Source organism: Echinococcus granulosus (genome assembly GCF_000524195.1).
Source record: "Echinococcus granulosus chromosome Unknown EG_S00047, whole genome shotgun sequence".
In the NCBI taxonomy this organism is placed as follows: domain Eukaryota; kingdom Metazoa; phylum Platyhelminthes; class Cestoda; order Cyclophyllidea; family Taeniidae; genus Echinococcus; species Echinococcus granulosus.
Genome location: NW_020170427.1, coordinates 88,749 through 160,837, shown reverse-complemented (window position 1 = coordinate 160,837; position 72,089 = coordinate 88,749). Strand labels below are relative to the sequence as shown.

Below are 72,089 nucleotides of genomic sequence, written 5' to 3'. Positions count from 1 at the left end.
AGTTATGCATTTATACGACAAGAGGTGATAAGGCTGCTATGAGTTAGTGGACTTAAGTTGGATTTAGAGTGGTGTGAATCAACACTTTCGCTTTCAGCGTCACATATACGTGATAGCTCAACTTTCGCAAGTTTTTGCTATGCATGGAACAATAAAACACTTTATCTGCGGTACTCGGTGTTCCTCTGAGTCCCTGGGAGTGGGAACATTAACTATGACTAAATATGACAAATATAATGACGTGAAAAGGCTAGGAATGCATTTCAATTTACCCACTTGATTAGCAAAAAGGCTTTATTCACTAAAGGGTGTAGTGAGAATAGGAAATATAAGCAGTTTCAATCTTTACGAATGAATTTCTGAGTGATGTTTTGCAGTATTCCTTAAGGTGGTCTTCCCCAAGATGTCGGCTCCAAATTTATTTATGGTCTGGTGAGTTACAGATTACGGTGCTTTTGAAGGCATTGCTTTCCTTAAGCAAAATACCTCTTGAGCCCTAAACCTATAGCAAAAGACTAAAAATGCAAAGAAATTTTGATTTAAGAACAAGTTTGAAAGTCTGTTATATAAATGAGGGTTTTTGGATGTCGCCAGTTTCCTCCTATTTTGCCTGGATTCCCTTAGGCTCAGGGGCACCGAGACGAAAGGACTCAGGTTTATTTCTTCCACATGAGAAAAGAAACATTCGTAATCCTTGGCGGGAATTCCGATTTACCGTTATCAATGGCATCCTTGTTAAACGGCGTGGAAGGCAATTAGTTTGTTTTAGATAGCCAAGACTATATCATATGATCCAATGACTGATCCTGACATTTGAGAATCTTCATTTGCCTACCATCGCCAAAGTTAACAAAGTGGCAAATGGATGAATTCCTGTTGATTTGGGATTCAAATTCTATTGAGTTGAGGCTCCCATTGCCTCTAGAAGTCAAGCTGAGAGCCAGAATTCAAATTTTACTTGATCCTCAACTTAACGCCTGATCCGTAGTCCTAACATCTAACTTGGCTGACTGTTCTTTTATCATCTGTGGTCAGTAGCATTCTTTCCACCTTAACAATAAGAAATTTCCCTCAAAGTTTTTTAAACTTCTTAACTTTAGGCGATCACAAAGTGACCTTAAAAATTGTATAATCCCGCTTAAATTAAAAACACTAAAATCTGAACAATTGAATAGTTTACTACATCTAGCTGATGTTGACAGTGTAATTGTTATAAATTATTGTGAATTTTAAAAGAGATTATTCCTTTTAGCACTATCACTTCTTATCGTCCCTTCCCCGTCAGTGTGACCTGCCAGTCCCCTCATTAATTTCAAGTGCACTCTTGTAATAAAAGTCGGCATTTAAGAGAGAGAGAGAGCGAATTACAAGCATAAATCATGGAAATATTTCTTAAGTGTATATGACATGTGCGTTTGCTGCTGCACGACTGCATCCTAATACCTTGTGTAAATAATGACGTGACCGATGCGTTGGGTGAAATATGTAACAGTCCGAGTCTTTTCTGAAGGCGAGGGAAGTCTTGATATCAGGGCAGAAAATGTAGTAGCGACGTACAGATGGACTAAGGAGATGCTGGCTACATAGCCATCTGATCCTCATAAGTGACGTCCTCGGCTCTCCTCTTGGTCATTCTCTTACGCCAGCCACACTTACGAACCGACCGCGCCAGGCATCAAACCCACCTATAACTAAGAAGGCATTTGACAGCACCGCCACTGATCCCTTTTATCAATTTCACTGCAACCGGAGTTCCGTCCTGTTTGAGAACTGCATTTGGGGCAAGGAAAGGTGATAGCCATCTCGTACATCCATCGTTAGGGGTTAAAACAATAGCCGAAATCAGAGTCATTTAATGAGGACGAGGTTTAAAATAGATGCATGAGGATAAGGCTTTGCTTCTGTTCCACCTTGTCACTTGTTTCTCACTTCACTGTGGCCCAGACATATCTATCTAGAGTTCATCAAGCTAATCGAGAGGTGAAGAAGGTACCGCGTGTTCACTTAGCTGGCATCTTCGCACAGGTGCCATCAACGGTTTCGTAATGTATTTTCCAGCATCGCTCGCCTCAGTTGCTAATAGCGTTCCCACAGAAAACGGGACTGAAATAGTCGCTTATAGTAGACTTCATTTTCAACCCATCAGTTGGGAGTGGTCACAGATTCTCCCATTCGCAGCAAATTTTCCGATTTTGTCACGTCATGGGAGTCAGAGTAGTTGTCTATTGGGATGGGGTTTGCATTCCACTACCACCAATGTAGTGCCGTGAGTCATTCCTGATATTAAAGTAAGTCATAATACTAGCGCAACATATGCATTACCGACGTACAGATGGGCTGAGGGACTACTGACGTGGCCTGAACGCCATGCCTCCCTTAGCGAAAGTACAAAAGGGGAGCCTTAATTCCCCTCGAAACCAAAAAGAGGAGTTAACCAAACAGTCAAAGCATTACAAGCTAAGGTTTATTAAGGAGAAATGGCAAAGTCTTATTGTTATTTCACTTTGTAGATGACCTGTACGTTCGCATTGATCGATGCAAGCAGAATCGTAAAATTGTGCGGGATTGTGCAAATTGTCTTCGAGCAAAGGCGGATCTCTGGCACAAGATAGATCCCAGCATGAAACACACCACACCTCTCTAGCTCCTCGTATCATATTTGCCCTCAACAACGGATTTTGAAAACATGTTTTAATGTAGTTGAAGTGAAGGCAAACAGCTAGTAAGACATCACACGCACGCACACACACATCGGAAAGTTTACTTGTGTATAATTTTATCCCAGATAGTTTATGTTCCTCATTCCAATGGGTCAGGTTGTGAGTGACTTTAGGCAACTCAGAAGGCTGTGTTCATTCCTTGCAAATGAATCTACTGAATTACTTGGGATATTAAAATGAATTGGTAGTCATTATCACACATGTCCGACATTCAAAGGAACGGTCACACGGTAGGGTAGTTGTTCTTCTCCTTTTCCTTAATCAAGAAGTAAAGCTAAACCTTCTCTTGGAACATTCAAACAGTGCTTATTTTGATGAATTGTTTCTACTAGCCGAGGTGGAAAAATAATCTGATTTAGTCGGACGAAGGACATTGACAATGCATCAATCGCTGATGGTGAGAATGAACTGCACAGATTTTCTATCACTAATGATGTCCACTTTTCTTAGTGTCAGTTATGCTTCTCAATGGCTGTACAACTTTTAGTTGGTATCAAAACAGGTGGGATTTGGGGAGAGACCGGTTTTTCTGTCTATGTGTTTGGATATGATAATTTTATTTCTTATAAGGGGAGAATTAGACCAACCTTTGGGTCTTTTGAAACTACAATTAGTATAATTAAGCTTAGATTCCCTTACGGAAGGAAAAAAAGGTGGGATCTCTTCCAATGGTTAACATTTTAATGCATTCTCAGGTAAAACCTTGGCAATTTAAACGATTTGTACCAGAGGTCAAATGGCTATGGTATATTAAAAGCGAGAAAAAAGGCTTTCTCTAGACAGATCTCACCTGGTGGTCTCGTATTTTAAAATGCATTTCGTGTGCCACAAGTACATGATGCAAAGTTTCTTGTGGGAAAAAAATTGCCTCCTACCAATCTGGTGCTATCAGCAGCATTGGAGGCTGGATTCTCCTATCGCACTTCACTTAATTTAGATTTGGTATTTCATTTATTTTCTGGGTTCTGGAGATTATTTAGTGGGGAATAATCGGAGAATTGTGAAAAAAAGCAAGTCAACTTGCCATCTTCAAAGGCCTCAACAGTTATGCACAAATCGGAGAAAGAGCGTTATCTACAGGATGTATGTAACCCTATGAACAGTAGAATAAGAAGTTCGATTTACTGTTGTTTAAAAAGCCTCTGCGGTACTTTAGCCCCTCCCTTATTCATTTTGAGCGCCTACCTCAGCCCTCCCCTTGGCCAAACTTTCGCGTTGGTCATCACAAATTAGTCAGTGCTGTAGGAAAAACACCAACCAACCAAAAGATCGCTTCAGCAGTCGAAGATACTTGCATCTGAGATAATATATAAGACTTCAAAATCGCTGGCCCCTATTGGTGATTTTCCTGCATTAAAAGTTCCTTCCTATCTGGGAACTGAATTGGGAGAATAGTGAATGAGCTGGATGTCAAGAATGTCCACCGCTTGTCGTATGAGCAATAGCTTAAAACAGTGACTTAATAAAGAACGGGATGGAAAATAGTTTTGTGAGGTAGCGATTGCGCATCTCTTCCGCCTTGCTACTTTGTTGTCACTCCAGCACTGTCCAGCCATATCCTTCCAACTGGCTTCTACTCAGTTAGCAGAGAGGTGGGGAAGGATAACATGAACGCTTTACTGACATCTTCATGTAGGTGTAGTAGATAGCTCCGAAACGAGCCTTTCCAGACGGTTCACTGCCACGGCTAGTGCTGATGGCTTCAGTTGTTAGTAGCATTCCTGCTGGACACTGTTCGAATTGCTGGAGGCGTATGTCATTTTCAACCCTTCTGCTAGGGGTCATCACATTTACCCTTCACATTAAGGCCACCAATGTGGTCTCCCGAGATTCCCTAAAGAAGAAAAAAATTTTAATACTAGGGTAGAGCATGCATCATCGAAGTACAAAGGGCTGAGGCTGCCGACATGGTCCTGACGTCACGCCGCTAAGCTGAACTATAATGTCAACGCCCGCGCTACCAAATCGAAAAGTTAAACACACGGTCGAAGCGTTACACCTCCAAGAAAAAGCTAATCAAATTAAGTTGAATGAAAGTTCGCATCACGGACAGAGCACTCTGATGCGCCAAAGAATAAACCATAATTGGCGCGATTTGCTCTGCCTGATAAGTATTCCACTTCATGAGATTAATGTCTCAGGGCAGAAGCGCTTTTAAAGCCCAAGTGGTTCAAATAAATCATCTAAATTTTGTCAATTAAGGTTTGACATATGTCAAGGCGTTTAATAATCGGTCACTGATTTGATCCTTTTCATGATAGGCAATTCAGGAAGGTGACAGCTCACTTCCATGCAAGTTCAATTCCAGCCGTTTTACTAGCCAATATTGAGAATTCCAACACTCACTACATTTACTGATTTATAACACCAAAAATCCGCAAATTCTGCCTTCAACTTTTCTCGGGGGAGAAGGAGAAAGTGACTCGAGGGAGAGGGAGAGAGAGAGAACAAGCAAGCAGCGCGAGTGAAGCGAGTGGTTTTTAAACTTTTCCTACAAATTTTCCAAAGCTCCGCAACCATCGCTAGCCGCGGCAAACGAGTAGAAAAAAACGACACCGAATTTTCACTAAGTGGGACACTTTCCTACTCGCCAGAGCACAGTACTTTTTCAAGGCAAGGATATCCGCCTAAATTATGGGGCTTAGAGGCGAGGACTAACGAACAGATTTTTAAATCACTTTTATAGGTCTAAGTGAGGAGGAGGAGGCGGATGCCGAGAATCTCCCCATTGATCGATGAGTCTGTAGACGCAACCTCGAGGCTGAAATGGTGAGTAAGAGGAATAAATAAAGAAAAATTTATTTGCTATTACTGAAAAAGTTTATAACCTCATTACACTTTCAACTGAATTGTTGGACATTTTTACTGTCAAGATTTTGTTGTTAAAAGGCAAGAGTTTTGACGACCTTTTGCAACTGTCTAGACACGATACAATTAGGAGGGAGGGAGGGGAAACTACTTTCCATTGATGTTTATTTCAAAGGAATAAAACGCTATAGTTCCGATACAAAAGGGCAAATTTATCTTCAAAATTGTAGTGCTTTTTTACAAATTCCTTCCAAGCAATCAAAAGACAGGAACAGTTGCATGATAGGACAGTACCTGCACCTTCCGTGTCATTGTATTACCCGGGAAGTGAAAGGAGGGATCTTGATTTTGACGCCTTGTGACTAACTGGAGGGCTTTGCCACAATCTTTTGTCAACTTTGAGGATGCTTGACACAAGAAGGCTAAGTGAGTGTCAACCGCTGACAAGGTCCTGGCTCCTCAGCACCAAGCAAATTCATTTTCCTCTAGATGAATAATATTGCTTTCATTATTACCACATTATCACGGTGTAACGAAAGTGTTCTTTTAATAAAGTGAAGATTAATTTGCCTTGCCTCAGTTACACGCCATTCAGCCCCCAATGAAGAACAAAAGCTTAACTTTATCAAACAATAGCTACATTAGGAGGGCTCTAGTGAATCACGCATTCGTTTGAAGGGCGAGTGTATTGACAAACTCGATGTTCTCCTGGACCTAAATAATCTCCCATCTCGTGACTCTCCCAAACCATGGGCAAAGCCACAGTGTGAATGAGTCTAGTGAATGAGACTCTCACTACGTGTCATTGTTTCCCTTTAATAATGAAAGATGGGGAGCTTCCTCTATGCTGAGTCTTTAGATATCGTCTTTTGACGGACTTTCCATTCAAGATATGAGGATAAAGTTAACATTTGAATGAAAAGAAGGTAATGGATACCCCTGCATTTTACTTTAATTTATGGCTCATCTTATTTAAGTGGTATCAAACCTAAATGATCTATGAATTTGCGCCAATACTGTCACAATTTCGTGCGATCTTGGGACAAAATTGAATGTTTTGAATACTGTAAAATGACTGCTTATCTCTCATGAAATGTAAATAGGGCCTAAGTTATGAAGAAGTGGAAGAACGGGAATAAATTTACTCGGGATTTCCAAATTCCAGTGCTGGACACCAACGACCTGGAGTTATGGGGTAACCACTTGGGTAAAGATTAGCAAATGAAAATCGCCTACCTCCACTCCCCCCTTCCCTAGATGCCTTCTTTCATGCCTATTAAGTCTGCCAAGTGCTTACATTCCTCAGTGTGTTTTGACACCCATGATTGGGCAAAGAGGGTGTTATTTAGGAAAAACATTTATTAATGCCACCAGGAATGAATTCGGGCTACAAAAAGTCTTTGTAGGCAATAAAATTCGGCTTTAGCATGACAGAACTAATTAAGCCACCGGAAATAAGCGGTTTCTGTTAGATACGTATCTTCAGTCCACAACGAAGATGCGAATCACGCAACAAGAACATTTCCTGTTAAATCTAGTGACTTCAAATTAATCTAATTTTTATTAGAAGGGGAGACAGAACTAGTTGGCTAGGTTTATAAATGAAGGGTCAAAAGCATCATTCCACCGTGTTGGGAATCCAGGACGGGGAGAGGGAGGGGCTGGAGCCTGTAATAACTTGGTTGAAGTAGGACTCTCCCGCACCCTATGTATTGGCCTTGGAGACCCAATGCTCCACTGCTTGGCGGTCTAGCAGACAATTCGGTCTGTTGGGCCTTTGGTTTTTGTAGCATCAAGGGCACACTCAAGCCACTCTACCCTTGAAATACTAAGACTGACCCACTTAAGACTGACATTGCACCTCCGCCTGACGGCATGGCATGTGGGCCTTAACATTGGCCCCCCAGCCCTTCCGTACGGCACCAATACACTTTCTGCCCCCTAATTGTAACTTCTTTTGTCTTTGAGGAAGTCTCAAGGCCCTATACTAGTGGTAACAGAAAGCATGCCCGATCTCAACGGCCAAATATCCTGATGTCGAGTTTCGACTGCATGCGTTGCAAATGGAATAATCTGTGACACCCTAGCAGAAGGGTTAAAATTGGCATCTACTTTGGCTGCAAAATTTCAATTAACAACCCAGACCGATAGATAGATATGGCTGGATAGCAATGAGATTAGAAAAAGTGGCGAGGAAGAATGGAGGTGCAACCTTATTTCCACGAAGCCACCTTATATCACGTCCTTTATTAAGTGAATGCTTTTAGCTCAGTGTTCTTACGACTAGCGATGGACACATGAGATGGTCCTCATATCTCCATTTGTCCCAGTACAGTTTCCTAGGAGAAACAGGTTGCAGATTTAGTAGAAATCGGAAAAGAAATCAGTGGCATTGGTGTTTAAAATCTTCTTTCCTATGCGCAAATTCAATGAATGGCCAGATATTTCGTTGGCGTATTTCCCACCACCGACTACTTTGTGATGGCTGATGTGGGGCGATGAAGGAGGGGAGCGCCGTGGAAGACACTGACTGTTTGTTTAACTCTTTGTTTCGGTTTCAAATAAACTTAAAGCTCCACTTTTGTACTTCCGCTGGGAGGCATGGTCTCCGGGCCATGCCAGTAGGCGCCCCTTGCCCTTCTGTATGTCGTCAATACACTTTCTGCCCTAGAATTATGACTTGATATTCAAGAAGAGCTTGGAGGACCAAAAAAGTACATAACATTATTCTTCATTCACATTTGAAATAAAAAATTACGAGCAAACAGGGGCACCTCTTTTTTAACGCACGAGGAAACGAGGGCCATGTGCCTGGGGCATGTTTTAAAGGGCATCTTTGCATAAATCACGCTTTTTGATACTGTACGCGAGGTTGTATTTAATTTCACCAACTTTTTTTTTTCACATCAGGTGTTTCACTTCCATGACAAGTTCTTAGACTCCCCAGGGCGAAGTGATTCGCGTCAGTGTTTAAAATGGCTGACAATGACTCGAAGTACCGAGTGTCTCTACACTTTTGATGGCAAGATTTAATTAGCTGATCAAATATTTCCTTTCTTAGGACTAGTTCAAATTAAGAGCTCAAAGTACAATGTACAAGACTCTTAGCGTCTTCGCCATTAGCTCCACAGAAATGTGACCACCACATTTCCCTACCTAAATCCGGTGTTCCAGGCATTTTTGTCCGTTTTCATGTTTAAACCAAACTGAATTTTAAAGAAGATTTGTGTGAGGTTAATTTAACATGTTATTCTAGTGTAATAGTTTGATTGTTTATTTAACACTACGGTGGGAGTCACGCGGGCACTTAAAGCTCCGCAATTGTACCACGGCTGTGCCGTATAGCCTCTGGGCCATACCCATAGCCTTCCTATCCCCTGTGCCCCGGCAATGCATTTTCTGCCCTAGCGTCATGTCTTCTGTCAACTTCAGTTAAGTCTTGGTACGCTATATCGGTGGCAGCGGAAAGCAAAACCGATCTCAAAGGACAATTAACCGGATTTCATCTGCTGAACACTAAACTTTAATGTAAGGGGAGAACGGCGTATGCAGCTACCCCTGTAGTCCTGTGTTCTGTAGGAATGCCCTTTGGTACTGGAGTGAGCAACACCAGCTGTGGCCATGAACCATTTGCTAAGTTCTTTATGGGACTGTCCACAGTACCCGTAAAGGATGTTAATTAAGTGATCACGTGATTTCTCCTCCACCCCTACCAGCTGGATAGAACTAGAAAAGATATGTAGCTGGAGAGTATTGAAGCAAAGTAACCAGGAGGAAGAGACGCCAAATCTTTTCCTTTAAAAACTATTTTCAATCCCATCCTCCATTTAATGATACCCCTTTTGGCTCCGTGTTCTCACGCCTTGCGGTGGACATATGTAATGGCTTAGACATTCCTCTTTCCTTTAATATAGTTTGCAAAGAGGACAAAACTCTAGATTTGGTGGAACTGTCAAGGGATTTCAGTGAAGTTACTGCCAACTATCATCCCAGTTGAGCGCAAACCCGATGACTGTCGCGGTTGGTTGGTGGACAATTTTGCTTGCTGTACAGACTACTTTGTGATGGCCGATGTGGGAGGTTGACCAAGGGCAGAGCCAGTGGTAATTGAACAAAATCGTATCATAATTAGATCATTCGAGGTCAAAATAATTAGATATTTAAAGGAATTACATGGTGTGAGGATAACTACGTGATTTTAGTTGTGAATAGCAGATGAATTAATTAACTGAAACTGAACCTTCTCACCTGCAGTGAGGGATGCTCTCCCGAGAGTCTGGTAGTGAACGTGTCAAAGTAAGGGATTTCAAACTTGTCCTTCCGACTTATCCTATAATAAAATGTTTGTGATACCGTCCGATTAATCAGGTCCATCTAAAAGTTTATCATAAAATATTTTGCAGAATCATAAACGTTTCCCATCTTCTCAGTGGTGCTACAGACTACTTACCATGTGATAAAGCTATTCCACGAGTTAGTGTAACAAGATCTTAGGATTTACGAGTAACCATGGCAACTAAACAGACATCATATTCATTTCTTATTAAACTAGCCCGATTATGGCCCTGAGTTGCTAGCACATCAACATGAACTTTTGCCTCATTACCCTCTGGTTCTCGGTGTGTGATGCCGCAAATCTCGTTTAGCTGATGGAATCTTCTAGCTCGATTAATTAAGAAAAACAACAGTCGTTTACCAAAAAAATTACCACGGTCTGCAGAGGCCAACAACACGAATTATGTCTCGATCGAAAAAAGCCCACCAAAGTCTACTATTTGTGAAGATCTAGGCGGAGAGGAGCTACGAAACACTTACCTGTTTTTTGTCTCTTTTCGGGAACTTAGAAGAATAAGAAGGAATCCTTTTTAACACCGAAAAGTTACCTCCTTTCATTGGAGTAGTTAATATCTTCCATTTTTCCTGTTTCTCGCTATTTTGGAATTTCAAACAGTGCTTTTCATGTTTGCAGGCTCTAAGACATTTTAGTTCCAGACACCAATTATTTTCAAGCTTGGAAATTCGGTTTTTCATTCAAACAAATCGGCTTTCACTCAAAAATCTTCAAATTTTGTTTCTCGTAATTACTTCGGAAGTACCTGTATGTTTCTTATGAATTGTTTTGGATAATCGAATCCCGGTAGAGCTTTCTTACTGGGTTCAGTTCCTTTAAGAGATTTAAATTACCATCTGCAGCCGGTTGGGAGGTCAAAATCACTTGAACCTCTTTTAGCCACCTTCTTCACCCAGTTCTCTATAATTTTGCGTAGACTACCACCGAAATCAGTAAACTATCCCCACATCATACAATATTAAAACAGGATGCAGTACAATCCCAGGGTAAACGATCCCTGCCTAAAGTGGCATTATTTATGCAGCACCTGCGAATGCGTTGTCTTCCTTCCACCCTACCCCATCACACACAACCGCCTACCACCTTCTCTGCTCCTGCGAAACCACCCACTGGGGAAAAGGGGTTTGTGTGGGGTGTTCTGTTCTGACAGGAGCTAATTACCCCCGTCCCCCGCCCCCACCCCCTCCTCGCCCTGTCTCACCCATTAAAGGTTAGGGGGAGGGAAAGAGCGATTACAAACACGGGAGTGATCAATGGCGCAGTTTTATGGCTTTTAATCCGACGTCCATGTAGGGAAGGTCTCTTTTGGGCTTGCAGATTCACCCTTGATGAATGGTTTAAATAAAAGTAGCGAGTGCTTTTTTTCGGACCACAAAAAGGAGTTAGATTTTGCTTTATTCTACATCAGATTTGTTCTGCTTTTGGCTTTACAAAAAAGGCACCCTGTACTACTGTAAAATGTCAGGTTATTTCAACACTCGCCTTTGGAAAGATCGCTTTCACAGTCATTAACATTTAATTTTTTCCCCACAAAAAGTTTGATTTCACATGACGGATCAAAATTTCGCTTCTTTAAAGGAATGGGAATAAAATATTTTATCTAACTGACTTTTTCCCTGAACCTTGTGTCAGTAATTTATTCAAGCATAACAAAATGTAGAGGCGTCAGCGTTAACTTCTTTAAATTATTGTCCTTTTCTCCTTATTTGTACTTTACTGACATTTTCTGTTTCTCTCCTCATGGCATCTGTCAAATTTCCCTTGTAAATGATTGTAGCTATGGCTAAATAACCGATTTAAAAGGGATTTTATGTGATACTGGTCACATTGGGTTATTATTTTGCGGACACTTCAGATGGTAAGCATTTAATTATTTACCACTAATTTAGTGAAATTTTCGTTACTGTGTACACCGAAAGAATTAGTTAATCTCATTTCTTTGGTAGCTATTTAAGTATGTAAGTATGCTAGAAGTCTAAAATCAAATCGAGGCGCTCCCATGTACGAGGGGGCGGGTTATGGGGAGAAAATTTCAGGTACGTACTCTTGCATTTCCCCGACTACTTACCTACTATCTACTGTAGGTTCGTAAAGGCTCACATTAACCATAGGTGTCGAGTTATTTGAAATTCCTTCATTATTCTTTCGAATTTCATTGTACATTGGTGAGGAAAATACATCAGTTCACTGTGGAAGCAAATTATGACCCCATGTTCAGCAGCGAACAAGTAGTTACTTTTTAAGGAGGTGCTTGTGCAACACTTCGGAATATGTCGTAATGGGATGAGGAATAATAAATGGAACTGTGAAGCTTTGGTAGTTTGCTGACCTCTGTGTTTAAGAACGCAAGCGCCTGAGTCCTCGCAGATTTTACTTCCACTGGGCTGCATGGTATCCGAGGCTGCCAGTAGCCCCTCCCCCTCGGCCTTTCTGTACATCGGCAATAGATATTCTACCATAGTATTATGACTTTCTTTGGTATCAGGAATTACTCGAGGCGCTACATTTGTGGCAGTAGAAAGAAGACCCGATCAGAAAGAACAGCTATCCTGCTTTATACTACTGAATGCTAAGCCTTGTTTTGACGGAAGAAAGACATGCTGCGGATGGGATAACCTGTGACGACCCCCAATAGAAGGGTTAAACATGATGTCAACCTTTAGCAACCACCTAGTGTTCTACAGGAATGCTATTTGCAACTAATGCTATCGACACAAGTCCCGACTGTAAACCGTCTGACAAATTTTGTTACGGAGTTGTCTGCGATACCTGCGTGAAAATGTCAATGAAGTGAGTAAGAGATACCTCCTCCACCTCTCTACTAACTGGCCAGAACCCATATGGACAGGTATGGCTGGACAGCACTGAAATAAGAACAAAGTTGCTAGTTAGAGATGATGCGAAACCTTATCCTCATGAAACTAGTTTAAATCTTGTTCCTTTCAGGCCAGTGTCCTTGCGATAAGCAATGGACATAGGAGATGGTCAACACATTCCCTCTGTTCCCCAATACAGTTGCCAATAGGGACGAAACTTCAGATGCAGTGAATCAGTGACACTGCGATCAAATGGCTTCTCAGCGGCAAGTAAATTGGATGACTGGTGTGGCTGGCTTTATGGATCTTTTTCTTACCTCACTGACTACGTTGTGATGGCAGAAGCGAAAAGTTGACGGAGGGTGGCGCAGGGGACGACGATCAAAAGTAGAAAAAGACCAAGTAGTACTTAAGCTGCCTCTTCAACTGCTTGTTTTAGTTACGCAAGCACTTAATGCTTCAGGATTGTCCTTCCAACCATGCTGGTATTCCCTCAGCCCTTCTGTACGTGGGCAGTACAATTTCTGCCCTAATATTATATCTTCTTTCTACTTCAGGAAAGGCCTCGGATGCTGCAATGGATCTTGTTAAGCCTTTCAAATGCCGAGTATTTTTTTGCACCATCTTTGTTTACAATTCTATAGGGAAATCTAAAGGTGAGCGAAACGGGGACCAGCATTTATTGTGTCTATGGAAAAGGAGAATTACTGCATGCCATCCTATTTGTATCCTTGCACTTAACTGGGTATTTCAAGTTATCCCTTAACTACGTATTTCTTTTAAAACATAAAATCCTTCAAATTGGGCATTTTTACCATTTTATAACGCAATCACTTGGAATGCAGCATAAAGACGTGTTAAATCTCGCACTTAAAAATGTCTCGAGATCCGATTTCCATCTCGGCTGTCAACTGCGTATATGACTGGTTGCAGTAGAGGAAAGGTCATAAATAATTGGAGAATTAGGAGATAAGATGAGGCAGCATCAACCTCCCATCCTAAACTGCCGATCTTAAATAGTACTTTCCTCAAACGAACTGACTGATTCAAGCTATTTCTTTGACCTCTTCGAGGTGCCCCATACCAAAAGGATAAATCTCGGTCTTAATTATATTTTGGCCTTCAGGTAGCAAACATATGAATCCACGTTCCACAGCGCATACAGCAAGTCTAGGCCACCGGTAATGAAGTATTCGGAGTAAGTGGTGGTGAGTGGATCGTCAGGGGATAGGTAAAGAATCGTTCGTTTGGCTGATGTAGGTTGGGATAGAAATGCCCTTTATATCACGAAGCAGTCAGCAAACAGTCCGCTGTGTCAACACTCACGGCTAGGCGGAAGTCCAAAGGCGGAACCTTAAATGTCCATGGAACCACAACGAGGAGTTAAACAAGCAATCGAAGCATTGCAGTGCGCCACTGGAATCCAATTGTTTAGCTCTCTTCCGGAGAGTATTTTCTGCCACCCATCGTGTTCCAAATACTATTGAAATTTTGGGAGAATCTTTTGCAGACAGGCTCAAATCACAATTATCATGTTCATCCACAACTTAATGAGAGTTCAAGATATTGGAAAGGGCGTGGAGAGCACAAAAGTCAAGGAATACTATGCCCATGGGCTGACCGTGACGCCTCTCAAGACCCCATATGTTACAACAGGTCATGGCAGCGAAGCAATGTGGAAGCTGTCCGGCATGTTTTAGTCACTTGACATCCAGATGGACTGTAATTCATCGAAGTCTACCAAACAGGTTTATTTACATCTACTGTTGCAAAAAACCTCTAATACTTTTATTTGCCCTTTGAAATAATTTCAAGCAGGCATTATGAGCGTGACCACCTTCAGAGCGGAGGATTCTTTACCTTGCGTGACGCACTACATCAATTTTGCATGGATGTGCACGTATATATGATCAAAAATATTTCCTACCATAAATATTAATTCGCACACAGTGTACCCTCTAGAGCGGACTTTTTATCCCAAAAACAAAACTAGGAACTCAGGCATGTGATGTTAATTTTACTTGAGCCCATCAGATCCATCTCAAATTTCACGCAACCTTGTTCATAAGAGTAGCCCCAAAAAACCTTATGCTTACACCACCTTTACGGCATTTCTCTTATATCCGAGATCCCATTTATCTTTGTTAAAATCACATACTAACAAAGTGGGGTCAACTCAAAATTTTCTACCTTTAATGATTAGGGAGTCTTTTAATTGCACAAATACCATAGTATAAATACAAAAGAGGACGAATGATACGCGTAACACATCGTCTGGTGTCACTCGGTGCTAGCTTAAACAAAACTGGCTTCCCGAAACGCCAAAGCGACTAATTTACTGCTACTCGCACTACTCATCTGTTGTTGACCCTCCGAGGGTGGGAAGCACTCAACGCGCTCTTCGGTGGTGGATAGGGGTTCACTCATCTCCGAACGACCCTCTGCTTCCGGCAACAGAAGCATCATACTCTCCCCACCGCACTCCTCAGCCGACTTGGAAACTCCACCCTCAGAACTCTCACCACTGCCCTCTGCCGATTTGCTACCCGTTACCACCGGTGCTGCCACGGTGTGAGCCGACTTGGAGCGCGGGAAATTGCGGACGTACAGTCGCTGCGCTGTCTGTTGGTTAGGTTGTTGCTGTTGTTGCTGGTCGAAGAGACGAGGATCAATGGTATTTGTTGCAAATGTTTGGTTGGGTTTCAGCCCTACGTAACGGCCATAGGTGTAGGCGACTTGTGAATGGCCATCAACAACGCGTTGCATTGGAAAGCTGTCATCGCTCTGCGTTCCTGTACGTCCTCCGGAGGCGAGAAACCGCGGCACACAGGAGGTACTCGGCCCGAAGCCTTTCAGCTGGGGTGGTTGACCATTCTGCCCGAGGACTTGGCGTTGCTGACCCTCAAGGTGTTTCTCCAGCGCGTAGAGACCTGTGGCTTGCAATGCCTGGTATTCCCCTGAATAGGTTGAGGAAAAACGCCGTTCAGCTATCTCTTCCAAATGACATCGTATGCATGGTCGTTTTGTGGGACAATGATTTAAATGTCCGTTAGAGTAAAGTTCCCATGTCCACTTTTTCGTGCCTCAGTGCAGGTCCGGTACCCTTTACATGTTGTACAGTTTTTTCCGTGTTTTTTTTTGTTTTAACGTAAACTCGATTCTTTTTTATCAATTTTGGGGATTCATTTGCCATATTTCTAGGTATGATGAGCTGGAGAGACGCAGTCCACTCTGCGCTTATATCATACTACCTCTAGTTCTGCTTTATTTTTAACTTGTGCTGTCTGCCAACTTTAATCAGTTGATGCTTTGGTGTACTGGTTGTCATTTTCTGTCAGATACATGGCAGTCACTGGAATAGATAGACAGTTGGTCGGCTTAAGCCTCTCGGTGTAGAAAGAAGAAGTAGGTGGAATCAGTTTAACCCCTGTTAAGTCAGCACGACTACCTAGGGCGACGGGCCAAATCAGTCAGGAAATTTAGATTGTTTCACTCAATCTCCGTAGTGAAACTACTCACCCGTTCACTTTAAATCAGATGATCTTATTTTCACGGATCTATGCTTACTTTTGACACCAATGTGACTCTTACGTTATTTTTCCTGTTTAAGAAACAGGACTTGATTAATGTGCTTTACTAGGTGCTGGTTTGCAAAATTTTAGGAAGCACACATTAGTGATTATGAACAGGAGCAACCATCCTCACATTTATCCACACTCTAACAAGCCAACTTATCTGAATCAGTGAAGGCAACCATTTTGGGCAAAATTTTTCTTTTCTATGGCAAGAGGTGGTTTGCAAATATGAACCTCGTGACGGAGAAGACGTCATGGGCCGCCGAAGGGGAGGGAAATTATCCTGAAAACGCTTAAACTGTAGTATCTCTACCCTTCACTTATCGCCAAACGAGAGAATATATCCTCATCCAATTTATCTACTCAGTTTAAGGACATGAAGATAGAGCTGGAAGAGAGAAATACTGAGTCTATTACACTATCTCATTGGACAGTTTAAGCAGAAGGTGATGATGGACTACGGTGAAGCGCTACTAGACTCCTGATTACTGCTAAAAAAGACTACTTGAAGTATACACATTTTAATGGGGGCACTAACAAAGAGATGAGAAAACGTACTCCAATTTAATCTCCTCTCTCCCTTTCCCCTTTCCTAATCACATTTAGGGAAACAAGATGATTTGGCTTTATAATATCACAATATGTTTTTTTCCCATTTGAGAACCATCGCAATGTGTGGCGCGCTAATTTCCAACTGAAAAGATTCACAAGACACCTGCCCATGTGTTACTACTTGGGGTATGTCAAGTTGAACCTTTTTGGTTGATTAGCCTAGACGACCTAGGCGTGTGTACGGGGCGAATTGTTTTCCTCTGCGTGTGATATTTTATGCAATGCTGCGGCATTCTCCTAATTAAAGGTACTTTACAAGCAAGTAAATCATTATTTTCGCCAATAAAGACAAATGAAGGTTTATTTCTATCCCCTTCTTCCAAAACTATTCATGTTAAATTACGCTTACGCACAGGTCTGCTTTCTGTTTCACAAATAAGGAAAATTTATAAGAAAGGTTAATTTGAAAATACTAAGTCAAGTGTGAAAAGGATTGTGCAGTTTTTTGTGTTTTCGCATTGAAAATTTTCCATGATGTCCCATGGATCTCAGCAACTAGCATAAAAGCTCGGCTTCTTTAATTTAATATTCTTTGTTAATTAGGTAGAAGTATGATGAAGTGGTACCTTTCATTTTGTTTCAGTAAAACCTCGAAAGAAGAGCATGAATGCCTAAAAAGTGCATAGAATGCCATAATAATATTGACTATGCCAGAGCCCAGTTGTAAATTCAGCCAGTTCAAGTGACCTCGTTGACCACGAACACCTGTCGAGGGGGCCAAGTCTTATTCTTATGAATACTCACAGGCAGAGGAAAAAACAACAATTTCCTTGAGTAGGTAGATTCCCGAGCCGTTGGCGCAGTCTATGCCAACTGATGGCATTTCGAGTAATTCAGCGTGGATACGATCGTGACCGCCACTTGTGCCGATGTCACAAATTCCCCTGCGATGAACTAACATGCTGTAGACGTGTTTTTACTCCACTTAAAAGGAAAGAAAATGTGTTGCTCAAACAAATTGAAGCAGAATATGTACGCTTTCTCGAAATTTCCGGTGTACCGATTCGAAGAAAGCGGATCAGGAATGCTACAGTAGAATTTGTCAACTTTTGGCTGTCCAGTTTTTGGAAAATGTCCTCCTCTTCATGAACTTGACTGTTTTCGTCCGGTTTGCATATTAAATGGCTTCTCTTTTTTTGCAGAATGTTTCAGTGAACTAACAAATAAACCATCACTTATGCGTACGAATTCAAAAAGCTCCCTTTCGGTGCTTGTTGTCGCAGATTTCCCCAAACTGCACAATCTTCATTACTATCTTACCTCAATGGTGCAGTAAAATAGACGGGAGTCGACTAAGAAAAGCAAGAGGGACATTTACTTTGTTAAAACTAGTAGTAGTTTTCAGCAAGAAGGTGGGTCAATGCAAGCCGAAATATGTATGTAGCGGATCTAGGTTGAAACAGCCGCGTGGACTAGGTAAACGGGAATGAGCCTTACACGCATTCGTGTACTGCAATTTGACGCACATTGAATTGTACGATATTTGCACCCGAAGCTACCATTCCAACAGTGAATTGGGTAACTCCTTGGCACAACGATTGGCAGATGGTTTGAATGACAAAACAGTAACGAGGATCCACAAACTCATCTGAGTTTTGTATGTTGAATGCCCCAACGCCAGGGAAAATTGATTGTTTGCTATTTTATTCAAGGTAAGAGCCATAGTGAGAAAATAATTTGTGTTGCTATGCCGAAATCTTGATGTGGCCATAAATCAGGTGGGGGAGGGTATACTTAAACTCCTCAACTGCATCCGCCTCATTAGCATTTGAGACGAAGTCTCGCACGGCATGAATGTGTGTTTCTTCAAACCACACATTCATCATGAACTACAAAGGAACACTAGTTTTAGGGGGGAAGGGAGTGCAGTCTTCCTCTCTGCCCATAAATACCAACTGCTTGTGTGACTTTCATGTACATAAACACATTCACAGTCACACTCCCGACCATAGCCCCGTCGCCAATACATGTCTGTTCATTACATGAGGCAAAAATGTTTACACGAGAGCAATACGCTTGGAGGCTTCTTTTTCGCCTATGCCATAGTGTTGTCTCCGCCTAGGAGAAAAAATCCTCGCCTTAGTTGCCTAATTGATTAGTACTGTGGGATAGGGGATATTCCTCCAACCTCCTCCTTCTCCCTCTCTGTCCCTATCCCTCTCCTCCCTCCAGTAGCCAACGCATTTTATTTTCACTTAAATGCGATTCTTATCGGTCTGTGCGCTGGGTGACTAATGGTGGGGTACTGAATGGTGATAGAGTGCGACCACCAGTTTTAGAGCCTAAACAACACCATTCGTGGCGCAAGTGTACCTTACTTTCACACACGATCTGTTTCAAACGTTCTACTTCATACCGCTAGTTTGTCTGCTTCACTTTGATGCAATTGTCTTCAGACTATGTAATTCAATTTGAAAAGCGCGCTGACTATGCGGGATCATGTTGACCAGTAAGCGAATTCATTTACATTCGCGTAGGTACTTTGGCAATAATGTTCTGGATCATCGTAAAACCACAGTAATAACGTGAATAGTACACTTGGTAGAAGGCCTCCGGGAGCTAATTTTAAATCCCCCACAGTAGTAGAGTTAAGCTAGCTTCAGTATCACTTCCAGCCACTCTCACTTACCACAGCAGACGGCATCGTTTCTAGGTACCGCATAAGGGTGACTGACGAAAATCTTGTCGATAGCCTGGCCTTGAGGAGTGATCTGAATAAAAAGAGATAAAAGTGGATCACTTATCATACTTATTTCAGGCATTGGAACAAATTTAAAGGAGGTTACTTTCGCCCTGACCACCAAGAAAAATCACGTGATCTGGAGGGATCCCATGTGTTTATATCTTAGCCTTTATTACCCTTAGGTAATGTGATGCCTCGCATTCAGTATAGCAGCTCTTTTATCGCTTGAGGGCATTGAAGCTGTCTTGAAACGCGTGACTGCTCTACTGGGTCCGCTGCAAAATGTTACGTGAATAGTCAAATTCTCACCTCCTTGTTATTTGGTATGTGAGCATACTTGACGGGAAGTAGAAGATCCGCACTTCTTGCAGCACTGGCCTGTTTTTTGCATCCACCTTGGTAGCCTTCGAGACTAGCCGGCGCAAAGGTAGCAAACTCCTGAGTCATCGATTTGGGCATCTCGAAGAAGGATTGACTCTGTGGAAGTATATTCCCCCCAGCCCGTTGACAGAGGATCATTTCGGACTGGCTTTGGATTACACCTACTCCTGATCCCCCGCCACCCCCACTTACTGCAAGTTGTGGCAGTGGTTGTGATGGTGGTGGAGAATTTAGTGTCCCAACTACAGATCCTGCAGCTTCGACACCAGATTGCGATGATGGAATGGTGCCAAGATAAGTCGGCGTTTTGGAACGACTCAAACTTCGTTGTGTAGCCGACACTACAAAAGTACAAGGAAAGGATTTTATGCTAGGAAATTATGTGAAAAAAGTTTATCTCAAGCATAGCTGAAGGCTAGTCTATTATTCACGCATCTTTAAACTTAAAAAGGCTTTCCCATGTGAAGTAATGTGTAAAGGTCGACCAGATTGGCTGAAAAGAATTCCATAATTAAGTATAAAAAATGGTTTAATCTCACAGCAAACTAGAAATGATTGTCATACTAAATCTTATTAAAAACAACCTAGTTGAGTGTATTACTAAATCTCATTACTTAAAAATTGAGAATTCTGTTGCCTATTAATATTGACTATCACTGTGGTCATAATTTTGGAGTGTAGAGGTTTGCTCTCGCTGGGCTTTCAACAGGCTCTTTTACTACTGCGTAGATATCCCATGTTTGATCAGATACTGGAAAAATATAGGCTTTGCTGTATACCTTTTATGCGGTCATCATCGGACAGAATGAGTTTCTTTTTTCAGTACAGCGCCCCTACTCGGAATTGGGTTTAGCGGTTTTATAAAGGCCTTATCTGATTTGGGATACCCTCCCTCTCATCCCGTCAAAAACATGCCGTAGTTTGCCTAGTATCTAGTATACACAGAAAAGAGAACACTGGTGGAATAGATTAAATCAGGTATTATGCTTACCAGTCATTTGTTTGACTGGTCCTATCTTGCAGTTACGCAAAAGGATGGTCAAAGCGAGAATAGCCACCAGGAGGATCACAAAAAGAACCGACATGCAGATGATGATGATTTCATTGGAACCACTCGACCACCCCCGCAGTCCACTAGCGGTAACACGCGTTGATGAGATCTTCATGCCATTCCATCCTGCTTGTCCCTCATCCCCTGCTACTCCATCTCCCTCCTGGGGCTGTAATGTCACACTATGACTTTGCGAACCGTCACTGAAATGATTCTGTTCTCCTCCGCCAGCTGCGGCACCGACACCTCCACCACTCTCGCCTCCTAGTCTGTACCTTCGCTCCGGTTGTACGTGGATCCGCAGATTTGGTGAAACGGTACAACGAGGCTCCACGCCGCTGTCACAGGCTTCTAGCGTAATTACATGGACTGTTGGTTGTGTGGAGAGTTGTATTGCTCTAGCTGTTGCGGCCTCGTCAGCAGATGAAGTGTTGGTAGCTTCATTGAAGCGAGACAACGAATCGGCCAAAAAGAGGAGACCGGACTGAGGATCGATGCTGAAGAGATTGAGGGAATTCCCTGCTTTTATTTTGTAGGTTATGCGACCATTATCACCCTCATCTGCATCGCTGGCGATTATGACAGCGAGTTTATGCCCAAGGGTTTGGCTGACTGCTACGGTTAGAGTGTTTGCTGTGGCATTAGGAAGGATGAAAACCGGGGAATTGTCATTTTCGTCCTCTAAAACAACCGTAACCGTGGCGGTAGCTGTATAGGTCTTCTTCTCCACACCGCCTCCCGAAGCAGCAAAGTCACGAACAAGCACGTTGAATGTGTAGTTCGATTGGTCTTCACGATCAAGAGGTCTTCTAGTAAACAGTTCTCCCGATGTTCGATCTATCTGGAAGACTAGAGCGTCGTGATCACTGCTAAGGTAGTAAGAGACCGGACCCTGGTCGTCAAGATCGAATGCAGTCACCTGACCGACACGAGTTCCACGGGGAAGATTCTCCGCTATTTGGAAAGTGTAAGTCTCCTGGGCAAAAACGGGTGGATTATCATTCACATCAAGCACCATGACCTCCACAGTTCCAGTTCCTGTCAGTGTATTTTCACCATCGGCTTGGTCCACTGCTAAGATATTAAAAACATACTTTCCATTTTCTTCTCGATCAAACGGAATGCGAGTAGAAATGGCAGCAGTGAAGGGGTCAATGGAAAAGTTTTCTGAAGTTCTTGATCCCTCAATAAAGCTGTATTTTACCATTCCATTCTTTCCGACGTCTCCGTCAGTTGCTAGTGACACCGAATTTCTCGTAGGACCGACAGACAACGGTTTCAGGATTGTTCCAGGCGGTGAATTCTCTGGCACCTGATAGGTCATCACTTCTTGTGCGAACTGTGGCTTGTGATCATTGATATCGCCTATGAGGACAGTGACATTGTGCACGGATTGATGGTTTGCACGATCGGTACAAAGGATCTGGATTTGTTGAAATGGTGTAGCCTCTCGATCTAGTGCAACAGCCGTTAGGATTGCATACTGGGAGACACCAGGACCCTTAAGAGCTTGGCTATTGAAAACATGGGTAAGTTGATTGGCAGATAGGCGTGTGTTGGCGTGCTCTTCAGCAACCAGGGTAAAGTTCTTATTGTCCAACACACATTCGTGTTCATCCTCTCCACAAAAGTCCATGTCACTCACCTTAAGTAATAGAAGTAAATACCCATTACTGAGTAAGTACTATGTTATGGGCTAGTTGTTCTGTTATTCCTAGTAAGGGTAGCGTCTGCGTAGTTGGAATTTACTTGAGAGAAAATTTGTAATGAAGACATTTAAATGGTCAGCATTACAAAACCTCAAATAGGACTGTCTGGACGCCTTTCAGAGCCTAGAGGCAAAACCACACACACATGGAAGCAGGGGACCGCTGCGTGGTCATAATTAATGATGCCATTAAAAACCGCTGCTTTGCCCTATTCCATGGAAGGGGGGGGGGGATCGATATGACGAGGGATGAGATGGGATGCGATGTCTGTGAGATTAATGCAACCATATGGCCGACAACTGTTGCCTTCCTCCTGCACTAGGCTGCCGGCAAGGCAGATCAGATGTTAACCTATCCGTGATGGGAGAAACACTATACTGCGTTGGCATGGTCATCTTTTGTTTGTAAGACTCGCTTCGTGACTTTTTCTTCTTCACCAGTGCAGCACCTCTCAGTTAATTATGCCTTCTGTTGGTTGTTTAGACGAGGTTACTGGAAATATCGTAACACTAGAAGCTTCTTTACGCTTCCATCCAAATTACCCAGACATAAAATTAAATTACATTTCGCTTTTAGACGGGGCAGAGACACTTTTCTCCCTAATAAAATCAATGCAAGGCACCATCTTTGTGGAAATACTAAAAACTCCTTCTTATGTTCTCTACGGTAAACTTTACTCTCTGGTGTGTTCATGGCAGGCAATTCTGATCAACAGGTTCGATGTCATTCAGTTTTCAAGAATGGGGAGGTCAAGCCTACAGTTACAGCATTCATAGCTAGAATATGGCGAATAATCTGTGACAAAAGACTCTGTAAAAGTTCTTAGGATCACTAGGTTGCTATGGCTGACACCGGTTGATGCTCTCTATCTTCTACCGCGTGTCCATCGCCGTCAAGGAACAGCAACAGTAGAGTGTGTATGATGAGTAAGGAGGAGACGATACCTACCCTAAATCTATCTATTTTCACTTCCATGATTGTTCCGAGTAGAGAGCTATGCAGCTCTCAGTGTGTGGTAATTCAGTCTGACTCTCAACAGTACCCCTGTGGCCGCAAGTCCTTCAGCCTGGTCTGTGATCAAGCTCCTCTAATGGACTTCTCTCCCCTATGTGGCTGCTCAACTCTATCTCTTCTCAACACTTAAATACAACCGAATCTAGGTTCTAATCACAAGCGATGATGAAATGCATATCGCATGCATACATCTACATTTTGCAGGAAATTTTCCTTTCCTGAGTAATTAGCAGAAGCATCCCGCAACTATTGTCGAGGGAACTGAGGTTGTGTTCTTTCTCCGCATTATAAAACACTCCTACATATCTTTTTACCCAAGCAATAATCATCAATCCATTTTCCCTCATAAATCACCACTGAAATCAAAGTGGAAATGCTGGAATCCACTTGCATAGGATGGACTAATTGTAATCCATAAATGATTGTCTCGTCTAAACTCTCTAGTGTGCATTAGAAATCCCAAATAATATTTTAAGTAAGTGGGATTGATTTACCTGAATAGTGGCAACGAAAGTGTCGACCGGTGCATTTTCAAAGACACACGCGTAGGATGTTTGAGTTGACAATCGACTAGAAGTAATTCCCGTCGGTTTTCCCAAAGACTTCACGCATTCACCGGAAGTGGTAGGTCGCATAACTCCGATGACCGGTGCCTCATCGTTCTCATCCATCACAACTATATTAACCGTGGCCTCAGAGGATCGAGCGTACCTCGAGTCGGCCTCATCTACAACGACCACCTTGAAACTGAATTCCATTCCTTTCACGGTGTCTCTGCCAAACAAATCGGAGTTGGAGCTTTTCTTCAAATCATCCACGAGTTTCCACCGTCTATCAACGTTCAGGGGACGTCGGACGACCACATTTCCGTTCGGTCGCACATCGAAGAGATGCTGAGCTAACTTATCGATGGACCTCCAGCCAACATTCGGTGCAAATCCAAAGTGGAAGGCCCCGTTCTCACCAGAATCTGCGTCGGTGGCTTTTAATCGGAGCACAACAGAGCCCACTGGTGTTGCTTCTGAGACTGGACGATCAGGTGTAAACACAGGTTGAGTAAATTTTGGGTCGTTGTCATTGATGTCCTGCACCACAACTGTCAAAGCAAGAGTAGAAGTATGCTGACGGAGGAAGCGTTCTGCGACAATAGAGTCAGGTACGCTTTTATCCACTCCATCAGTGGCTTTCAGAACGAGTTTATATGAGCTGGTCACCTCATGATCGATTTCTCTCTCTGTCTGAAGGTAGAGACTTCCGTCAGACTGATCGTGGATCAGTTTAAATGGTATAGAATCCCATCCCTCAGGCGAAGGCTCATCAACGAGGTCTTGTTCAATTCTATAAGAGATTCTTGCATTCTCTCCTTGATCTAGATCGATAGCAAGAGGAAGAGATTGCCGTTTTCCCACTGGATCACCATCACGAAACTCAATGACATGGCGTTGCAAGTTTTCCGGCCAAAAGGGAGCCTGGTCGTTGACATCGAGCACGGTTATACGAAGCTGGTAGATGTTGGATAGGTCAAGTGGGTCGCTCACTTCGCCCTTCTCCGTGACAGCTACCCGGAGAGTGATGACACATTGACCGTTACTGGCAAGACTTGTGGTAAGAATCGGTTGCGATGAGAAACCAAAGGTGCCTGGTGGGGGGCCCCCAAAATCCGATTGAGGTCCAGGGAAAATAGAGAGGGGATAGAGGGGACAGAGCTTCTCCCTGTCGATCCGGTGAATCACCACAAGTTTGCCTTCTGAGGTGACCTACAACACAAACAAAAAGCCAACTTTTCTGCTTACTATTCATGTTTGAAAAATAAACCTGCTTACTAATGTAACCTTTTTGAGTAAACTGTTTTATGTCCCCAGTTATTGTGAGGCCTTGAGAAAGGGAGAAATAAAAGTGTAAGAGGATAGCGACATTATCGAAGAGGCGATCAAATTTTGGGTCCTAGACGCTCTCAAACGGTGCAATAAAATCAGACTGGCTGCCGTTATTTAGAAAAAAAAAAAAACATAAATTAGCTCTGGTTACATTAAATTTCTGTGGAAATTTGAAGACAAGTCTACTGGTAAATCCGTGAAGACGGTGAAGCCTGGACTTATTAGCATCCTACACAACAATCCTGACGTGGATTCCAGTTTTACGTACATTTCGTGGTAGTTTTAGACCAGTTTCAATTCTGGTTTTATCCTAATGTATCAGTTGTGGATCTAAAGTTAATTTTTACTTGCTTCAAGAATTTATGACAGTAGACACTTATGGAGGATTAGTTTCATACGAAGGGCTTCCCTTATCTGTCACAAGTGGTAAATAAAAATTGTAACTAACCGCGTGTAATGGAGAGTAAACCTACGTGAGGTGATGGACCAAATGAAAGTGAAGAACAATAACAAGTTGATGTGAAAACGTGCCTTCATAGAAATTAAAGGTACGTAGGACGATGCCTTAACCACTTACATCAACGAGGCGGTTTCCGATGTCGTCAGACCCTACAGCCTTGAAAACGGGCATTTGTAATTCCGGGAATTTGCCACTCTTAGAAATGAGGGCCCGTAGATCTGCGATCACAGACCCACCGGGCAGTTCTTCACTCGTTTGCAGCTCTATCACCTCTGTGCGAGAGACGCCAACAACCAGTAGAAATGCGAAGATCACGACGTCAAGTGACATTCGTAGTGTTGATGGCATGGAGTTCGGTGAGTTAGTACATTAATCTGAAAGGTAATTCAGTTATTATTTACCACTATCCATTAGATAGATTTGGATCTGTTAAATATCAGGAGAGGTTTGGAGTAACAATTAAAGTAGGGATAACACTCTCCAATGATCTTGGAGCATTCATGAAGTTTTAATGTTCAAATTTAAAATGGTTTTCGTAAAGTGCCTTCAGAACTAATGGCCAATGTTCCTTAAAACATTTAGCATCAAAGTCACATACACAATGTCCCCTTTCGCTATCTGAACCGTTGGTCACAAATATGTGACATGTGGTAGTTTACCACGACTACTAACTGTATAAAAATTGTCTTGCAAGCCATTTATGATGAAAAGTGGATAAAGGAAGTTTTTGACTTAAAGGTAATTGGATCTCCAGCTTTTGAGCAACTGCTAAAATTGGTTAAAAAACAATGACAGCAAAACAACTGAACCGTGAGCAGTTAAATTGTCTCTGTAAACAAGATGGCATGAAAATGCCCACTCAGATTTCTGCTGCAAATCGAGATTTGCCTGTATTATTACCAATACTTTGCCCACTTTCCTTCTTTTTCAGTCTTGATGCAAGTGCTACACCACTTACCCAATTCACAGCAGTGCCGGCCAATCCCGCTCCCTTTACTCACTTCCCCTTTGCCTTCCACCCAATTTAAGGAGCTGTTGACGCAGTAAACGGGTTTTTAAGATTGAGAGAATAGTCCATAAAGTTGTGTGGCCTGGGTTTTACCCTGTGGAAATGTTTATACCTCACCCCAGTACTTCGACCCCCCCTAACCCGCGTCTCAAAAAGTCGCTTCACGTTCATACCCAGACGGTTTTACTTGCTCCGTGGTAAAGCAAGAGACCGCAACAAACAGCTGACTCTGATATTATTTTGTGCTTTTTTTTTGCCATTTTATTCTCCTCACATTGCCGACTGTTCGAGAGACGGGTCACGTTAGGGCTTTTATGCCTCCCAACAGATTTCGGGGAGAGTTTTCTTTCTTTAATGGGCGGTCACTTTCAGCGTTCTTTGTTCCCGTGTGTGCCCGCTTTTCTCTTTTGCCTGTTGTTTGATGCATAGACGTGGGGTGGATTTAGACCCACGGACTGCGATTAGCTAGGCGAACCATGCTGCTCCAGATGCTAGAAAACATAGAGCTTCCTCCATCTCCTGAGCAAGCTACCTTCATCTTGAAATCATGAGGCTTCTCTTTTGCAATTATTTAGGATCCACAGGCACCCAGACTCTAATTTAGTGTGCCCAGAAAAGGATCTATCACAGTTATGCTCCCATGCCCATGAAGCATGTCGGCGCGAAGTATTAAGTAAAAATGTGTGTCCCAATATATCTGAAGCATCCATCGCAGGCCAGCCTAGACCAGATACCACGCCACTACTCAAGATGGCGGGTAGCGGTGGTACAATCAACAGCGTGTGATGATGAACGAGGTATCCTGTGAACTTATGACTACCTCCCTGTATCTTCAAGCACACTTGGTACGGTGATGGGACACAGCCCCTTAGCAATGAGGTTTGGATGGTGTAAACTCTCCACAGACTGTCGTCTATCTGTTAGTGTTGCTCACTACCATCCCTGTGAGCATTTAGATCGTGAAACTTCTGGTACTAAATAATCGGTGAATAGCCTCCGATGAAGCTGTACAAAAGCTGAACCTCTCTTCAACACAATTACTCGTGTACACGTCTACTTCCGAAAGGTTAGCCTATGTTGGATGTCATCAGATAGTTCTCTTGTACGCTGAGGCGTCGCAAGTATTAGTTGGACGCCGGTATAAGTAGCAGAGAACTGTAGCTAAAAAATAATGCAATCTCGCTCCTTGGTAGTATTTGAACAAGCATTGAAAGTCATTTTGCGCTTGATTTGAGACCGCAAAGCCAGATGTGGGGCTGACAAGTCTGAACCCGCAAAGTCGCAGAGGTATCAATCAAGAAGTACTACTAACCTCGTAAAACCAAACACCTGTCTTCTGGCACGGACACTATGTTTAAACAGTCTAGACAGGGGACTTAAGCCCAAACAACGACGTTGCCATAAAACTGAAAGCAGAGGTGAGTCGCTCTGATCTCGCGACAACCGCATTAAGTAGGACTACTCACAAAGCTCCACTGTACACATGTATTGTCTGTCTACTTTAAATGGTACAGCATTCTGATCGGATTAATACTTCAAACTGAATTTGGCGAGGCGTAATGGACAAAAGCCGCACCTGTCCTTCTCCTTCTGTCCTATACATCACGTTTTAACGCACCCGCTTCCGTATCCTTAATAAACTGGCTAGGAGTGACAGGTGCATCCCTGTTGCCACGACCGCAATGTAGTTTTGGTTCATCTGTGCTATAGGTAAGATCCATTCGCCTCATATGAAGTGTGGACTAAATATTGTGTTTCCGCCAATCTTGCGATTACTCACGCGGGCTATCTGTGTAATGCGACCACGGGAGACGAGATAAATCTTATTTCATCAGGCGCGGTGGAAGGGGAGGAGAAGAGGGGAGGGACAGAGACACAAGTGGTTACGTTTTTCACGGGTTGACCGTCCACCTTGTTAACCACACGCCTCGATGGGGCAGAGGCGATGGAGGAGTGGACAGCCTTGCTAACTTATCACCACTATGATCTCGTGCCCATACACATGTATACAAATGCGCAAAACCGAGCGCGTCAAACAAACATCTCCAACGCAGGATTATCACCTGCTCCTCATCTACCCCAAAGCGGTGGAGCACATTAACGCACACCTGAGATTCTCCCCAGGGGAAGCAATGTGGACCTGCTAGGTGTTTCTGCTCCATATTAGAGCCTGGGGGCAGCCCAAAAGTCACGGAGTGGCAAAGTGTTTATTTTGTTTCAAAATTTCCCCATAGTTTCATTCAAATGTGTCATGCGACACATCAATGCGGCTGATATTCCACAAACTATGACCCATCAATTCATATAAGTTAATTTCCGATGGAAAAGTCAGAATTTACCTCTGAGTTGTCAATTTATTTCCATGTCCGTTTTATTTTACTTGCAGGGTGGGGGAGGGGGGGAAGAAATCTTGCTTGTCAGCTATGTTTTTCCCACAAGTCAAACATTAACCGCAAATTTATCGCTTCCTCCGCTCCCTCCTCGCATTTCTTGTCAGTTGTTGTTGATGTTTGCCTTGTGCATGAAGAGAGGCAGAACAATCCCCTGAATTAATGTCACTTTTTGAGGGTCTACGTGGGTTATCTGCTCCCTTCGCTTTATCCAATCGGTGGTCTTTCTCCCTCCGTGGTGGTGTTAATTAAATTTTTTCCAAGGCATGATTAAATTATGAGTGAGGATGACACACAAACACCCTCTTTCCCATGTGATTGAGTAAATGGACATGATGTAAAGAACCTCGGCAATGTTTGGCTTCACTCGCCCCACGAGCAGGGAGGTAGGCAATGGGATTTCTTTTCTTTGCCCCCCCCCCTCCCAACAAACCAGAAGAAATAGTGGACATTTGCGTGTGGAAGCAAAAAAGAAGAAGAGGCATAGATGAGCACGGAAATGACTACTCATTTCATTGAGTCGGTGGAGAAAGGGAATTTGTGTTGCAACCTTGTCGTTCATTTATTCTTTGGGAAAGTTATTTGTCAACCGATGATCTTGAGTGAGTGATCAAGCCTAAATCAGGACTGGGAGAAAAAAATATTACTTGACAGTCAAATGGTCTTTTACAAAATGAACTAAATGTTTTTTTTATAGGGAGCGGATGTGAATGGTCAAAATGAGCAGCTAGTAATTGTGACTGGTTTTCTTGGGAAGCCTCGGGTCGAATAACAATTTCTCCAGTTTGCTACAGGAGGAGGGAGGATGTTAAGCCAATTGATATGGCAGTGTGCGAGCCTACACGCATTCACCTGATTCTCGGTTCAAAACAACAAAATGTTTTCGCATTAATGATGCAACCTAGCCTCCCATTAATAGCATACTTGGAAGAAGAAAATGCACCTAATCTGACAGATTGCTTTTACCTCGCGGTTTATCAGCTTTCTCAAATGTATTCCCTCGGACTAAATCATTTGATTCTCTACGTTGATGGCAAAGCTCGTGGGTATGATGGCAACTTCAGAGATGACCTGGGAACAACGGCAGGATTCTTAAACTGTCTACCTGGCCATGACTCATTAACAGGTGGAGGAACGCTAGAAAAGAAGCGTCTTGATACCTGAATCCTCGACTAACTAGACGTGGGTGTGGCGACTATCGGTAGGGGCATATAGGGGGGATTAAGGGGTGAGTGAACACTAATGCGCAGGCGAGGTAGCCCCATACCCCGGCGCACCTACGCATGCGTAGCCCGTTAGTCATCATGGTGCATCCTTCTGCTCCGTTGCCCACCATACCAACTACTACGCTTTGTTTATAAGACACACGGTGGGAGAGGGGCAGCGGTGGTAGCACCAACACTACCAACAAACGCCAGCTCCCATAAATTCACCGAAATTGGGTGTAAAGTCATTCTACTGGACATGCGATGTAATTTACTAGAAGGCGCCATTAGCTCTCATTCCTATTCCTTCTACTCCCGCCTCCCAGCCACATAGCCTATGATAGTGACGAGGCGCCCTTTTGCGGTCATCAAACACTCCTCCTGCATAAAACCTTACTCTCGATTTCCGACTTTGGTATGACTTATCACCAAATGTTTTTTATCCTGTGGTTTAGTTGAAAATGGGAATTAGTTATGATAATTGGGTTGATGAATTCTGATTAAATTGCGATCCGTGTTTGAGCACAATCCAATTCGTTGGTTACTTTTATGGTTTACTTCTCTCTCTCTTTTGTGAATTCTTCCTAACTTTTCCGATTTGCTAAACCTAACTTCGGTCATAATTAGTGGTTTTATTGGATCGTGATGAAGTAATTTGCTCTTTATCAAAGATTGAAAAGAAACTTTTTAATGGATCGACCTCTTAAGTTGCCATATTAACCGTTTAACTGTGAATTTAATTGTTCTTAGGATTAGTCATAATTACCTAAGTTAAAATATTTGCTGAAGGAGGATACGTGGTGATAAATTCTATATGCTGCGTTGGCATAATTTTAGGGTTATTTCACGCCCATTTCTTTCCAGAAACGTAGTGAAACCACCGTCTTAAGCGAAGTGTCTAAACAATTAATTTTTACCTGACCTTATAAACAGCAGAAAAAGTGCCCAAACTGAAGGAAAGACAAAATAGTGACAAGGCTTCCGATTCAGATTTTTTTTCCCTCAAGCAGAAATGTTTCGTTTTTCAATCATATGACACTGATTTAACAATGAATCTCGGCCATTTTGACAATGCATGTCGCGTCAATCTCTACTCAAACCTGAAAGTGTTCATTTGCCGTTTTCGAAGGTAATTTACACTTGTACTTGATGTATTCCATGACTAGAGCAGAATGACTGCAGTGATAGATGAGATAAACAGAAACATATGCAGAGTAAAATGGCAGATATCTGATCGTCCCACTACAATTTTATCTTTCCGACTTGTGAAATAATGTGACTTCATCCTGTGGGAATAAAAGTGGCAAAGTAGTGTTCATATTTAGATTATCCGATAACAGCAAAATACTTTGTATTTTAATAAATTTTTTTCCAGCTAATAGATGCTAACCTACAAATTGGATAAGCGTTTTTGAATAACTTCCTTGCCCATTAGGGACAAAGTAAAACCTGAATATTATTTTTAGGAAAATGAGTAAAGTGTTTCTTTCGGATGGACTGACTTATCGCCTGTTTAATTAATTGAGGAAATGAATAAGGGCAACAGTAAAGTTGAATTCATACTTACCAAAACTTTCCCAAAGAGGACGGGCGTGATCAAAGTATCGCTTTCTTACGATGCTTTGGAGAATGCCTGCTGCGGTCTCCCAGGCGGTTCTAGGCGTAAATTTCTGGTCGTTACATGATTTGTCCACGAGCTTACCAATCAGCTGTCAGTTCCACGACCACGCGTTCAAATTTTGGCCAATTGCGGTCCGCCCTCAAACTCAAGGGGCAAGTTCGAGACACTCGAATGGCACGTATGTAAAGAAAGGATGGTTAGAAAAGGCCGTGAAGCTTTCTCATGCCCCATCATGCTTGAATAGTACATGTAGAAGCAGATGCCACAGAGAATGAGATGGGATCTGAGGTTTCAGGGCCATAAATTTGCCCGGTTTTGTGAGAAAGTGAGGTCTTTATGGACAAAGAAAATACCAAGTAGATGACCAATCAAGATCAAACAATATGGAGTCAGCAGCTAAGTTACGTGAAATCTTTGTAAGTTGGCTTTTATCTCGTCAAATTACACAATTACTTATTTCAATTGAGCTCATTTTATAGATGCGTACAGGTGAATGGTTACTTATTTTAACGTTTGATTTTAACATAATCATTTACAGAAAAATATGTCTGTTTCAGGATCACTAAGAGTTGTTAAATGAATAACTCTCAGCTATTGAAAATTCAGTAGCCTCACCACCGAATGTCGGTGGATGTGAAACACCCGTATTCTACTTCGTCCGGAATATGATGTAATATCTGGATTATTTTGTTCAGTTCTTAAGGCTCTGCTTTCACACTTCCGCTGGGCGAAAGTGCCTTTGGATCATGCCAGTATTCCCTCAGCCCTTCTCTACGTCGGCTGTACACTTTATGTCCTAGTGTTGACTTTGGGGGAGACTGAAGTGAGGAGCTAAGCTGGCCGCCCAATACAGTTGGGTGTCACTTTCTAAGCGTCCAAAAAATGATCTTAATGAATAAATTCAACCTAGTTAATGCATCTACCAGGCTTGTCCCATCTCAATTCGAGGGTGAGATGATGGATTTTCAAAATAGTCTTGCACATCCTGCATTGTTGGAAATTCGGGAACCTATCTTGAACCCAAATAAATCAAGCTTTGATTTCAATGCCGTGACGATTCCATTCCCACGGTTGGCTAAACAAATATCTTGGTTTGATTCTGAGGACACAAAAGTGAACCCTTTTGAGACACGGGTGTTGATCCGAGTAATCTAACAAGCCTAACCTACTTCAATTGACTCATTTAGTAACCTGTGTTCATGATAATTTTGCAGAGTCTACGAGAACGTAAAGCGGGGTGAGTAATCAAATGAGCGTAGCCGCGGGGCTGTGACACAACTCTGTTTGAATTCTAAAAACCCGGATTGAGCACGATGCCTGGATTCGTCCATACGAAGGAATCTGATCCAAAAATTACCACACCAGAGTAAACCGAACGTTAGCCTCATCCAAGACACCTGACAAAATTTGGCACAATTTTTGAAGACTAAAATCCGCATTCATTGGAATGGATGAAAGCTTCGGCATAATATAAACATAGGAAACTTATCTCATGTCGTCTCATCCATTTTTAACAATTATAAAGATCAAATAGGTTAAACTTAACCGCCTGATAATCAGGTACGACCACTTGTGAACGAGAAAAGCTTGTTTAGAGTTAGCAGGTTCACACTAATAACCTACTCCCCCCCAATGTGACGCTTGACCCTGACAACGATTTACTGACCAATCACTTGACGCTGCAATTCTATTCAGTTTTCGGCAGCACTGACCCATTTGACCGCAAATGCAAACACCGCAATTAACAGAGAAGAAAATTCGTACGATCATCAAAAGATGCTAGGTGCTATGCTACGCTAACAAAATAGGAACCTTGGGTGCACTTTTGCTCAAAGTCCAGTCTAGCGTGGAAGTGTTCATACACTACTTTGTCGTCTGATGAAATACCAATCATAACTTTCGCGCATACGGACAATCAAACTTGATACGTAAAACTCAGCTTTATCAACTGCCAACTCTTAACACTTAACCGAAGAATGAACAACTCAAAAATCTCAAAATAAGACAGTGAGGGGGGAAGAAATCTCAAGCCTACCCCCCTATTTGAAATCATATGAATACAAAAGCATGGAGTGGGGGGTAAAAACAAGGACAATAGAGGGGAGAGATCACATATCTGCGCTTCTTTAAGGGGACATCCATTTATGCCACAAGACTCTCTTGGCACACCTCCTCTTCCTCTTCTCCTTTTTCCTTTTCCCTCTCTCCATTCACAGCTCCATTTGGTAGGGTCTCCTTAAGCTCCCGCAACGCACCATCCCACTCCATCTTTTTGTCCCGATTAAACCCAGTGCATTCAGCAGCGTCACCGAAGGCACTGGATTGTAGGGGCGAGGAGGACCGCACGCTGGTTCGATCACCGTTCAAGAGGGAAAAATCGTTGACCGATTGGGAGCGCACGTCACCCGCAAAGGGACTCTCGGGTTTGGAACAGGCTACTGAGGCTGATCGTGGTTGAACGTAAGCTCTGAATAGAGGAGACTTCAAGAATAAGACGCTTTCCAGTGGTCCAGTGCCAGCCTGAAAAAAGGAAACTAAAACTCAGTTTAGGGATAGAACAAAGTTTAACAAAATGACTCAAAACTAGCCCATAAATTTTTGTCCTGACAGATGAATGCCATTCAACTATGATTCATAATTTTTATAAAACCTCAAGCAACTTTAAGTCAGTAAAACAGCCTCTTATTCAAAATCCTAAGTACCATATATCCTCGTTAAATCACCCCACATTTTGCGCAAAATCAGCGTGTTGTGACTGTATTATAAGGCGTCAGAGAAGATGCCTTACCATTGGGGAGTTTTCCATCATTGGAGATAGAGAAAGGGAAGATGCACCTCTGACAGAGGAAAAGGGTTCATCGTTCACCGGATAGAGGGAGGTGGAGGATGATGACTTGTTATCGATTTCCTCCAGTCCAGTGTCTGCCCTCAGTACATCCCCTTCCGCCTCTTGCTCGTATTCAATGCCATCCATAGCCTCCACTTTACCCTCCTCTGCTTCAAATGTCTTTTTTTTCTGAGTAAGATGAGTTCCTAATTGAGAACTCGGGACCTCCACCGTATATGGAAAAGAGGAAAGCCCATTGAGGTTGAGTTAGCCAATCATACTTAGTAGGGGCGATTCCAAAACGGATTCGGTAGGTACCAGGCACCGCTCGTGGCACCTCTAAGATGACTGAATTGGAAATTGGTCCAGGTGGCTCTGCAAAACAAATGCAATCACTTATGTTGCTTGACTAAACCGTGAGCACAGGGGGAGAAAGTCGAACAAACCGATTTCCCGACGGCAGACGAAATCAGCCCAAGCATTGAACCAGTCCAAATTGATGATAAACAAGAATTCTGATTCCTTCTCGGCTTCCTGGAAGGCTTCCCGTTCCGCTTGACGACGAGCGTCTAGTATCTCCAGCTTCTCCACACAAACTTTGCAGGGATGTAGGGTAGTGACAAAAGGCCCGCCACCAAATCTACACGAACGGTACAAAAGAGATAAGCACATGGAAAAATTACACAAGTGTTCTTTAAAAAGGCCGACAGATCAAAGCCTAATAGTGAAAATTACAAATGGGATTACCAGGGTGAAAATCTACAAGACGTTTTCAAATTTTTAACAGGGTGAAAAATCACGAAAAATTGCGGTTCACTTATTTAATTAAAGTAGCAAAACATGTTTGGTAAAGAAAGGTGTAAGACGCGAAGACTCACTGAGAAGAGAGGAAATTCCACACATCCTCAGAAATCGCGGCGACGTGTTTGTCAAATGCTGGAGCAAGAAGCGGTTGAAGAGCACCGTGATTGCAGAGGAAATCAGAGTTTGTAATTGGTCCAGGGTCAGCGAATTCGGAAAATCGGAGGAGCCAGTGCACGCTTATGTAGACCACCTGTGGGGACTCCTGCCAGCGAGCAAAAAAACGTGGATCATTCCATTCTCGGTTGAAAAGAACACTCCTGCCAGAGGAGGAAATAAGGAAGCTGAACGTACCGAGATTGTAAATTTTTCTCGAATAGGTTGGATGAAGTCCTGACGTTTTCTAAAGAAAGAAGATGAAAGTACGGATATAGGAGGTCTAAATGTGTGAATAGGATGATACATCGTTCTGGGACAGATTAATAGATGGATATAGGATGAAAAAGCACTTCTAAGATAGATGACCAAACCCGAGTGATCGAACCTTGTCGGAGTAAATGGATGAATTGATAGAATAAAAACGAAATAAATGATTGTATCTGGGAGGGATAAATCTGAAACGAATGCATTGTGAAAAAAGAATAGACGAGGAGAGAATATTTTTGCATAGACAGATCTGGAATTGATGAATGTATATGGATTGGCGAATGGGTGGATGGGTCGGGAATAAATTAAGGGGGAGATAAGGGTATGATTCTGTGATGAATGGATGGATGGACCTTGAGTGACATGGTGATATTGAGACTATTAAAGATTACGAAGGCTTAAAAGGCGGGAAGATTAAAACGAAAGACGCACCGGTAGAAGAGAACATAGGCTGCAGAAGAGAGGGAAGTCACCGTATCGGCATCAACATGCTGGACAGAGGAGTCGTTGAATTCGTACCACTCACCATCGCCAAAGTTGAGGGCGTACGTGTAGTAGTGGCCAAATCGCACCGTTCCCGAGTGACACACCACCCCAACCAAGTCGTATTCGCACACCTACGAGGACACACACGTAGTTAGGGCTAGATCCAGATTCTTCACAGACATCCTACGACTATTAGAACTTTTAAGGAACAATAGTACCCTAAGAAGCACCAAATCCACCACCACGCACTGAATCAGGAGTGAATGAAACTTTAAGAAAATTGCATAAAACCCAGAACAGAGCAAACACTCCTTTAATTGTGCCGTCTAAGATCTAACAGTAGGTTTAAGTGCTGAAAATCGAATGCAATGGAGTGAACTACCTTATCTCGGCAGGAAGAATGGCGATACTTTCTCAAATCGAGATGCTGCATGGGAAAGTTGACCGGGGCATGTATTTTTGAGGTGTTAATAAAGTCATGACGAAATCGTTTTAAGTGAAGACAGAGAACTTCGGGCAGCTTCGTCAGTTCCATATGCATCCGTCCGTTTGTGTGCCTAAGGAAACACAGATATCGGTATTTCACTTAGGGAAAAATTATCGATCAGTTACTACAGGAAAAGGACACCTTTTTGCATGCATAAAAGAAAGCTACAAAAATTGAGGCACAGCGACAACTTTCCATACCGGCTATAGGTACGCCGTAATCGAAAATTGCCGCATGCCTGGTTAATTGCACATGGAAGTTTTTAAATTAGCAAGAAGCCCAAAGGCAGCTTTCGGTAACAGACGAAGTGCACATGAAAAACACTCCCAACTTCGGATAGTATGCATGCCAAGCGGCAAGTGTCGGTAAATGCAACAAGTGGCTACTCAAAGCGATTTGCACGAGCTCAGGACCAGGTGATCGTCAATCAGTTATGAGACAAACTACCTTGAACAGTTTTCACAGTAGTACTGGTTTTCACCGGAGAGTTCATCAACATCAAAAAATGCGTCCAAGCAGTCCTCCAACTCAATTTGCGGGTTCCAAATTAGGCTGAAAAGATATTGAAGATGTAAGAAAAGCTAAAATGATTAAATAGACCAGTAAAAATACAGTGGGAGACGAGTCGCAAAACCGTTAGTCAAGGGTGAGTGAGCGTCTGCTGTCAAACTAATATGATAGGGCACAATCAAATAAGCGCCCAGTAATTACAAAAAGTGAGTGTGAATGATATTATCACTTCGGGTGATCAATATTATTGTACCCGATCCAGTCATGCTTATGAGATCTCTCAAGTTAGTCTAATGAATGCAGTTGTAAGTGCTGCCATACTAAGCATGATTATGAAGTGGAGGGGAGAGGGGAACGAGGTTCACACAAGACGAGGATACACACTTGTTACCGACTCCGGGCGTGGTATAACCCCAACTTAAAGCGGACCTTTTGACCCAGGAGGTGATGAGAGCCATGTAGGAGGCGACCAGAGGAATCGGAGGGACGCTCTTGAGCCAGGCTATTGCTAAGAGAAGGTAGAAGGAAGCCCAGTAGAAAAAGCCCTCAGAGTCCGAGTTTCCCAGGAATTGCTTGCTGCTCGTTACGACAGAGGAGGATGAGACGGCGGTGGTAGTGATGGGAGGTGGTAATCTCGGGGGTGGGGGAGGAAGAAGAGGTGAAGGAGGGGTCGACGGTGGCAACTGGGTTGTGTCAGTTATCTTTGGTTTTGATTGAGAGGTTGCTATTGGAAGGGAGAGGTCCAGGAAGACCTCGTTTCGATGGAAAATCTATGCGAGAATGAAAGAGATGCGGCGATAGAAATTAACTCCGACAGCGCTACAGGAGTCATGAGAAGGAAGCTTACCTTCTCGCATGAGAGGCACTTAATGCAAGTCACTGTTCCACCTTGAAAGACGTCCATCACAGGGCTAGAGGAGAGAGGAGAACTACTTTCGTTTGCGGGGCTCTCGTCCCTCGTAACCCTCGTTTTCCGCTTTTTAGGCCGTTTGTTTTTCGCCGGTCTTTTGCAAAGGTTCCTGTTCCCATCTGTCACACTGTTTGAATTCAATGTCGCTGGTGGAGAGGTAAATCAAGATATATTGTGGCTAATTAGAATGAACTAGAAGGATTTCAAAGAGTGAACCATTAACGAAATGGCAAAATAATAGCAATACCATAAACTTATTTCCTGTATCCAGGCTACTTCTATTCATCAAAGCATAGAAATAGTAAATGTCAATACTTATGCATTCAGCAAAGTTACAAAATGAGGATCATGATACCGAAGAGATAAAATGATGTCAGAAAACAGATTGCGCTAAATTAAACTCCGCAAATAGCTTTGGGAACTAATATACCACACTTCAAATAAAGTTATTACATTTAATTGGTTGTAGGGTACGCAGTGAAGATAAACTTACTGCATCCTGCTGGGGTCGGTGTACAAGGAAACTTTGAGTCGTCAAAGGGTCTAAATTTCAGTTCGTCATGAATATCACTCAAAAAAGCCCGCATAAACTCCTGCGAGTCGTGTTGAAACACTCCGCGAAACATGGGGTACGAGATTCGAATAACGTCTAGGACATTATAAGGAGAAGCAGCAGAACGTCTATATGAGGGCCAGGTAGGACGTGGCACATCCTCTTGGTCTTCCAGATGGCCCATTTCGAAAAGCAAACCCAGATAAGCCTTCGACAGTGGAACTTGCGATGTGATTGGTAATGTTTGTACACGTGCGAAAAATAACTTTGTAAACGGGTGACTAATTTTCAATAATAAATAAAACGAGGGAGACATACCAGTTGGCTAGAATCTGTAATGCAGAATTCATAAAACATGTATTTCCTAGGTTCTTTAGTCCAACAAGGCCTACAAAGTGTGCAGGTTAAGGAATACTACCAATGGCCGTATTGTTGAGAAACGTTGATCCATCTAAGTAAACTCCCGCAGGACTTTCCGCAGCACTATCTTCAGGCTGCATGTTATTCAAAACGGAAGTGTCCGGATCGTTTACTTAAAGTTTATAATGTGGAACAGCAACACAGAACCAAACCCACACGACAGACACACTAAACAAAACGTTCGAAGTTGACAACAGGAATTTCGATAACATAAACATTATGATTATAGGACAAAATACATTTAATAAACTGCTGAACTAATTCAAACGGTTTTGGGGAGACAAATTTAATTAGGTTAGACTAGTATTCAGGTTGTCCTCGTTATTGCTGGTGTGCTTTTAAAACAGCTACATTAGTAGCAAACAATAAAAAATCTGCACTAAGTTTGCCTCTTGCATCAAATGTACAGATACAAACAATATCCTTGTATAGTGCAATTGAAAAATAGTAAAGGAGAACTGGTTGATAATCAGACAGGGGAACCCGCTTTCACCAACACTGAAAAACACTAGTTCATTTTGCACAAAGACGTGTTCTACCAATTTAAGCAAACCTCATAATTTAATTTTGCTTTCCTGCCAAGCAGGAAATTTGCATTACTTTAACTGTCACTGGTAATGCTCTTGATGGAATCTCTAGTAATCAAATATGGTTTGTTATTTTTCCAATCCAAGCACCTTAGTAATTATTTTCTAATCCATATATCATGTTCATAGTTTCGGCAGAACTCTAGTTTTTGTGTTTATTGCTTCCAAAATACGTGCTGGTTTAAATATGCCTTGTAGGCAGGATGCAGTCAATGATTACGAATCTCTAAAGGCATATAAAAACCCCGGATTTAAATTCTAGTAGTAAAAATAACACCAAGGAACACTTTGGATTCTGTGCGCCCCATCTTAAAACCATTTTTGGCTGCCGAATAATCAAAGACAACGATTTGGGAGGATGCTGTACCACTCTAACCTAACTCATCCGCCAGAAGGAACAGACATTTTAGAGGGTCTACCTCCTTCGTTGTTTTTTCTCCGGGTGCTAGCCAGCTACCAATTTTCACTATGGTTTTCCTTGTCTTTAGGTAATGCCTAAAGAATCTTACCATTGTGAAGATAGCGAATGGTCCACGATAAGCTAAGCAGCACTTTTCGGCTTCATTTTCTTGCTGAGTTTGTTACCCGCCTAGGCGATTATGTGTCCCCTTCCTTTTTACTTTATTTTTTTAAACGTTTCATTATGCTCGTTTTCTCATTTGAAGTTCCATTTGCCTACTTCTTCATCAGTTTACGCAACGGGCTTGCGATCTTAGTAAAGTATTCGACAACGCCTGTAGTAGCCTAAAAATCTGAGAGACTCCGAATTTCTATCTAATTGTTTGGCGCTGGTCCCTGACCTCACTTGCCTTGTGCGGTCTTCATTAAGTGCCATCTGATCTGACGAGACAGTGTGTCCCGAGGCTTTAACCTCGAGTTGTTGAAATCGGCATTAAACCTGCTACTAGTAGAGGTCCAACACTAATCTCAGACTGGCATTATGCTCCCATATATCACTCCCGACGAAAAAAATGCTAAGTAGGAGTATCTTACAATGTTTTGTTAATAATCCGTTTTGTGCAGTTTTCATTTAGACTTTGAAAAGTGGCCGTCACATTACAGAGTTCGAAAGGCATTTTTCGGAATTCATGAAGCCAGTCTGGCAATGCGAAAGCCATTTTCTCTCCATCTATCCCTGCCATTTCTACTTATCGGTATCCAGATTTTAAATCCAGTGTGGATAGTCACTTTGTCTCGTATTAGAAATCCAAAAGTCATTCATGTGGGGCAATAGGAAGATATTCAGACGTCTTATTTTAGCAAATGAGGCGGTATAATTCGGGGCAGCTGCCGACTCAGCCTAGTCTAGTTGGTGTCTATCGTATGTGTAACGATACGTATTCTTCTCGACTTAACACTTATTCAATGGAGTATATTTGGGTGCTTATCCAGTAGTTTCTGAAGATCTTTCCCCTTGGTGTTCTTTGCATACTTTTTGTCGTTGCCCACCTATGGGTGTAGATGGAAGCAATCCCTAGCAAGTGTCTGTTCAACTTGCTTTTACAAATAATCGTTGTCTGTACAATGGTTTGACATTTTGAAGAATACCTAATATCAAGGCAGTTCATAAGGATAACGGGTCTTTGGCGTAAACTTGGTTGAAAGCAGTGATGATGGGTCGATTTGTTTCATGTTGGCGTAAGAATCTGTGACTATGCGTCACATGAGTGAGACTGCATATGGTAATTAAAGCACCCAGTTTCATAGTTTTCTAAGAGTTACACTAGCAACGGGGCCGTGTAGGGAAAAGAAGACGCCGGTGAACTTTATTCTGTCCAGACGTACTTGATTTCTGCTAAACCTGTATTACTTGTAGCATCAGCTTTAAATGCCTTCTTGTCACAGCGATCGCATCACTTCAATCCATGCCGGGAGCTCCCAGGTGAACTGAGCAAATATTGACATTGTGCGTGCTTTACCGCTTACCAAGAGAGAAAACTGGAATATTCTGGTTATGGTATAGGACTTCATAAACGTGCCTAAGGTAGAACTGACAGAGATGTGCGGCTCTGAATCATTTGCTTCTCCTTTCTTCAGACGCTGGATTTGGCGACACGGGTTATCTGAGGTGGTTCATATCGATCAAGGCGCTAATTACAAATTCTAACTTCTTGGCAATTAGTATAGGACTTTCGAAATTTATGAGGTAAGCATTACGTTTAGATGCAACACATCTGGTCTGCAATGCTCGACTCCGTACTCAGCCGATCATAGAACAACACAGCAAAGTGCACGCGATCGGGCACAGAGATAAAGCCTGTGTACTAAAAAAGAAAGATTACCAGAAATAGCACATTTACTAAGAGAGGAGCATTGAGAATAGTATTTAAAAGGACGAGATGGATTTGTGGTACCTTTGTCTAGGTACACCTTAAAGGCCAGGAGCAGTCAGTAAAAACGAATTTCGATGTGGAATGGCCATCATCTGCCCGCTGAAAAGCTTTTTGGCGTAAGCAAGCGCAACCCCTATCAGTACGCTAATTTATAAGGCGATCAATAAAAAATACCCCAGCTGATAAGACTACTCCTGCCATGGGAACGAGAGCTGGAGTGGGAAGGTAAAGGCAGGAATAGAATCACTCCAGCTACGGATTTGCTATTCTTTCTTACAGCCTAGGTTACACAAGTGCACAATGGCTGCTACCGAAAATGCCCTCACCAAACCGTAATTTCCTGTGAGACTTAACCTGCTTATCTTTCGTTTGTCTTTCAGTAGCTGGGGGGATATTTAAACTGCTGCTAAGAAAAAACCCTTGCAAATCACCAACTTTTTCACATTCTCATCGCTGTATTTTTCTTGCTTAGTTAGACTACTTGTTTCAACTGCCCACAATGGATTTGTGCTAAAAATGTAGTGGAATGCTTCACAACAGGATTTTTGTTTCCTAAAACATTATCTTTTACGCCTCGACGTTTATTTTCCAGGGTTACCATTTATTTAAAAAGCACCAAATACTGACAGCGGAATATTCTTTTACTAATCAAACCCGAACGCGCTTCAAGAGAAGACATCTGCGGAGATGGCTTCTGACTTGCCTTGGTAGTGGGAGGTTGTATGCTCATTGTTTAAACTAGGATTGAGAAATACAGGCCAGAATCATTGAATGACTTAATGGGCCATGAATTAATAATAAACACAAGTAATGTTTATATTTTCGGTTATTTTGGTAAAGTTCGTAGATTTCTCAATCAGGGTAAATTGCCCCATCTTTTGCTTTACGGGCCCCCTGGAACGGGCAAAACGAGTACCATACTCTCCGTTGCGAAGCATCTTTTCGGACCTAAGGAATTCTCCTCTATGGTACTTGAGGTATGTGACTTAGAATCGGTTGCAAGTCGTACCATATTTTTATTAATTTGTGTCCTTTCTTAGTTGAATGCTTCAGATGATCGTGGTATTGGAGTCGTTCGCGAGCAAGTTTTGACTTTTGCCAGCACGAAGACGTTGTTCTCGTATGTTTTTGCTTAATTCCACGTTTTTAGTGGAAAGTTTAAGCTTATCATTCTTGATGAAGCTGACGCAATGACCAAGGACGCACAAAATGCCTTACGGCGAAGTAAAACTGTTTGCTCGTGTTTATTTTTACGTTATTAACAATCTTAGTTATTGAGAAGTTTTCTGAGAATGCGCGGTTTTGTCTTATTTGCAATTATCTCTCAAAAATCACCCAGGCTATTCAGTCGAGATGCACCAGGTTTCGTTTTCCACCCGTGCAGGAATCACATATGATGGCTTGCCTCGGTGAAATTGCCAAAAAGGAAGGGTAAGCTCTTATTAATGAATCATAATTTCATTCTTATGGCTGCTTTTTGTGGGCGTTTTTGGTAATTTTTGTTCCCACAGTTGCCGTAAAAGTCGATTTTGTATTTCCCTTTTGCAGTGTTCAACTTACCGATGATGGAAAGGTCGCCATTCATCGTTTTTCTTCCGGTGATATGCGCGTAGCCATAAATTTGTTGCAGGTTTGTTAATGTATTTGCCAAAATTGTGTATGAAGATATCGTTGGATAAACAACGGTCCGGATACACGATGGAGTTTAAAACAGAGCCGCATTTTTGTTGACCAAACCACTTTTTGAGGCATTAATATTAATTGAGACCTTTAGCCAATTACCACAATCTAAAGCATCGTAATTTTCCTATTTCGAGTTACGGGTGGGGATACTTCAGTAGGGTTTCTTGTTTCTAGTTTTCCTCATTTCCACAAAAGCTAGTGTAACTTGGAGTGTATGCTGCTTTTATATCTTGGGCAAGGTGTCTTCTCAAATCCATGTTGCATTATATGTTCGATGCCTTTGTAAACTACATTGTTACTTTTAGAGCGCTTCCATGTCCAGCCAAGTGGTTGACGAGGCCAGTGTCTACGCCTGCACTGGATATCCTACTCCAAGGGAAATGCGAACCCTCCTTGAGTGGTGTCTCAATGAACCGCTTCCTATGGCTTTCAAAAGTATGTCTCTGGCTTTACTCTCTTTACCCATACGTGCTTTTTGCGCTCATACTGTCGAACATTTCTATCTATTTTTGCGATTGTTGGGAATGGGCCACTAGTTTTAGGTGTCAGAGATGTCTTGGTTTAAGGGCTTGTTCATCAGAGACCTTTTCTTTACGTCCACACAATAGGTCCGGCTTAACCTACGTACATAGTTTCTTTTCGTAATTTTACTGGCAAATTGCAAGACCATCACCCAAACTTGTAGGATTGTTGTCTGCCGTGGTCCACTTGTTTTTTTTTCAATGTGTGGTAGTTGTAGACTGTAAAGATTAAAGACTTTCCATACCTATAACAAGCGAGTTGATCACTCGGAATTTATGAAGCATGTTTGAATCGCATCGGTAACGTTGGTGGCCTAACCGCCTTCATTTATGGCTGAGTTGATCTGAATGGACACAAAAGTCGAGTGCCCGTTTTTTTTGCGCATTTTCTAGAAATAATTGAGCTGAAAGTTGAGAAAGGCATTGCGCTGCAGGACATCGTTTCAGAGCTGCATCCATTAATCATGCAAGGTGGGTTCAAATCAACTGCTTTGGGCACTCACGCCCCCATCTATGCTACGTCAAAACTGTCATTCTTTTTATTACTTTTTTTCCAGTGAAAATGCCGGACAGCGTAAAAGTTGAGCTGACAACCATGCTCTCCGACGTGGAATATCGTATGTCTTATGGTGCTTCGGAGAAACTGCAACTCGGCGCCGTCTGTGCGGCCTTCGCAAACGCAAGAGACTCCCTTGAGGCACTTGAGGCCTAAAATGCATTTGTACCTCGGAAGTATGTAATGTGTAAATGAGATTTCTATTTTACTACACTGTCCAAGTGGTTACTTGAATGTCATAGTAGGGTTTCGCCACTTGCATTCTACCTCGATTACACTGAAAAGTCGAAGTGAAATTATTAGCGTACTATGCGTATAGTATTGCCATCATCGCCGGTGCCGTCGTCATTATAAACGGTAGAAGTAAATATTTGATTGTTGGCCTTAGTTGAAGAGACATGCACGGGAGCGACGTCATCAAAATAACCCCGCGAGAGGAGAAAGGGAGATTCAAAAGATACACTCGGTAATGGAAGAAGGACAGAGAGAGGTGGAGCGTCCGTGTGCGTCGATCAAGTTTCATTTCCTTAATTTCTACATATGCGCGCCTCCTGCTGCCCCATTGGTCTTCGATGAAGCGGCAGCAGCGGTGGTGGCTGTGGTTTGTTGCGACGGTGCAGCCACATTTTCGTACACATTAGTGACCAAGTGCCGAAATATGGCCAGGAGATGGGCAAACTTTGGCCTAGCCTCGGGCGCATAGGCCCAGCAGTCGAGCATCACGCCGTAGACTTCGTCACTGGCCAGTCGGGGTCGCGGCAACCGCACCCCCTCCTCTAATTGCCGCAACACCTCAAAGCTGTCCTGCTCTGCATAGGGATGCTCACCCAACGAGAACATCTCCCACAGACACACGCCAAAGGACCACACATCGCTGGCTGTGCTGAAGGTCTTGTAATAAATGGACTCTGGGGCGTACCACTTGACCGGCCACTTGCCACGCTGAGTGGCTTTGTAGTAGTCCGACTCCACGCCCACAGCGCGGGAGAGGCCAAAGTCGGAGATCTTGGCGCAGGACTGGGAGGCGAGCAGGACGTTGCGACAGGCCAAATCACGATGCACAAATCCCGCGGATTCGAGGTAACTCATGCCGCTTGCAATCTGACCAGAAAACAAGGTAGAGGAGTTATTCACTACTTCTCCACCACCCAGAGTAATGATACATGTCGAAAAATAGATTACTGCTGTTTCTCAAGCACTTGGTATTCACGTATGCTCTAGTTTACCAACTCCTTCGTTGAGCCCGAAATCCGACGGCAACATCAGACTTGAATATAAATTAGTCCCCACGTGCGCCTACATAACTCGTCACACAAATGTGGCCTGCTTGTGTTCATAAAATTCTTTTCCCGCGTGGAATTCGATCTACGTTGCGTGTGAGCAACGCGAGGTTGAAAACGCGTCTGCCGACTGAAGCGATTACACAGGACAGCAACGCTGCTGGCGACGTCTCGTCTGATGAGACCATCGCACATACATGCGGTGGGATCAAGGAACATTGTAAAACAATTAAGGCAGATCAGGATGTGTAGAAGGGTTTATTGTATTGTTGTTGGCTTCATTTATTACTACGTGGTTGTTATCTGAAGATTGAATTTGAAAATGGAAAGCGGTGGGTGAAGGGAGAACGCGCATCAAGGAGCTCAAGCGAGCTACAGTAAAGCTAAATATTACAACCAATTAGGGGATCATTTTATGAAGTTTATGACAAATCAGAGGTGTGTAGAGGGACGTCATTATTTTCTCGGCTGCGTCCTAAAACTACACCCATCCCTAGTTCCGACAAAAAATCCAGCAGTAGGAAGTCTATGGGCATTAATATTCATGGATTTCCAAATTATGTAAAGCTTTAAGAAAGACAAATAGTCCTAATGCTTTTTTTGAAATCCTGTTAGAATTCGGGGAAAAAGATCAAAATAGTGGTCATTGTGGCCCATTGTGAATTCGGATCGAATAATGGCATTGGATGGAAAACCTGCATCTAAATCTGAAAAAAAAGCTATCAGGAAAGTGAATGAGGTGTTCATTATCATCGAGTCAGGCAAAAATGTTATAAGGTTTCGTAGAACAAGAGCGCGTAGAAAAGTCTCATTGTGGACTCGCGTTGCATTGCAAGTCAACGGTCAACGATACAAAAATCATGCCTGACTTACCGTTATCTATGGACATCAAAGGTAGGAAAAGTGGAGAGAATAACCGTGTCTTGTTGAGATCAAAATAGAGATAACCCTGGTGGTAGAAAGCCATTTATTCCTTGAGGAATTTAGAAAAAGTGGGTATGAAAACCGTTATTTGTAACAGCCGATGAGTGGGAACGTGGAAACGAGTAACCAACGCACTGAAGAAAAATGAGGGCGCATTCTGTATTCAGCTAGTATCTGAATTATGATAGGCAAAAGGGGAGAATACTCTTTGCGAAAGCGTAAATATGGAGTGAAAGTTGTGCTTACAAATCCGACTGCAAATTCGTGGTAAAGTATGGTAAGATTGGGAAGAGGGGGTAAAAGGAAAATCTGACAGCAAACTGCATTCTACCACGAAAAGATAGGCGTACGCTGGAGGAAAGTGCAGAAGGAAAAGCATGAGAATGCCGTAGGGTCAAATACTATAGCAAAATGAGCAGTTGGTGGGCCCCGTAGCAGATCAGAAACCAGGAGAAGGGCGTTATGACGTTATTTGGTTTTAAAATGGGTTCTTTTAATTAAGTTTTAAGTTCCTTTTGATTGTGTAGCCATTACTTGTGAATAGCCAAGGAAAACAAACGCGAATCATGAATCGGTACGCAATGGCAGACAAAATTATTTACCAGCACTACTCGCGGGCTTCTGAATGACAGGATATGTGCTTGAGAAAATGACGAAAATAAGAACACATTAATTGTGGTAGCTAACATGATGAGAAATTTAGATCCACTCTGGTTCTAGGGTAAAAGGTACCTTTAACAGAAAGCCAACACTAAGGCTAACGAACGAGGAGGGGGGAAGACCTGCTCCGAGACTCGTGAAATACGAGGTCACTAGTTAAAATAGTCTAAAACAAACCAAAAAAGAAACACAAGGGTATCACAATGGGCGATAACAAATAGATGATGAGAAAGGTTTTGATTCGTTCAAGTATTTCTAAACAGATTACCTCCCACTTGGAAACCACTGATAGTGAGGGCTAAGCAAACTGTGCCCAACCAAGAAGAAAATGCAAGCGACAAAGCAGAGGACCGTTAGTATGCTTTTACTAGGTGTCAGAAAGCAAACCACATGGATGTTAAATATAGGCAGCCAAACAAACACTTTGTGACTATTGTGGTAGACCATGAAGCGTCGTGTTGAGGGATAAGTACTTACCGGCTACGGCCTGTATTGTTTGATTGCATTGTTTACAGACCATATACGACAACAGGATACAATAAAATCAACAACAATCATGAAACCAGCGTTCAAGAAAACACGGGGTGAAGAAGTGAAAACGCACGAAAATACTAATCAAACACTCGATTCAAAAATGAGTACCAATAATTCCCAATGGCCAGGAAGATGCATGCATGATAGAATTTTAAGGGAAATTAAGGATCCAGACGAACTGCTTCTCACTATGCAAAGCAAAAAGCGGTAAGGCAAAACACTGGGATGGGGAATGAGAACAGAAAAGCATTAACAAGAAACCATTAGCCAACTTTGGTATTACATTCATTCAAAAGAGCATTTTCTTCACAACTCTAGAAGGATCGCATAATGTCCCTTAGGTTTTGGTCAACATCTTAAAGCACACCCATTACTGACAGAAACAAATGAATGCAACATCCCAAGTTGTAAGCGAGCAATTAACACCTTTACTACCAAGGGCTGAGAAAAGTCTACCATCACAATCCCGATGCTTCTTTGTTCTAGTATGATATCAGTTTCATTATCATTTTCTTTAGCAAATACAAATGCTTTTCAAAAATTAAAATATGAATTTGTTCTCGATTCTCCAAAGCTCAGCCAATTTGCATGTGGGGGGATTTCTTGCGACCAGTCGCCACAACTTGTCAAGTGGCACATGTCACGTAATTGCCATTTCGGGCTTAGACGAGAGAACTAGGCTGCCGCGCATTTACAGCCCCAGTGGTGAAACTGTTAATAATAGAAAAACATTTCTTTAATACTGGAATTGAAAAACATCCCACTCGGAAAAAAATCTATCATATAGTTACAAAAAACGAGGTCCGAAGCTATGGGTTGTGGCGACTAACGCAAGTACAAATCTTGGAATAGATCCCCGGGCTCCACAAATGATTTAAGATGTGCTAATTTTACATTCAAAAGGAATATAAATGTAAAATTCGCGTTCATTATGAGGTCAACAATCGCTTATCAGATGTAAAAAAGTGAGGTATGGAGATGATGGCAAAATAGTGTAAAGCTACAATCCTGAATGTATTCCCGATTTGGTGGCTGGTAAATAACGAGTCGTGAGGCGAGCAGAGTAAGGGTAGGCCTCGAGCGAGAGAACGGATGCTAGCAATTGAGGAGAATGCTTACCGAACCGCGTAAGAGTGATGGTATGCATAAAGTAGTATCAAACAAGGTACAAACTTAGACGAGTATTTTGTAACGTTTGTAGTGAAACAGAAATGGGTAAAAGGCCATCAGTGTGATATAAAATCAGTTGGTATCAAGTAAATGAAACAGCATTGCTGACTGGTAGTCGCAAAGACCTGTAAGGGATGCATACTTAAATCAGATGGAGCTAACTGCTTCCAATCATAGAGAAAAAAAACGCTGGTTGCGATAAAACGAAACACTGTGGGGGGGGGAATGAGAAGGGCGGTACGCAAACCAGTCCGTACCAACGATAAACAACCAGACAAGTAAAGGGAGAATAACTGGGATAAAAGTGGGGATAAGGCGCACCTGCATGGCCCAGTTGTAGAGCTCAGGCAATTGGCAGCGTTCGGGGTAGTCGAGCATGAAGTCCAGGAGGCTACCCAACTCGGCCAATTCGAGGATCATCATGAGGCGCTTATTCTCGCACACCCCGTAAATTGTGATGATATTCTCGTGCGAGAGGCGCATCATGATGCTCGCCTCCTTGAGAAAGTCCAACCGTTGGCACGGCTGCACCAACACCTGAAACGCCCAAAAAGAGAGGAACTTCCGATCAGGCATCCCTTGTAACCTCAACTATGGAATGTGCTGACGTAGTAAAAGTGACTCCCGGTGGATCAAAAATGGGTTGAGGGCTCAAGCCAAGTAATCCACAATCAAGGAGAAATTTGTAGACTTGAGTCGAAATACGTGACTCACGATGCAGTGACAGGAAACACATCTCAACCATCCGAAGTTTCACAATAAATTTCACTCAAATAGTTTTGTAAAAACATAACGAATAATAATAAACTTGGGTAAAGCAGTTAGGCCATACACTGATGCTCTCCCAGTGAGTCAATTGATGGATTTGAGTTCAGATTTGTGGTTTAAAATACAAAGCTACAGAAAGTACGACACCTCAGGCATCGCGATCACTACGTGGAGGAATTTGGTTGTGAACAAATTCTATTAGGTACGAGCCCATGAAAGCGTGGAAGCTTGGTTTCTAAAGTGGCTTCTGGAAAATACACGAAATAATGTCTAATTATGAGATATTTTGGCACATTACTTGTCGCCCTCTCTTTAAACAATTTCAACGTTAAATGAGCCATCCGGCAAAGGTGATTCTTTATTCCCATATCGTAGGTGGCAAAAAGGCCATTTGTAGTTATCCCGGTAATAGCAAAACGATTTCAATTGGACCCAGTCATCAGCATAAAAATGACTGCCTATGATGCGCAGATGCAAAGAGCATAATATTTCAGAAAATATTCCATGCATTAAGTGGCAAAGTTGCAATACGTTGGTTGTTTGATCCTCGATTTTGGTAAGGGGCCACGTTGTGTCCTGGCCATTGTATCCTCGCCTTTCAGGCTGGCCTCTGGGCCATGCCAGTAGCCCTAACCTCAACTGTATGTTAGATATATATTCTACCCAAGTATGAGAAGTATTTAGGAAAGTCTCGGAGCGGTACAAAGTGATCGCGAATAAGTTCCATTGGGTGAAGAATTCAAAATTATATGGTACATCGAAGGGGTCCTTTTAACCTTACTTCTGCGAAGACAGATCCAGGCAGTAAACCCAGACTCACTTTCACTCATCAATGGTAACAGAAACGAGAAAGAATAAGGAGTGTGCTTCAAAACCAAATCGATGGTGCTTAAGGTGTGTAGGACAAAGTCCCCAAAGGAAAGTGGGTGATGGCTCCAAGTACGCCTTCCTACTCCCATGAACAACCATGTCTTCAATCATGGGAAGCCTCAAGTTTAAATATACCCAAAAGTCGTCATGAAATATAAAATTCTAATTAGGTTTGAAAAGATTGTAAAGCTCCGTGTTCAGTTCTGGTGTATATTTAACTATACCATCACTCATTGTGTATATACATGACCTTGTTTCGTATTTTTTGAGCAATTAAATGTTAATCTTTTGACCTTAAAATGGAGGATTCCGGTTCGCCTCATACTTTTGGTGATAACTCAATAGGTAATAAAATGGACGCGCCACGCCTATTGTTCTTCTCAAACACAGAATACGTGATGTAGACGAAACTCATTAAACTAAAGATAATTCACGGAAAACTCCTACCCAACAGCGGTATCGCAGATAGGAAGGAAAAAAGATATTCCAATGCTATTTATGTTTAATGTAGGCGAAGATAACGTGATTATATGCCCAACTTGTCCAACAGATGATCCGTGCACTTGAGAAGGAAGAGACCAAACTGTACCACAACGTAGTGATAAAATTTGTTAAAAATTTAAATTTGTTTCACTCAATCAAAACCATCTAATTAGTCCGAGACGAAATTCAGATCAGACTCATCTCGGTATCTAGTTGCCCCGCGACTTCTTATAAGCTAATAAATGCAGCACAGATACCTCTAATGCTCATCCAGTGAGTACCAAAATCCAAAACTACTTGGTTATCTTTTCTAAATAGAGCATACGTTGCAAAAATGGGACAACTAATGAAAAAAGAATACAATACTCGCCGTACAACTCTGGTATAAAGTTAAAAATCCCGTATTCTTGCAAGCTTTCTTATTCCTATCACAAACGTAGTGGGCACTATACATAAAGCGATTATTAACCAGAAGGCAAACGCATAATGATTCTCTACTTTTCATACACAATGATGTATCGTAGGGGAGGGAGCATATCTCAGTCATATACACAATTTTGTCAAGGAAATTATTTACCAAAAAGGAGGGCAATTTTATCCTCAAACAGTAGTAAGCCCTTTCGTTTACCCGACAAATGAGCCATAGAAATAGGGAGGCGGAGGAGATTAAATTACCCGAGAAGTGGTAAGTCAGAGAGGTTGACTTTGCCTGTGATTTTTATTCTCCTCATCAAAACAGAGACAGGAAAATCAAATCAAGACTCACCTTGACAGCAACATCTTGTGTGGTGCCATTTTCAAGATGTAGTTTGCCGCAGTACACCTCACCGAATTCGCCCTCTCCGAGGCGGTAGAGGAGGATTACTGCGTCACTAGGGATGAGGCGCAACTCAGTGCCCGAGGGGCCGGCGGACCCACCAAGACCGAGCGCCGAGGAGGGTCCTGAGGGTAACCCTGTTACGCCTGCTACCACCACTGCACTACTGCTCGACATGCCTGAGCTGGAACTACTATTTCGCTTGCTCTACGCAGAGAACGAACATAAGAATACTGGAACGTAGCTTATAGCTACTGTAGGTAGGAATAAGTAGAACGAGCATAAGTGGAAAGTGAACACGAATGATTTACAATTTCTCAACAAACGCTACTAAAATTTTGCATCTAGAGGCACCGCATAGAAATTGTTTGTTGAGAGAAACAATATTGAGTAAACTTGAAGCAATTGGGCAGTTAGCAGAACACACCGTGTATAGACGGATAAGTAATTAAACCGAAAAAAACAATGAAATTAACATTTTTAAAGATAACAAGATTTTAAATAGGGTTAATAATTTCCGTGAGGGGAAGAACAAGGGGATAGATTAGTCACCCACCTCTGCAGGTTTGGGTCAGCTTGACACCGAGGTGACCCAGTGACCCCAAATGCCCTAAATGTATCGAGGCCAGGGCCGCAAAATAAACCATAATCCCTTAACCCAACCCTTCACATCCTACCGTATAGTAGTAATAATTGCCTCAGCGAAGGGTTGCTTCACATTAGCAACTGTTATTTGGAATCTTACTGAAAAATTGCATACCCACAGACGTAAAAAGGAGTGCTACTTTTTTCCTCCCAAAGGCCAGCAATACGATCGGTGTCGCAACACCCGAACTACAACGACGCACAGGTAAATAAAAGGGCTATGTATGACTAATCAGTTCTGCTGTCTAAAACGATCGCTCGAGAAGATGTGAACAACAAGAAGCAACTGGTAGTATGCCCCAATCGCCCGGTAGTTAGAAAAGGTGGGTCCAAAAAGGGTGCTGTGGAATATGGAACAGGTGTAAGTGGCAAATGGTAGTGCTTTTGAGAAAAGAGTGAGCACATTTGTTGGAGGAATATCACAAAGTGACTCGGATATGATTTGTTAACTTCCATTTACCATTATATATAGGAGGATAATGCGTCAAAACGCCATGATCCACTAATGCCTAAGAATGCACAGAAAAAAGGAATCTGGCTCAAGAGAAAATTCATCCAAATAATTGAAAATGCTTGTACAGGTGGAGGGGCCACTAGAGACCAGCATGTCCGACATTAATCATGTAGACAGGGCGACTATGATCAAATTAGTCAGACTGGACTGCTGTATGAGTAAGAGGGTGCGTCCCCTTTTGCAGGCCTGTGTGTCATAGTTTCCGGAAGGGACGGTAGAAGGCGCCGAGGCGGTGAGAGGGCATTTACACTACCGATTGAACTGAAACTAAGTGAAATCAAGTGGACGACAAGTGTACTTGACCAGAGAGCAGAGTTGGAGATGATTGACAGTCTCACTCATGTTTTCCTGTTGTGGCTTAGTACAAGAGAGTGTGGCATACTACGATGTCTTCAGGACATATAGATTAAGGAAACGCTCTGACAACTAAGAGTAAAATGCAACACAAGTTGGCAACACCTAGAAATCTGAATTTTCTTCTTCCCCCCTCCAGTAAAAAAAGAAATGGCAAGCCAATAACGACTGGCATTTGTAGTAGACATGTTTGTCTGACTCTGAAGTACGCCTCCATCTCGGCAGCATCCGATGGCATGATTTTACGACGGTGTCCAACGCTTGGAGAGAGGGGTGATTTATGCGATAGTTAAATATGCAACAGTACGATGTTTGGTTTAATTGCAAGTCTAAAAACATGGACCTATAGCCTCCAGCGGTTCTGCAAGTAGGTCGACCAAAGTGTATGGGATGCATCTCTATCATTGGAATTGAACGCCTTCTTGTTCTAATAGAAAATCATTCTTCAACTTTCGTTCTTATCTCGCAGGTGATTGTAATACACCCAATCACCCTATGATAACTGAAGCAGAAAAATTGGCACTGAAAGTACCGAGGCATTAAACTACGCGAACGTTTTCAGCCTCCCGCGATTCCGACGAAGCCCAGAGCTCATAACAACCAAGCTAGTAGGACCCTCAACCACTCCATACGTAGATAATAAAGCTGCCCGTGGAATAACTCAGGATCGCGTGTCAAGGAAGGGGTAAAAAACTCACAGCAGACTGGGATTTGGGACGTCCACTGACAAAGGCGTGGCCCTGCATTACGAGAGGAGCGCCGCGATGGCCAGAGGGAGCGGGAGCGAGAGCCCAGGCCTCGCCACCGGTGGAATTGCGGTCATTACCGGAGACGACTTTGACCAACTCGCGACCGGAGGAGGGTGTGGAGGAGGAGGAAGAGGAGCCAGAGGAGGAGAGAAGTCGCTCCATATTAAGCACTCTGCCTGTAGGAGATACGGCATAGCGCAGATGCGTGGGAATGCCATCTGCGAAGCGACTATAGTGCTCAATGAAGTGCTCCAGTGACAGATGGAATGGACCCTACAACGCCAAGATTTAACTGTATTTTGCCACTCATTTATGAGAAATTATGAGAGTCATACCTATAGTTTCTGAAACGTTTAATTAAAGAAAAGGGAACAATACGAAATAATGAATAACAACACATCTTTGGGGAAATCTAAGGCGATGAGAGTCGGTTATAACGAATAGACACAATAGCGGGGTAGCAAAAACAACTACCCATCGCAGTCATGGTACCTGATATCACACAAATTTTTTTATTTTTATCATTCCTTAGGTCGATTTAGGTTGAGGCGGGCAACCTATGTTGGAAGCAGGCATTAATAATCCGTCTTTTTTTCCAATTGGGCCACTGCTGCCACCAGTGGGTGGGGCAACAGCGCCACAGAGCACAGCTCACGCAAAAGGGGACAAAAGGTGGGGAAACATGCGATAGCCACCACTTGCCCTGAAAATGACAAAAAGTAGACGGAAACCTCAATAAATTAGGCACGAAAACTTGCTTCATCCAGCATTTCTTTATTTTACCACTTGTTGTGTTTATAACAATATTAGTAAAGATATACCTTTCAAAAGTTTCGACGCATAGGAACCGAATACTTCAATATAAGCTTAAAGTTTGAAGAACGACGATCAATTCCGGGAACAACCGAAACGCAAGACTCCCTGGGCAGCCTTAGAAGAATTACCCATTGGGAAGCGTTTACATCCCATCATAAAATTGCCACTACAGGGGCTTAAAAAATGGCCTCGGCAGGGTTGGCACAAGCGTGGGCAAAGAGAGAGATGCATAATTATTTCGCAGTGGAAAACAAGATTAACTGAACAAAAGGTGTAAAGCAATCCGGAGCAAAACTCTAACATTAGAGACTAGAGTAGGTACGCGCCTATAAGAGTCCCGAAGGGATCTGTGCGACATCTAAAGTAAATAATTCTTATTAACACGAGTTTTATGGGAGCTTACTGACCTTAATGATCCAATTAACTGGTGGTCCCGATAGTTCATTGCTCACAAAAACGGTCCACATTACCAAAACTCGATGTTTGAGCAAGAAACCTCATTTGAACTATCAAGTATCTTTACACCAGCATGAAAAAAATTAAGCCACAATTGAACGGATTCTTTCGATAATGGTATAGAAAATAAGTCAACTAAAAAAATGAAAGAGTTAGATACTATCAAAGACCTAAGACTTCGAAGCGTATCAGTGTCAATTTGAGTTTTGAATGCATTTGACCAGCGTGGGCCCAAATTTCGCAAAAGACAGACAATGTCCGGTTACGTCTGATTAAAGTGACCTCTTCACGAGAGGTAGAGAAAGAAAAGGAAATGACTGACACAAGGAGGAATTGAATCAGCAGCGTTGTTTTTTGCCATCGATGTGCTTGTTTGTGTTTATTCAGCACAGTCGGGTCGCAAGTCCACCCCCTCAACCTGCCCGCGTGCCAACAGCTGTCGGCCGGAGTTGCGTCCAATTGATAAAGTAAATTGTAATATTCGAGTGCGCTTGCTGGCATGGTCAATAAGACGTAGTTCAAAGTGCGTAAAAAGCACGGCCCGACGACGACACCTAGTGAGAGTTGGCTAACGCACACAAGACCAAATAATACGAGAATAATAGTAGGAGTGAAAACGAACTGAAATGGTCAGACTAGCTATGAAGTCAAAGGATGATTAGATGGATAGCCAATAAGAGTATTTGCAAGATCCATGAGGCCTACACAGGCCTAGTATCTGAACAAGTACAAGAATCACGACACTAAAGTGGATCAGCCCTCAGGTAGAGGAAGGGGTTAACTTTGAAGTCAGCGCTTAGGTGGGTTCTACAAAGATCACTTCTTAGGCCCTGACCAGTGAAAGAACGAGGATTAATTAGGTACAGCCTCCTAAGACGCCAAAACAACGAAGATCGCAAAACGAGCAGGAATGGTGATGAAGATGGTAACAATAACAAAGCCAATCAACTTTCGACTTGTGTGCGATGCCGACACGTAGAGCGTACTGATGCCATTGCTGACGTCAGTGTGAGAGCTAGCCGCTGCACCACGAGCGCTTTTGTAGACACGCAAAACCCCACTCGTTAAATAGATGACCGGTCAGCCCTCATTCATCAGCCAACCAGTCAGCCGCGGTTGGCTTTAAGCAGGCACGGCTAGACTAACGCGTCGAGAAATGAAGGTAAACAGTCGTGGTGGATGGAATCGGGGAAATCACCTTCACGTAGGCGAATGTATCTATGCTTAATGGAATGACTGCGAATAGGCCCCGGATACATCTGGAGAATAGTGTGGAATTTGCAAACAGCAATGAATCATTTAAAAAGCATTTTCATTTGAAGGAATGTTAACACAAATTAGCGCTCAACCGAACCTTCTAACTTTATTTCTCCCAGCAAAAAATGGATACGAGCAAAAGTTTCAAATGTAGTAAGATGAATAACTTCCTCAGTTTAAGCGGTACGTCTAATCGACACTTGTGATTCAAACACATCACTGCAGACTAAAGTAAACAAAAAATAATTTGAATTTTATAAAGACTTCACAAATCCAATGTTCCAAACGCAGTGTGACATTTCTATTTTAAGGAAAAGTTACTGTGAAACTGACAATTTAACTGACGTAAAGGTTAGGGTGGCTTCGACTGCTTTGATAGATTTAAGAGCCTGAAGGCTTGACTTTATGAAAGCTCCGTGCAAAAAAAACGAAAATGTCTCCGGGCTAGAGCTAGCAACTGGCAGGGTACAGTATTCCTTTTTTTCACAAAACCAGACACAAATGTGGGACACGTTTATTATTCCAGGAAAAAAGGCTCACTGATACACGCGAATGGAGAGGAAGAAGCATTGCCCAGCAGATAGCTAGTTGGTGGTGGTTAAAAATAGTGTGCGAAGAAGCCAAGTGGTAAAATATTCGCTTAGGAAGTTCACACTTTGACCGGAAATACAAGGATGAAATATCCTGCTTTTCGTTAAATCAGAAATAAGTGCCCCTATGAACAGTTTGTACAGGTTCCAACATTAATCAAACGAATTTGCCACAAGGAGAATTATTATAAGAGATGGATTTTTGTAAGACTTCAAGTGATTTTTTTGTGAAAAAACATCACCAAAAAGATAGTAAACAGTAGCAACACTATAAAGTATGAATGAATCGTATAAAGTAGTACAAACGGGAACGTTAGGCTTGAACACGTAATTTGCACGGCTAAATGAAGCATTCAAGGCGAAAAGGAGAAGAAAGTGGACGAAGAATGAGGCACCTTATCAATGAAGTAAGCCTCCTTGGTGTCCATGTGGAAGGAGAAGTCAACCACCTCAATTTGGTACTTTAGGCTCTGGCGCTGGTAGTAGAGGACGAGAACGAACTTGCGCTCCGACTGGGAGGAGCGCCGCACCAAAAAGGCGCCATCCTGCATCGCCGAGCTGGAGGCGAACACGCGCTCCGTCTCTCCTTTCGACAGTGAGGGATGGAACCAGTCCGACTGTGTCGAGACACCAATAAAAGGAAGAAGGAAAGCAATAAGCTCTCTGCGAATTTAATCGGACCCAGACAAAACAAAGTGATTAAACCATCATGTGCAGTGAAAGCGCATTGCTTCCCACAAACATGCAATAAATTTACTTGATCTTCCAGGATGATGTGCTTCTTTGAGGCAACTATTATTACGAAAAGTGATTGGCGCCTGAACCACGCTCACTGCAAAGCAAGGTCAACATTCACCGTTAAAGCCCGAGTTCATCCCTTTCCGAAGCGACTGACCCTGTATGGATTAGGATATTCAAGAATCCCTAGCACAACGAAAAAGTAACTCCTCCGTGATGACAGATCATAGTACCAACTTCATTCCGCTCTTGTGGTTAACGACAATTCACAAGGCTCGCTACCTCAAAAGCAGTAAGGCAACAACAAGGGCGTCCACTGTTTGACGGCTCAAACTTTCCAGGTCCTATCACTACCTTAGTGTCCGAAGCATTTTTCCAAGTCCATAGTTCCTCCTCCTTTCTAAACGCTAATAACAAACCTCATGCAATGGTACGCCTTGTTAAGTCCTCAAAAATAACTCGGGAGGGATTAGATCAAAATGTGCGGATAAAGGAAACAAAAGCTATTTACCTTCAATAAGGAACCCGGAAATGCCACTAAAGATAGTAATCAAATATTGGATAGTGTGATACTTCCGGACAAATTGGAAGCAACTCTAATCTTGTAAGGTACCTTAACAAATGGATGTTCAAAAACGACTCGGTTGATTACGTTAACTGGAATTTTGAACCGGAAGTAACCGAAAAATGTAAAGCGCAAAAAGCTGATTTCGTGGATGCGAAGAAATCATCGAGGATGCGTTTATACATATGAGAGTAAGAGCTAGCCCATGACGAATCTAAAGACATTAATAAGTAGTGAAAAAATGAAAATACCACTATTTGTCATAGCCATACCGAAATCACAATTTGGGGGCAAAACAAATTGTTCTACGTCAATAACACATCATTGTCTTAGTGACTAAGGAAGGAAAGTACGTGAAATGGAAACAAAAAAAGTGATGAAGACCCGACTCTACTTCACATTTGTACTTCTCTTGGAAGATGATTTAGTGAGGGAGCGTTCGATTGAACTAAACAACTCTGGCGCATCGGTGCCGAGATCATAAGTCGAAAGCTAGGGAAAAGTTAAAGGATGCGAGAGGATAAAAATTGACCTATTGAACTTGGAGGAATCGTCAGAACTATGCCCGTCTAAACTATAGAGGAATAAAGCCATTCCACGAAAAACTAAGGACGTGAGGACGTGGAGAGGAGCAAAAATTAGTCTTCCTGATCGCAAAACAACGGTCCAACCACGTTGCACATAAGATGGGAATATTCAAATTTTGCCGTAATAAGGAAAAATTAGCGTAGAATAAACAGACCGTGAACAGTACTAAATGTGTGATCGAGAAGAACATAAGGTACTTAGTTCACCAATATACATTGGCTACGTCCCAGGTAGTATGATTAAGTGTGGACGATATGAACCACTTGGCCCAGTTGGGCAATATGTTTGGCCAGTTGGGCTAAACCATTTTAAGTGCCAGCACCAGAAGTGACAATGATATATTAAATTTGGATGAATCACCAAAAAAGACTTCTGGGCACTGCCTTGTGACAGGTAAAAATAAGGGATACACAAGAAAATGGAAAAAAAGTTCCCCAGGGTTTAAAAAGTGGGCATTGAAAGACAGTAAAATGTCACCCACGAGGTGGGAAACATTCGGTAAATAGAAGAACGACCGGAACAATAAATGTTTTGCAAAATATACGGTTTTCCTAAGTGACGAGTATACTATCAAATAAAAAGGCCACATATATGATTTAAAGAGATGTTGCTCCATGACAATAAGCAGTGGAAATGGGATTAAGTAGTAGCCATGATAGAAGTAAACACGACAAAGTCAGAGCGAGGTGCAACGTGGAGAAAACAACTGGCTCCAATTCATGAAATTTTATTCATACGAGTGTCCAAGAATTGTGCAATTGGCGCTGCTTTCAGGAACCGAAAGAAACCACAAGGTGATATATGCCAAAGTCCTATTTTTCAAGTAGTAACGTATGCTAGCCCCAAAATGACCAAAATATCTGAGAAAGTGGATGGAATCAACGACTTATTTTCACGATTTTGAAGCAGCCATCCATTTAATAGGAAAATAATATCATAAAATCGTGGATTTAGTAACCCTGGCAACACACAGATGGTCTAAAATAACCACGTAAAGGTGAGAGCACTAATAAAGCATTTCTGCTCGGTAATAGGAGCCGTTGTGATAAGTACGTGATTATAGTAACACTAAGAAAGCTGCGGCAGAAGATAGTTTAACAAGTGAGTACTCAAGAACAACTCAATCGGTTGGGTTCAACCATTTCGCAGTGCCATCACCGAAACCATACTTTAAAAAATAGCAAATGCTTCGCAAAGAAAAAACAAATATGCTTTTTCATTTTGAGGAATAACCAAGGGGCATGCTTGCCTTGAAAAGTTTAGAAGACGTGAGGGAGTGAGTGGAGTTGAGAAATGGTTTTCGGGACTCCAAGACAGTGAAGCGTATGTTACATTTCAGTTGCCCTTGAGGTCAGGATTTTCCTAATAAATGAAAAGGCTAATGATGATACTAATTAAAAGTGCTGTGTGTTTCGACCACTAATTAGTGGAATAGTATCTAACTGAAGAATAAGACATATTTTCTTTCCAAGGTCTAAAATGTCGCCAAGTAAGGTAGAGTGAACAGTTTCTGAAGGGGACGTGACAGCAATGGTCGAAAATAAAGTGCTGAGTGTGTAGTGATCCGCTTCTTTACTTCAACTACGTGTGCCCTTGAGTCTGCAAAAATTGTACGTCAGCTCCGTGGCGTGGCCTTCGGACCAAAGTAGTAGCCTCCCAGCAATTCTGTACGCTAGTAATGTGTTTTTAACGGTGCTTTAGCTTATTACGGCTTCAGGGTTAACTCGAAGTACTACAAGTGGCCTACAACCCAGTTTGGAGGGTCAACTTTAATTACTGGCAAGTGAACTCGAGAGAGGCAATGGATTAGAGGGCAACATTTCAAAGTGTCAGCTGCAAAATTTGCGAACAAGAAGGAAATAAAATACGTTAAGGGTTCGGAAAGTACCAGATATGTGGCAGCACATAATGCTAAGGGAGAAACCCGTTCAGAGATAGGAGGCGGATGAAGACAAGAACAACAATAAGGTATATAAACCAATCCAGCTACCTAAACATTGATGATCACTAGGACACCAATATAACTCATGTGAACTTCCGATCTTGAAAATACATAGATAATCCACAACAATCAAATTGTCAATTGGTAGGGTCTATATCCGTAGTAACGCATAATATCCAGCACAGAGTAAAAAGGACAGAAAGGATCTTGCACGACATACTGTGGATTTGATGATGCGGAGGCGTCTTCAATACAGGATACGAAATTATCTTTGAACCACGGCATTGATTAAATCTTTTTAAATATAAATAAAAGTAGTTTCTAAGAACGGCTCAACTGCTCGTGCTGAGCAATTCCGAAGCGTCCGAATTGACCATACTTGACATGACAGCTCTGAACACGAGAATGTTTACGTAGTTACCACACTACAATTTGCAACAGTTACAAAGATGAATATGTGAATGATAGGTGATTAACAATATCAAGGGTATCTTGAGTGATTTAAACGGTTCATCCACAGTACTTATAGACAGGTTCTAAGAGGCTCTTGGCATATCCTGAAGGAAACTGATACGTAAATGAATGGGAAAGATAAATTATGAATGGTCGCCCAGATTGTCGCAAACATAAGTGATTCTGTTCTCCTGCAAAAAGGATGAGACTATCATTGGGGCTAAGACTAGGCTGATAGTCAGAAAGAAGACTAACCCAGATAGCTGGGAACCAATATAGGCTGGTCTCTGAAAGACACCCAAAACGAGCCTCCAAGGTTCACAAATACCAAAGCAATTTAGAATTTAGATGATGGGAAAACGGGTTGAAAACTGGCAAAAATACTTGAGTATTGTGTAAAAAATATCCTTAAGATCCCGATTCATTAAACTGAGAAATATTACAATCTAACCCTCCGAAAGTAAGAACGACGAGGACTGGGCTAGCAGTAAGACAGGTGGATTGTGAACACTAGAGGGTCTGCACGTTTAAGAGACATTGAAGATTAGCTCGAGAAAGACCTAGTATACGTAGGAAATTACAGGCTTATTTCCAGAATTGAAAGACACAAAACTGGTTTAACCCTCCTGCAACAGCGAAGGCAGAATGATAGCTAGTAAGATTGTTCAATGAGTTCATGGAACTCATTCTACAGTGAAGTGTACTCATGCACCCATACGTGAATAAATGAAAAACACGAATTTTTTCGAATGATACCATAACTGTTGAAGTGATTCACACTAAAAGATAGTAGGAGAATTCGCAAAGCCCATTCTTTCGAAGAAGGCCTTAGAGTGGTCCCCGATAAACCCCAAATATGGGTTAAATCATGGCAAAGATTAGTGAATTCAATCAAAGAAAACAGAAAGGAGAACACATGTAAATTTGACTGAAAAAGATATTAATACATGGGAGAAACAGGAAAGCAGAGACAGAAGTCAACACGGCTCTTGATAAGTGAAGATGAAGCTGCCAATGGGGCCAACGGGTGGACTAACTACCAAACATTAGGGGGCAATTATTAATTACACGGAGCCTAGGTCCTAGCAGCCAAGTAAAAAAAATACTAAGAAATGGTTTCCAGGATTTCCGAGGCATGGGGGTGATTCCTCTCTCGGAAAAGAAACACTGCACTGCTGGTAGGATCAGCAAGGAAATAAGTTGAGACACCAAGACATTTGTGGACTAAGATATTTGACGAGCTCTATGGAGTTAACAAAAAACTCTAAACGCGAAACAATTATCAGAATTTAAAGGCATTCAAGTGATTGGGTTCTCAAGGGATGAAAAAGTGCAAAAAAAAGCAAGTGTGTGGAATACTTCCGAACTCTGATGTCCGACCCTCTTATGAAACATCCTACGTTATGAAGGAGTGCGGACGAATAAAAAATGACTCATTGGATTCTCTGGCGCTAAAACGTCTACGTTCTCAGACAAAGGATCAAGGTACAAGTTTGGTTAAGGGGATAGCAGACTTAAAGCCAACAAAAACACTTGTAGACTTCGCTGAGCCTATCCACTTGAGGGCAACAAATATGAATTTACCTGTGAGGTTAAGGAAGGTGCGGGCTGGTATCCAGCAAGCGCATTGGCCAACTCCGCAAAGCCAAAACGGAGGGCAAGTTCAAAGGGCATCTCCAGCTCGGCGTTGCGCGCCCATGGGGCGGCGTGAAACTCAAGGAGGCAGTTGACGCAGTCGGCGTGACCCAGCATCGCGGCTTCGTGGAGGGCGGTGTTGCCAGAGAAGGGACACTTGATCTGGGGGTTGGCTCGGCCCAGACGCAGCAAAGTCTCCGCTACATGCGCAAAGGACTTTTGGCAGGCTCGATGCAGCGCCGTAAACCCGCCGCAGTCGCGCAGATTCACCTGTGCCCCGTGATCCAACAGCAACTGCGATAGGGTAACACAAGGAGATAAAAGAGAACTCAATTAAATACCTTTGAAGCACTCGCCAGACACTAAGCCAGAACAGTGCCGCTGATGGGTTATTAATAGGACGGAACAGAATTTAATAAATGTAAGAAAATGAACACTTGGAATTCGTATGCTACCTGTTCCTAGTGTGAAGGGATAAATGTTCCATTTCAGGACCGACCTATGAAAAGATGAAGTGGTCCAACAGCAACTGCAATGAAATGATGAAGACGGGAAAGTGGGAACCAGATCGAACTCGTTTACGACACCTCACAAAATTTAAGATATCAACCAGAAGAACTAATGGGCAATAAGGGCTAATGAATGCAGAAATGATTAGTTAGCCTGTCGAGTGCGAAAAGGTAAGCATGAATATTTTTATGATTGTTCATCTAAACGAAAGCATTTGTTAAAACAAGACTCCAAAATAACACCGATAAACGTTGTAGGCAAAAAGAGGACTTAGAATTTTAAATGTCTGACTACATTAACACGTTTGCCACCAGCATCACATACATAAAACTTTCCGATTTCCCTCCCTGAGTTCGCAAATGCGTAACTTGGTGCCGACCAGTTGTAGCATTAGCTAAGAGTTAAAACATGACTTAGAGATGCTAATAAGGGCTATCAGGTGCCTAAAACATCTAACAGCCACGTGTTACTCAATTTTGTAAAAAACAACAGCTTGACTAAACAAGGTTCTATGATAAGCCCCAAAGCGTTGTAACAAAAGCAACGATATTTTACTATTTTATAGATAAGTCTGTGTCAGGTATGCATACCATGAGCATTAGCCATTTCCTGCAATAAAAAACAGACTTCTTACAGTTAGTAGACAATCATGATTGGAATATCGCGGCGAACCATCTATGATCAGTATGGTAGGCTTAAATCTCTCACTATTCTCAGCCAGTGACGCCACAAGTACACACAATTTAAGTAGCGGGAAAGAAAATGAGGTGGTATTTTTGAAGCGAGGAGCGAACAAGAGTACTAAATCACCACCTAGAAGCCTAGAAACATTTAATCGCCCAATGGAAGCCAGGAGTCTGAATAGTAAAAGCAAAACTGTACTCTTCATGAATCATTAAACTGCAGCAATGACCACACACACACTTTGCAAGGAATGGTACATCAATAATTTCATGTTTGGTTAAAAATTCTTAGTGCAGGCATGTGGTCTGTTTAAAATGAAACGGGAAGCAATAGCAGCATTCGGTTGGAAAGCATTGGTAGGTGAGAGTCCAGGATAGAAACTGAGGGCACAAATTAAGCATCAGAAAAGGTATGCGCGTTTATAAGTCCCTAGTCCTAGTTTTGCGGAGGACTAATTCAGCAAAATTATTGCAATATCCCTGAGCCGAGCAAAAAAGCGTCGTTTAAGAGGACATCAAAACAGAGTAAGCCTCGATGAATACGCAAATAAAGAAAACAAATATGAACAGGTGGAATTAAACGAAGGAAGCGTCATAGTTATAAAGAGAATGACTACTTGAAAGTTAGATGTTAGAACTAGAAAGCAGTCACATTGCCAAATATAACTCACCTTGTAGATACACTTTCTGTATCTATAAAAACAATTTACAGCTTTTTCATGCGCAAAAAACAAGTAGCAAAATCTTGCGTTTTAAAAGAGTCCACAGTCAAGGTTGGAAACTAAGCAAGACGATATGAAGCCAAGGAATTGGAGCTTTAGCTATCCGCCCAAGATTGGATGTAATAGCAGTAAGTTGGAATGTTGAAACTACGGCCTACGAAGCCTGTAGTGATAGTTTAGAGACAAGCCGAATGTATTTTTGGACTATGGACCTCGTATCCAGCTCAAAATTCCCAAATAAATTTTTCAACTGCTCGATTGGTAGTGTGAACATGAGTACATAACTCAAGACAGTAAAACTGTAAAGCTGCAAGCGCAGTCACTGTGACACTGGCGTCACTTCGACGGAGAGCGCGAGAAAGCGAAAGGGAGGAGCAGAAGATGAATTGGAAAGAGTGACGAGACGTAAAAAAATGAAATGCGAAAAACGCAAAAAATACCATTATTTTTGGAGGAATTTATCGTAAAGCAACTTAGAATTTCACTGAGAACCACTGCTTTCCAAAGGAGTCGTATTTTTCCGTAAAAATACAAAAAACAAAGATTACATTACGATTACAAGAAATTTTTTACGCAATAGCAAAAAACGGAATTATATCTCAGAAGTTTTAGGTGTGTAACTGGTTGAAAACAACCAGGAATACAAGTGGATCTGGCATCAAACAATGCTGTCATTTCGAAGAAGTAAAGGTAACCAAAAGCCGTAATTTCCTCTGTTTAAGCAATATACAAACTGACAAAAGGATATTTAAAATGGAATGCGTGTAAATGGAGACTTAATACGAAATCAGACAGAAATGCTCAAATACCACAAACAAACGAAACTTACTCGAACAATGTCGTTCGAGCCAGTTTTGGCGGCCTCAATGAGTGGCGTGGCGCCACTGTCTGCGGATTTCTCGTTGACATATTCGTTCATGCTGACATTCGTCGAGGTTATACGGTTGAGAAGATCGCGAACACCCTATCAGAGGGAAAGAAAAACCCTAAAAATGGGCTTAGTAACCGTACACCAAAGTAAACCAAGAGCATAAACCGTTCATTATGCTCTGATAAAATAAAAGGAGAAATAAACACAACCGCCCACTGTGTTAGTTTTTTTGGAGCCACTTGGTTCTTCCCAAATGACGAGAACAGTGATTAACAAAAAACAACTGACGACTACCAAATAGTGAAGTCTCCATTTATCTTAAGCTCTTATTTTAGCTCATATTCAATACAATGCAGGGATATTAAAATACATATTGTTTTAAAATGAGTGAAATAAATGCAAAACCAATAAAGTAATTCAAAAGCCAAACCAAATTAAAAGCTCAAAAAGATGAGATTCATGGTCAGCAATTCCAAGCCAAGTGGCGAAAAGGTTTTAGGAGCCATTTAACAGCTCTTAAGAGAATAAAGCTCAACATTTTACACAAACTTCGCCTTCCTCATTTTGAAATATGCAAAAGTAAATGATTGGATGAAATAACGAGATCATGTTGAATAAAAAATTACTTGTTACTAGGCGAAACCTTCCAACCTCTTGAGACCCAAACGTAAGGACACCAACGGAACGTTCTGTTTATAGCCTCCCAACTTTTGGGCTTATAATAAAACTGCTACTAGATGAGCAGTCTTATGGAGCAATCGAGAATGTTGCAGCCAAATCGTAGAACTAACCTTGAGATTCCCCTTCCTCACTGCATGGTGAAGTTCGTTGGTAGAACCGTAGACAGTTATGTGAGGAGGTGGTTTGGCCCCCAAAATGGGCTTGCCAAGAGAGCAGACAATGCAATTGTTCGCGCGACGGAACTCTGATACGAGCAAGTCGATGCCCAAGTATTTGGCATTCGTCCCATTGACCTATATACGGGAAATTTCAAGTAAACTAAAGTGTCTAAAATTAGACACATCGGAGAAATTAACTGTAATAAAAATATGCTTAGTGATATTGAAGGACCAAAATCTTGACAACTCATTACCGAAAACCATAGGTTAGAAACATTCTCCTAGAGGAAATGTGCTCATTGTGAAAAAATAATCGAGTGAATCTCAATAACAACACAAAATAAGTGGTAAATACTCAACGAAAGAGTAATTTACCAAAAAAGTAAGTGCTGCCAAAAAGATGCAAGGGTAAAAATACCATCACAGAAGAAAATTAGTCCCACCTGATAAAATCCATCAAGAAGCTCTTCGATGGGGTAATGATATAACTGATGGTTGTTGATGACACTTAGTACGTATTTTTGTGTTGATGTGCTATAGCGAATAAGGAAGGTTCCGTTAACCCCACTATGTTTTAAGAGGCATTCAGTGTCTTCACGGCTGATACTACCATGGAACCAGTGACTAATTGGTGTACCGTCGATTTGGCCAGAAACCTTAGGAGGCATGTTGTAAGCTTGAAGTCCACCGGGGAGCCGTGATGAAAAGGCACCGACTGGAATGGGTCTGTGAATGATTCGACCACCAATTTCGCGAGAGTTCGAATTTGGTGTTTGGTTGGAAAACCCGGTGTGTGGATGCAACATGAGACAAAGATTGCAAAGTATAAAACGAGGTTGACAAAGTCAGATAAGACAGATACTTCCGCAAAGGTTAGAAAACAAAAATTACATTGAGAAAACTTAGCGGAGCTGAAAGCAAGAAGATAATGAACCACCAAACTGCGCGATACCCGAGAGCAAAGAACACAGCACTGTTTCTCGTGCTCGATTGGCCCGTTAGTCCCAAAAGAAAGGGTGGCGAAATATAGGTCATTCAAACAATCACCCATAATAAACTTAAATTCCGAAACGCTGCCTCCCCGCCAGATAAGGTTATGTTCTTAAGGCCGTGTTTTGATTAAGTCAGACTATTCTATCTGCACGTTGCCGATGTTCTGGAGCACAAAATTGTTCGAACATACGAGAACCTGTCTTCAGATATATTTTTTATGACTGGAATAAGACAGTTAATATCCACTATTTTCACCTGCCTATATGACACGTGAAATATAAGTCACAGTGTGATTGCGTATTAACTTCCATTTATTGTTAATGATCTTCCATGGGCATTGCTATCTAAGGTATTTTTTTGTAATAATATGAGCAGGGCACAGAGACTGGAAGTACCAACGCTTTGAGTACAACTTCACCTTAGAGACCGCCTCCTACCGAACTAATATTCACTGAATACTTCACATCCTATAAATATCCAAACAAACAACCATTACATTAGTCCAGCGACTCGAGTCCCCCCTAAGTTTGTGAGAAATAACAGCAGTATGTTGGGAGCTATGTTACAAACACGCTGAAGGTCTTAAAAATCATACTGCCCTGACGCAGAAGCCATTTGCATCAGTATTGGTACTTCAGTATTATGTGGCACCCAAACCCTTCCCTGAAGTTGAACAAAGCTAAATTGCAACGAAGAACATGCACCATCAGCCATACATGCATTATTAGTAGAGCCTACTGGCATGGACTGAAGAACGTATCAAGTGGAGAACGTACAATCCATACAGGGTCAAAGACCCACACAGTAGAAAATTGCAAACCATTACCATCTCTTGGTGTTTCCTGATTCTCGTCTCTTGTTAAAGCCAGCTCCCCATCTGCTAATAAGTTTTGCAAATGCCACCTATATACCTCTACAAGCCATTCAAAATCAATCTAGACCAAATATAACCTCTCAAATATGGGAATAAGTAAAGTGTTCTCACTTCGGAAACAGATCTTTAGGTAAGCATATCATCCACTCCTCCCTTCCAAGGATTTTATTTTGTATCCCTTGTCCTGAAAAACGTGAGGCAGCTCGCCTCACTTTTTTACCTCAATTTAAATTCTAAAGGGGGAATTTGATTTAGCTAGGTGCAGGCTTACTCCATCTAAGCCATAACTGACTGAGATTTTGTAGAGGTTGGCCAGAACATTGAATCCGACTAGATTTCGGGGAATTTCACACAATAAATGTGGCATAGACTAACAAAACGCAAGCGTCATCTGCACAGCAAGCAACCGCATGATACAGCTATCTCTCCCTTTCTGTAGCTTTCATTTGTACACTTAGGAGTAATCCTTAGAAGGTGGAGGAGAATTCACCGAATAATAGGCCAAAGGTTTGTGATCTGAAAGTCAGAATACACAAAAAAAATTCTCGGAAGGTTTATTCTGAGTTAGCCCAGTTATAAACCTCTTGGTAATCCAAAACCAGATCTAAATTTAATGATGGCCATTCACTACCCGCACAACTCGCTTAAACCGAGCAATGACGACCGGTGCAAATGCTACAAATAACTGCTCTCAAAGCAGATACTTTAAAACGAGAGTGGAGTGTGCTAATCTTATCAACTGTTTCATAGGATGAAAGTTTATCAGAATATAGGAATCCACTCAGCGACTAAAGGCACCTTACAGTCCCGAATTTTTAATGACGCCCTAGACGAAGGGTAGCGGATCCAGGACAATATGGCGAGCACCTCCACTGCGGGAATATGGACATCCCTCGATAAATACGGGCACTGAATGACCTTTGTAGGTTCATTAACGTTTCTTAAAACTAACCAAACGTAGGACATCATATGATTTAGGTGTGTCAGGGGCATCCACCTCCAACATTGACCTCAAGATTATGCAATCAAGGAACAGCTCCCACTGCATCACTGGTGCCGTTAATCTAAACTGCACAGAGAAACCAGGAGCTCTAAAAACATTTATCGTGCCTCAAACCACAACACCCCAAAAGGGGAACTGCAATTCTACTGTTTTTTCACCTAAAGCCAAAGGTTGTAAACAGAAAATCAAGGGGTGTATTCGCTGCAGCCCCAAAGTTCAAATCACGACTAGGCAATTTATAGTGCATAAAACAGATTATCGTATGAACTCCAGCCCTACATGAACGTTTTTGTACTAATCGAATATGCCGTAATTCAACTTGCAAGAAATTTGAGACCCCTTCCGCAACAAGAAACAGGCATTAATTTTGCGAGTAAATTGCTAACATCCGAACCCCTAGACCACTACAAATCCACATAATCGAAATAGCTTAAGATATTGCCCAAAGCAAAGTAATATTTGTTTATCCGAAGGTCGAATCCTTATTTGGTAGAACTAGTACCAATCTACCATCAAAGACCACTAGGATATCAGCTTTCTGACAAAAAAAGATGAGCAATCTTGCTAATAAATGGCTGAGCCAGAGAGGCTGGTTTACAACTGCTGGCGGCTGCGCATCTAAACGCACTGTACACTGAACAAGCCTATACATATGTATGGACAAACGAGCTTAATCGTCGAGGAGCCGTCGAGAAACCACTTTGCGTCTCTTCGAGGGCCCCGTGACACGAGGTGCATCTTCGGAGTCACTCTCCTCGCCTCCCTCCTCATCTGAGTCGACAGCAATCGGGGCCGCTTTGCGAGTCCTCGCAGTGGCGCGTTTCTTTGCAGGTGGTTGTTGCCTCTTTGTGGAGACAGAACGACCCTTAGCCGAACGCTTCCCGCCACGAATCACAGGCCCCTCCTCCTCGTCGTCATCATCATCTCCCGAGTCGGATCCTGATGAGTTTGACGAGTTATTGTTATCGCCGTTGGGGGAATTAGGCGAGGAAGAAGACGACAAAGGGGCAACGGCATCCTGTTTCTCATTTTCCGTGTTGGCCGAAGCGTCTATAGAGTCGTCAATTGCCAGGGCTCCATCGCTATCATTATCTTCTTCCGAATTGGCATTATTGTTGCTGGTGGTGTTGTTAGTACTATTGTTGTTGTTTGAGTAGTCCGAACTGTCGTCGCCCTCACCCTCTTCTTCGTCCCATTTCTTGCGTGTTAGCTTCCTTTTTCCACTCTCTAATGCAGCAGATCTTCTGCGTTCCACCTAAAGAGGAGTGAGAAGAGAGCATAGCCATGTGAAGTTCCCTTGTATTATGGTTTACTCAAATATCCCGCTTTTAGGCAAGTTATTCTACGAGCGACGATCAAAATAGGAAATGTAATCTCTGTAGAACACCGTCCACTACTGAGGAA

The 72,089-nt window shown here is 42.3% G+C and overlaps 5 protein-coding genes across 5 annotated transcripts in view; 1 reads left to right on the top strand and 4 right to left on the bottom strand. All coding sequences in view use genetic code 11, as the record gives it.

Annotated features, from left to right (window-relative positions):
• Positions 1-14,990: 14,990 nt before the first annotated feature.
• EGR_05859 (Protocadherin-11 X-linked) lies at positions 14,991-26,387 on the bottom strand (the record flags this gene model as incomplete). The annotated part of the gene is made up of 6 exons (XM_024495108.1): positions 14,991-15,652; positions 19,512-19,593; positions 19,875-20,287; positions 20,938-22,642; positions 24,215-25,477; positions 26,175-26,387. The coding sequence occupies 6 exons, from the start codon at positions 26,385-26,387 to the stop codon at positions 14,991-14,993; spliced, it is 4,338 nt and encodes a 1,445-aa protein (XP_024350454.1).
• An 8,037-nt stretch (positions 26,388-34,424) lies between these two features.
• Positions 34,425-39,466, bottom strand: EGR_05858 (Ubiquitin hydrolase; the record flags this gene model as incomplete). Its single annotated transcript, XM_024495107.1, has 12 exons — positions 34,425-34,802; positions 35,071-35,315; positions 35,428-35,484; positions 35,556-35,749; positions 35,988-36,175; positions 36,265-36,313; positions 36,769-36,953; positions 37,205-37,379; positions 37,757-37,861; positions 38,204-38,589; positions 38,667-38,875; positions 39,223-39,466. The coding sequence occupies 12 exons, from the start codon at positions 39,464-39,466 to the stop codon at positions 34,425-34,427; spliced, it is 2,415 nt and encodes an 804-aa protein (XP_024350453.1).
• Positions 39,467-43,309: 3,843 nt separating this feature from the next.
• On the top strand, positions 43,310-45,538 carry EGR_05857 (Replication factor C subunit 5; the record flags this gene model as incomplete). The annotated part of the gene is made up of 9 exons (XM_024495106.1): positions 43,310-43,329; positions 43,365-43,599; positions 43,663-43,742; positions 43,773-43,846; positions 43,894-44,053; positions 44,171-44,252; positions 44,611-44,740; positions 45,220-45,297; positions 45,384-45,538. 9 exons carry the CDS (start codon positions 43,310-43,312, stop codon positions 45,536-45,538), a joined length of 1,014 nt encoding a protein of 337 aa, XP_024350452.1.
• A 378-nt stretch (positions 45,539-45,916) lies between these two features.
• Positions 45,917-68,621, bottom strand: EGR_05856 (Tyrosine-protein kinase HTK16; the record flags this gene model as incomplete). The annotated part of the gene is made up of 10 exons (XM_024495105.1): positions 45,917-46,563; positions 47,536-47,611; positions 50,272-50,487; positions 52,838-53,095; positions 55,100-55,423; positions 58,665-58,886; positions 64,140-64,484; positions 66,935-67,069; positions 67,768-67,950; positions 68,259-68,621. 10 exons carry the CDS (start codon positions 68,619-68,621, stop codon positions 45,917-45,919), a joined length of 2,769 nt encoding a protein of 922 aa, XP_024350451.1.
• Positions 68,622-71,355: 2,734 nt separating this feature from the next.
• EGR_05855 (Integrator complex subunit 3) overlaps positions 71,356-72,089 on the bottom strand; it is a gene marked incomplete at both ends in the record, with an annotated part of 7,767 nt that continues 7,033 nt past the window's right edge. Inside the window, one exon of the mRNA XM_024495104.1 lies at positions 71,356-71,940. Within this exon, the coding sequence (XP_024350450.1) occupies positions 71,356-71,940 (585 nt within the window). The remainder of the gene's footprint in view (positions 71,941-72,089) is intronic.